The sequence below is a fragment of the Diadema setosum genome, chromosome 6 (assembly GCF_964275005.1).
Source record: "Diadema setosum chromosome 6, eeDiaSeto1, whole genome shotgun sequence".
Lineage (NCBI taxonomy): Eukaryota > Metazoa > Echinodermata > Echinoidea > Diadematoida > Diadematidae > Diadema > Diadema setosum.
The window spans coordinates 28538360-28610448 of NC_092690.1; the positions used below are offsets into that span (position 1 = coordinate 28538360).

Sequence of the window (72089 nt, forward strand, 5' to 3'; positions counted from 1 at the left end):
AACAATAGTTCCGAACCCCTCGTGGAAAAAAACAACCAGTTCAGGAAGTTTCTGTTCCGAGCCTGGTCATTATAGCAATACGTTCAAGGTAATCGGAGACCTAGATATTCTTCTTTCGTTGATCCAACAAAAATCGGTGAGGTATTGAAATATGATGCTTTATCTAGAATCATAGAATTTGATTAATTGTCAGAAATAAGACAATTCCCAACATTTTCCTCCATATTACCTTTCATAATTACATAACTAGACTGCAGTGGCGAATCCAGGCGGAGGCGCACCGGGTGCCCCCCCCCCCCCACCCCACCCCCCACTATATATATATATATATATATATATATATATATATATATATATATATATATATATATATATATATATACATATATATATTTAATAGCAAAAGCATATGAAGAGTTTGTTCGCAAAAACCGATAAGTCCATTTTTGAAGATTTTGAAGTACGATCTCTGTCATAAAGTACAAAATAATACCTTTTAAATGATATACTGGTCACTACATGCGTTTTTGAAGTTATGGTCAAAAGAAGCACAAATTTTCTCATTATTCTTTTCTTTTTTTTTTTCTTGACCTTTAATCGCAAATATCTCCATTTGGCAAATATGGACTTATCGGTTTTTGCAAACAAATTCTTCATATATACATGAAATGAATGATGACCGACATAGATATAAAAGATCTCCCTAATATGAGAGAGGGCACACCCCTCAACCCCCCCCCCCCCCGCTCGCTCGCTCCTCTCGCTTTGCGCCGTCTCCCCCCCCCCCCCCTTTAAACTGAATTCCTGGATCCGCCCCTGTCGAGGGTCTCCCAGTCATTTTGAATCTGATTTGAACAAACAGAGAGGACAAAACTTTGGTAGGGGATGAGCTTGCCCTGTTGAATAAACACGATCTATAATACATTACCTCTATTTTGAAAATTACAACAGTACAAAAGAAAAGATATGTATAAAAACTTTTTCCTTTTCGTTATATTGCAAAAAAAGAGAGAAATATATATATATGCGTAATGGTAAGATATATCAACATTTTGTCAAGAAATTATTGTTCTTTCTTGTAATGAAATATCTGACATAGCACTGTTATTGTGTGTTGATTGTTTGATTGATTTGATTAGATTTCTGAATTTCTTTTTCATACATTAATGAAATACAAAGTCAATTGAACGACCTAAATGCGCACAATATAATCTTTTTCACAATTCATCTCTTATCACGTTATGCATGATACATATCAAATTCAATAAGCGATATAATGTACATGTGGTTGTTTTTCTGGGATTCTGTACTCGTTACAAATTGAAAAGTATTTGGCGATTGTTCCACGCGAAACACATTGAAATGCACTATACTATATAATACACTGTACTGCCGTTTCCTACCACTGTCGCGTGTAAATTACTGTCCTTATCATTACAAACATGAATAAATCGAACGATGTATGTTTACCTGTTCAATGTAAACATACACATACACACTAAGTTCATCTATTTAATAATGCTAAATCTCTTTGTATCTTCGCACCCTTCTTCAGTTACAAGGGTCAATAATTCAGTCTAAGTTTCGTCTATATTTCAAACGACGGATACAAATCAGCGTCTTGGCAAACAATAAACACTCTATATCTCCCCTCCATGACCCTATCTGCTGTACGCACTTTGGAACCTTGTCTTCCGTGACCTTAGATGCATTAAAGGGATGGTACAGTTTGGGTTGAGATGGGGCATAACGCACGTTTCCCATAGGCACCTGCCAGAATATTATACTCGGGACTAGCCTTCAACGGTTAATGGCATCGCGTTGTTTTACTTTGTTTTTAGATATCTCAGCAATTTCAAAACCGATTTTCATCAAATAAACTTTGAAATCCTCGTAGAATCGTATGCTCTGGAACATTTCATAAAGTATAGTTTCTGAGTATCTCACAAAAAGTTAAGAGCTGAATCCTCACCTTAACCAGTACTATGCCATCTCTTTAGACATCTTAAAGGGGCCCTGAAATCCAAATGCACGTTGATTTGTGTTGATTTATGATACCCTCAACATCACTTTTGCGGTGAAACGAATATCTAGAAATATTCCATATATTTTGAATGATTTTTTTCTTCTATTTTTCTTCAGATTACTTGGGAAAAAAAAATCCTTCCAAACCAATCAATATTAATATTCTTGAGATGACATCATCTGTCAATCATTGCTAAAGTACTGAAATGTTTAACAAAAGACATTGGAATGCACCTTCCCCTCGACTCAGCATAACTTGCATGTTCCCTCGCCATGTCTTTTATTAGTCACATTAATATGACAGAAACATGCAAGTTATGTTGAGTCGACAGGAAGGTGCATTCCAATGTCTTTTGTTAAACATTTCAGTACTTTAGCAATGATTGACAAATGATGTCATCTCAAGAATATTAATATTGATTGGTTTGGAAGGATTTTTTGGGTAAGCACTATTTGGGCACCCGTCCCGCTTCATCATGAATATTCATCATCTACATGTATCCGTAATATCGTGGAAATACACGATTTTTATATTTCCCCGCAGCGTTTTTACATTTCCCGATAAAACTTAACATTTTTCCATCTCCCGGCGAGACGTTTTAACATTCCCCGTTGATGCAATTTTTCGAGATTTTTATATTTCCCGGCGATACGTTTTTACATTCTGGCACGTATATCCAGCGTTCTGCCACTTACTAGTACAGTATCTTACTGCCTGATGAATATTCATGATGAAGCGGGACGGGTGCCCAAATAGTGCTTACCGATTTTTTGTGGGCGTTCCCAAGTAATCTGAAGAAAAATAGAAGAAAAAATCGTTAAAAATATATGGAATGTTTCTAGATATTTGTTTTACCGCAAAAGTGATGTTGAGGGTATCATAAATCAACACTAATCAACATGCATTTGGATTTCAGGGCCCCTTTAACCCTATTAAGCCCAAGCTATTTTGACCCCTCGCAGGCCCAAGGGGGGGCACATTGTGCCTCCCCCCCCCCCCTATATAACTTTTTTATTATTTGATGTATCATCGTCATATTTGGCACGTGGGTAGAGTAACTTATACTCTACATGACCGTACATTTGAATTTTCACAAGGTCACCCATGGAGGGCGCTATTTACAAAAATATAAAGAAATACATAGGAAATATGCTAAAAACATGATTTTTCGGTATGATTTCTTTATCCCCATTATATATGTCTTATTATAGACCAATTATTTTCATATTTGCCACAAGTGATACGCAAGTGGAATTTTATTATTTGTTATGTTTGAAATTTCTCAAGGTCACCACATGGGGGAGCTATTCATATCAACATAGTGATACATTATGAGACCTGAGATGAAATGCTTGGGATGGGTACATGTATAGTTATGACATTTCATATTTGCATAATAGTGGAATTTTGAGATTGCAAATTGATAATATGATAAACTAATGATATTAGAGGCATAACTTGGGTGAAGGAATCAAAATAACTCAAAATATAAGGGTAATCTGTAGAAAATATTATTGTTTTCAATTATCTCTATTATATCTATTGTTTTATGCCTTTGTCACATAAAAACAAAGGAAATAATGAGAAAAACTTTCCAGGACCATAATTACTTCAAATTTTGCTTCTTCAACAAATTTCAGCCAAGAAATACCCATTTCATACACCGTAATGCTGTTAAATGAAATGGGAACAGAAAAAAGATGCAAAATCTGACTGACATGGTTGTCAGTTTATGGTTGCCATGGCAACCAGCAACATCAAATATAGCTAAGTTATATATCAAAATGTTCGCAATAAGATTTTAGGAAAAGTCACCAAATTTGGTTGAAATCGGATTAAGGACGAAGGAGTGGCAAACGAAAATCTGGTAGGGGGGGCACAATGTGCCCCCCCCCCCTTGGGCTTTATAGGGTTAAGTTGAAATTTATATCATAATTATATCCTCTTTTTCTCTATCGGTAATAATGAAAATGATGATGATGATGATAATAATAATAACAAAAATAATAATAATAATAATAATAATAATAACAATATATACATAATATATATATATGAAGACTTTTAAAGCAAAATGGGCTACAGGACATTTCCTAAATATTTTAAAGTAAATCCACCATCAGTGATAGAGAAAAGTGAAACTTTTCCAGTGATACCGTCCTCACCTGTAATATAAGAAGGAATACTCGTAATGTTATGATTACAAAAATTCTGTATTTTCCTACTATTTTCTCTGTTTTTTTAGAGGTTTTAATTGCAATTATCTTTACTTCACAAGAATGGAGTTAGTTCATTTCATGTATATTTCATGTATACGTGTGTGAATGTGTGTATGTGTGTGTGTGTGTGTTAGTAAGAGTGTATGTTTTGGAAATACAACAAGAAAAAAAAAAACAACTGAATATACGTTCATAACTAGTTCGGGTGTCCAAAAATATTAAATGACTGTACATCCTTGAAAATGACCTTGATACACATAAAACAAACGCAACACACACACACACACACACACACACACACTTAAACACACATTTGATATTGGATTTTAACTCAAATCAGTTTTTGTTTACCGCCAAACACTCAAGAGTTCTTTTACAGACCACTGCAAACTCTACCAAATATTGACTTAAATATCCCCTTTATAGCATAACGCTTAACTTACCGCATGCATAACCGCTTTATCAGCGGAAATATAGAATGGGTATTTCTTTATTATGTTGAAGTGAAACTTGGCATGAATGCACTGCACTAAAACAAATCAAAAAAACAGTCAAACTTGGAAAACAGATGCATCTGTTATCGTTTTTAAAGATTGAAACTCTTCCAAGTGGAATTCCTCCAAACGGACCCTAGAGTTATACTTGTTTGGTTGTTCATTTATTTCATTGTTTACAGATTTCTTCGTATTCTTTTGTTCATATCTTGCTTTCTTTTCTTGTCACACTTTAGCCTGCCGCTCCTATCTACGTTTAAGGAAATTATAAAAAAAAAAAAAATCTATCATGTGCTCTTTTAAAGATACAGTAATGCTCTTCCTGAATCAATGTTTTACAGGTGTGTGATGAAATCATAACATTTTGAAGACATTGGTTTCTTTTACGAGCAAATTTAGCAGTCTCGATAGATCCTGTACTTTCATTAATATGAGTGTTTATATGATTATATTTGTCTCGATGGCATCTTTGTTATTTTTAGAAGTTTTTTTTTTCTTCAGTGTATAACAAGCGAGATGTCTTCTCAACAGACATTTGAGATCTTTTGACCATCCTTTCTATCACTCAAGATATTTCCTCTTTTGTCTTCGATCAAAGAGATCACGGCAGTGTTAATCACCTTGGTTGTTATCTTCACAATCATATGTTCACCTCAATTCAGTTTTGTTTTTATCTTCCATTTTCAATGCAGTGTAATAAAATTTGACCAAGTGTCGGCATGACTTTATAATGGTGTGCATTGATATGAAGTACAATCGTATGACAAACATAATATTATAAAGTTATTATAGTGTCTATAATTGCATTATTTCTGCGCTTACAGAACACAGTAATTGATATTTCACGGTTTACAACATAAAGCTCATTAAATTGCAAAAAGAGATAAATGAAATAAGGCACCGAAATGACAAACAATAACTCAAAACAAAATATTCATGTAAATTACTTTGCATTAAGATAAACTCGTTAATGTCTTTAATACCACGAATAATACGCATCACGAGGTAATATAAAAACTCTTCTCTTGGAAAGGAAAACTATTTTGTATATGTATGTTTTTGTGCCTTGTGTGTGTGTGCGTTTCCGAATTTAATCCCTCTCCTGTTTAATTAAAGAGAGAAAAATCATGATCAATATAAATCATAACAAATCTGGAAATATGATAAGAAGATTGTAGTTTCCTGTTTTTTACATCCATTTAAAATACTCAAACTTTAGGATAGCTCTATTATACATGCATGAAAAGGGGAGACTTTCGGTGAGACAGTCGGTATTGTGACATTATTTCATGAAGGAAATTAATCTTAAATTTTGAGATTTATCTTTGAGACTTCTGTTTCTCTCTCATGATTGCATGTGAGGGTCTGTATTTTGTCCAGCTATCCTGTTTTCCGTCTGTTTTAAGATAAATTGTTTATTATTATATTTATCCATATCAACGGGTGAATGGACTATGAAGAGGCACAACCGGAATCAAAAAACGTATGATTAAAAAAAAAACAACAATACAGCTCAACTGTGGAGACTTTTCTCTTACAACTTTTCTTCCTCGACCTTCACTCACTTCCTTTCCTATATCTATTTCCGCTCCAGACACATTATCACAACATTACAGGAGCTACTGTCTAGGTCCACCTATATCCAATTAGTACCGCAGCAAAAGGATTTGGAATTACATAATAAGATGCTGGATATCCGTGTTAGATCGAAAGCTTTCCTTATCTATTTATTTTGTATGTTCGAACTTCCTGCCCTTACATGCCCCACACATACACAGCTTCTTCTTTTTTCCCTCTCCTGCACAGTTGTTGTTTTACATAAAAATCACTTTCATAATGGGTCTAAATATCTATTATAAATATTGTACAATGACCCCCATAGAAGCTTGTTAGAATGTCGCCCGACATATATATAGTAACAACGAATAATGTGTACTGTTTATTTCAGAGCAATTCGACAAGGGAACTTCAATGAATATAGCTTTTGAGAATATGTCAGTTCTTGGAGAGGTTGGCAGAATAAGAATGAGCATGATTACATTTAGATGTATGATGAAACTTGCGCGTTATTGATGACCATTGTATGTGGTGCTAACCATGTATTGCATGGCACATAGTACAGTTGTACAGTGAAATACATGTAGTGTGCTTTTGATCTTGCCATCCATTTTTTTTTTTTTATGTGCTTCGAGGCACTTGAAAAATTTCCATTATTGTCATTTCTGACGCTGACAAGTTGAATACATCTATCACCATTAATGTTACCAATACTTCTACTTCTATTACTACTACTACTACTGCCCCCATTTTGCCTTGTATTACTGCCACTACTACTATTTCACTCACAGTGGTAAAATTGATAAAATAGTCATAATGATAGTAATGATAATTATGAATATAATGGTAATAATTATGATGTTGAAATTATATTAATGACAATGACACGAACTGTTACAACTGAAAGGATAAGATTAAACCTTTTAATAACACTATAATATCAATGATAATGGAAATAACAATAGCAATAATGAAATGACGACAATTGTAAATGCATTGACTTGTGAATGAACATTGAGAAAGATTAAAATTGAGCAAAAATTCAAACTCTCGAAGAATTAAAAATAAAAAAATAAAAAACACACAAAATTTCCCCTCCTCCATATTATGTCCACAGCTTCAGGCGCCTCAGCTTCCTGTGGTCAGTGTGTTCATTTCTTAGACTAAAATCAACACAAAAACTCTGCATTCTGTCCTTTACTATGATTGCATTGTTTTGATTTTTCACCTAGCAAAGTTCCATAACAACACACCTATCCAGCTCTAATCATCATTTCAATATTGACTTTCTTCGGCAAGCCAAACTAACACGAGATTTTACCTATACATGTACCAGCAAACCAAATGGGAAAGAAAGCCACAGTGTATACCTGAACTTTTGCGGACCAATGACCTCTAGAACTAGCCATGCAAACACAACAAAGCTTCCTGACACACTTCCGAAGAAAAACCTCTTTCTTTCTTTTTTTTTTTCTTTTTTTTTTTTTGGCTTGGCTTGGTTAACATTTTTCTTTCATTTTCTGCCCCCCCCCCCTCCCCCACCCCCAGTCTTAGCGACCTGATGGGATGGGTTGGGCTTGGAAGTCATATTATGTTTGAATCTGCCAGGTGCGTACATTCTTAGGGAGCATGTTCTGATCACAGTTGTGATTTAACATGTGTAATGCCAACAAGCGTGACTGCTTTGATGAAAATAACAAAATAAACAAAAACAGCATCGTCAAACTTGCACCTGCAGGAAGTTACGTAATTCAAACGTTCCTATTGTTGTTAACAAAAAAACGATGATGGTAAATGTTTTCTAATCAGCAATGCGAAATTCTTTAATAGATTTCTCCTTTTGACATTAATTCTACCAGGAAAAACAGTGATGTATTTTGTTTTTGCATCGAATAGTTTGTGTTGATGAAACCGAGAAACTTTAAATTTGTTGAGTTAAAGATGGAAGGTGATAAATGGACAGTCCCCACCCCTGTAAAGGTTAGTAAACCAGAAAACTCCATGAAATAACAGCGGGGTTTTTTTTAACCATTAATAGATTTTATTTTGATGGTGACACCCTTAAAGGGGAAAAAGCCCAAATATGTATATGGATTGAGTGAATGCGAGCGAAAGTAGCAATATCAGTAGAACAAATCAGTGGAAGTTTGGGGAAAGTCAGACGATCCGTTCAAAAGTTTTGAATTTTAAAAATGTTGGTGTAGTCATCGCTGGATGAGAAGACTATACACATTCTGTGACGTCACACGTAGAAAATTACAGAAAGAACATAGGAAGAGAATTCAATCAAATTTCAATTTTATGAGTGTACACATTCTCTCGACTTGGTACTGGCACGTGCTAAGAGTAATATTATCCCCCTGCTTTCTGAAAGAGAGAGGTTGGTTGGTTGGTTGGTTGGTTGGTTGGTTGGTTGGTTGGTTGGTTTATTTCTGCATTTTCTTTCTCCGAATACAATTGCAAATGAAAACAAAATGATACAGATACATACAAATCAATACAAAGAAAAATCATTTGCGTAACAACATTCAGTCTGAAGTGGCATAATTATGAATCAAAATAACATATTAAGACATACTGTATCTATTAACAAAGGAGAAATCAATACAGGGGACCGTCATCATAAGCAGAGCTTGACGTGGATGAGGCCCTATCTGAATATGTGATACCAATGTAATACAACACCAATGTACTCATAAAACTCTTAATCTTAATACACAAAACACATTTTGCTACAGAAAAAAAAACAGAAAAGAAAAATAGTGACTTGGCGCTTTAGAACAAGAAAAGAAAAAAAAACAGCACGCAGCACCATTGACTGCTGCATGGTATAGTAGACAATAAAAGTGTAGGTGTGTGCGAGTGACAGTGCGTCGTGTGTGCAGGTGACAGTGCAAGAGAGAATAAAGGCTGTAGCATGCCTATTTTGGGGGTAAGGTATACGCTTTAATGAATGTATGCAATATCATTATCAAAGAAAGGAACGGGAGGGAATGAAAAAAAAAAAACACTTTGCATGGATCAGGGCTGACTGAGACTTCAAAAAAAAAAGAAAAAATACATTGATCAAAGACTACTAACTGGAAACATATTTCAATAATAAATACTTTTTTAAATGAGCTTTAAAGGAAAACAGTGAAGTACACTGCTTGAATTGATCAGGTAGGTTATTCCAGACATCGGGACCGTAATGTCTAATTGATTTCTGAGCTAAAACAGTTTTGGGGTTTACAAGGTGAAAATCTGTCGAACGGCGAGTTGGATATGTGTGTATATTCGAATTTAAGTGAAAAATATTATGAAATAAAGAGGGAAGTTGATTTGTTGCATACTTGTACATAAATATACCTGTTTGTAAGATGTGGATGTCCTGAAGCTTCAAAGTATGCAAACGATGAAATAAAGGATCTGTATGAGATAAATATGTGGAATTAGTAATAATACGAATAGCACGCTTTTGGAGTAAATACAATGAATTCAGTTTAGTAATACTACAATTTCCCCATACAATATTTGAATACAATATGTGAGGCAAAATTAAAGAATTATATAAAATAATCAGGGATCGTTCTGATAAGAGATCTTTCAACTTCCAGAGTACACCAATATTTCTTGATAGGGTCCTATAGGTGTGGTGGGTTGTTTTTTTTTCTATTATACTAGAAAACTGAATTTACTTTTTAGCATTGTTTTCCATATGTGACGTCACAAAAGGTTGCATATATATATATAGTTTTCTCATCCAGCGATTTGCGGCACCGAAATTTTAAAAATGCATAAGTTTTTAGCTAATTGGCATTGTTACATTCATTAAATCCACGTGTATCCGTGTTTCATTTCATTTCAGTTTTACAAATGTTGTTTTCAGCTGGTATAGTTGATGAAAATGTGTGGAACTACAAAATACTATACATTCCTTTAGCTGAAGCCCTTTGATGAAATTTGTACGATTTTTTTTTTTTTTTTTTGTCTGATCATACTTTGATCAGATACTCTGATACTTTGATACTCTTATCATACTATAGTTGCTCACGTTTATTCAAGGTCAAGATGAACATGGAACAAACTTGTTCTCAGAAAAAAAAAAGAATAGTAACTACCATCGTTGTCAATAATTACATCATCTTATGGATTTTTTTTCTCACGTCAATGTTCCAAAAGATATTCATTGATGAGGGGTAAACACCGATTGAAACTGCGGTGTTGGCGAATTGAGGCTGCGCCGCGGCGCTTGTACGACATCACGTGGTTTTCTGTTTTGATTCGATCCCGCTGACGAACACCCCGAAAGTAAGAGAGCTCTCTAAAATCACTGCACGGCAGAGAGACTCGGGGATACACAGCTTGTCGATTTCACGCCAACCAATACACCAATACTCAGTACGTAATCCAATCAGACGACACTTTTGGAACTTCTCTAAGTTCACACACGGAGATATCTTATGTACTTCGCGACATCTCATTCAATCCAGACAGTCGCTATTATTCTCGTACCGACGTAGCACAACCGAGCAAAAGAAGGAGGCCAGAGGATAAGTGGTCAAAGCGCCATTGAATGGGCTCTCTCTCTTTGATCAGTCTTCCCCTTTGGTCTGTTTACCAAGTATAAAGCGCTACTCAAAAGTTTTGGGTAGCACTGGCGTGGTTGGATACTGAGTACACTCATTGGCCGCGGCTAGACTGTGTGTGTGACTGTGTGTGTACTCGTGTGTATTTACAATAAGTGTGGGAAACTGAAGCCTTACATTCCAGCCCTGCTCGGGTGCGGAGAGGTCACACTACTTGGTGGCGAGAGACCTGGAGAGAAACGTAGGATCAAACGTGGTAGGATCATGGATCAGTGCAAACTCTACCTGTTCTGTCTTCTAGCACTAGCAGGCCACTGGCGGCCTATTGGTACAGGTACGTTCGCCAATAGACACATAACTTTCCCACGCTCTTGTGTAGGCTGAAATCATCTTAAATACATTTCGCACCTTCACGTCCGCCGCTGGAATTGACATCATCTATCCTATTTTATAGGAACGTATAACAGTGGTTGTTCCTATATGTCTTGTTGTTGTATCTTTTGCTGTTACGCCTGCTATTTTCTTTTGTTTATGATCACTGGCACCAAACAGAAACTGAGCTTGGTCGGCGAGAAGTTTACACGTGCATTACATCAGTAGTATCTATAGCTAGAAAGCATCACAAAATAACAATTGATTAAAGGTACTTGATTACAATTGTTTGATTTGACCATGTGTGAGAAAGTGGTGTTCATAATGAACTTGGGTCAAAATATTCGTAAAAGCCCTCTGACACTATACAAGCCTGAAGAAGAGCTCTGACAAAACACCAGGACGTACACGACGCTAAGAAACCCACCGAGCACCATAGAAAAACATTACCCCTAGCATTAGCAATGCGACCCTCCTTATTATGTGGTGTTCCCATTTCAGCCTGAGCTATATGGATGTTCCTATTATAATTATGCATATAAAAAAAAGTGAATATACAAAGCAAAAGAGGGAGTTTGTTATACATGGAAATAGCTACATGATATACATGTATGGGATTGATAGCTATACAAAGATAGGTAGATAAATAGGCCTATTGTTTTTTTTTTATTATGATAATCATATCTTTCGTTTATTGGTACTAACGGGCATGGACCACTTCCTTGATTACACAAAGACTAAACAACAGCGGAGGTTGCAGGGCACAACTTTCAACAGAATAAGGCATTTTACATTAACATAAAAGAAATGAATAATTACATGCACAGATACAAAATTCACGCATGTTGATACATACATGGAGAGAAGCAATTATAGATAGGCAGATAGATTGATTAATAGATAGGTAGATAGAGAAGTAGATAGATAGGTAGACAGATGTAGATAGATGGATAGATAGATAGATAGATAGATAGATAGATAGATAGATAGATAGATAGATAGATAGATAGATAGATAGATAGATAGATAGATAGATATAGATAGATAGATAGATAGATAGATAGATAGATAGATAGATAGATAGATAGATAGATAGACAGATAGATAGATAGGTAGGTAGGTAGATAGATAGATAGATGGATGGGTAGGCAGGTAGATAGATAGCTAAAATGACGTAAAGTTTGTCTGTTGGTTTGGTGTAGAGATATCAACAACAAAACAAAAAAAAACTGCTGGCGCTAATGCAAGGACAGAGTGTCTATATAATGAGACAATGTGTCACATTTGGCTTCCGATCATTTGAGTGGTATGCGTCGCGAAGGCAGCTTTCTTTTGTTTTCTCTTCTCAAACTTTATTGTTCGACGGGTTGTTGGTTGGTATGTAAGATTTATTTTTGTTTTTGTTTTCTTTTCTCTTTTGTTTGTTTGTTTGTGGAGGTATATGTTTGACTCGCATATCCTTCTAATACGTCCATCGCTTCGAAGAATACTATACTCGTTGATGAGAATATATTCGGTTTCGATATGACCAATATCCGATTTAAAGTTTACTGCCTATATACAGGGTCAGTGCGTATTCACTCAACCAGAATAGATCACCAGGCCTTTTAACAAACCGGAAATATATTCCAGCTTTGGTCAGGGCGCTTTCTCTACCTGTAACTGGTAGAGTGTTAATTTTTATCCTAAACCAGTTTGGAGTGCGTTGACATTTTCATTTAAGCATGAATGTCTTATCTATATCTACAATCCGTTTTTGTTATTGGGTTTGTCCCCCCAAAACGGGTTGGCCTGATTTTCCTCACCTACAGCCACTCTCACACCTTCTCATCGCCTCGCCCGATTTGGGACGTCCTCTTTCCTAAAACAACATAGAATTTTGCTATATTCTTGGAGCATTTTTTAGCTTCATTTAGCCTTTGGTGCAGGCATTATATTCATCTCTTTGCTCATAAAGATATTTATGTCTATTTGTACATTATGCTCCTGCATTCATCCGTTCATTTATTCGACACTCTCTGTTTCCAACTGTACTCCACGTATGGTGCAGCTGATATTCTTCCGAACTTGCAATATTGTTATCAAGGTTACCTCCTTCCTGTTTGGAATCACAAGTCATGCAACTTTGTACAGCTGAGCCAAGATTTACTATTGCCCTGACTAAAATGTTTGCACGTTATGCATTGTATAACGCATTCCGGGTTTGTGCCTTTGCATGTATCACAATCAAGCTCGGTTCTTCAAGAGTATTTTGCAGGCTAGAATTTCGGAGGTTGAGATAAGAGAGTCAACTTCACAAGCTCTTGACGTTACTCTCTTGAAGAAAGCATGGCTTGGATATAAGTAGGGACTTTTACGGGCTAAAATCCCTCCCCTCTGCTCACTGTTTCATTCTGGCGTATTTTCGATGACTTCGTAAGTTGGTGTTATGTAACGATGTCAACAAAAGTAACAGGGTCAATCCATAACCGCTACGGATCAGGCGGTAGCGGTCAACGCCATCCCCCTCATTATAAAGCCAAAGAAAGGCTAATGAATACTTCTAAGTTTCGCGCGGTTTGTATACATCGTGGTCAGCTAGTGTGTTTACTTAGGCTTTGCTCAAGACGCAACTATTGATTTATTCCTGAACGGGAAAGAACGGCAGTACGCAGCGTGACAACCTTTTGGCCCAACTGTTCGTATGCAATATCGAGTAGTTTTATGAAGGCTTGCAGCCGCTTTGGTCAACAGATAATTCAAAACACTGCTGATGATACAATGTTACTCGTGTCAACTCTACTAAGTTATTCCCTTTTCATTCGAATGTCATCTTCATTATTGGGATACTACTGGTCAGTTCGTTGCATCCCAGGGAATTATACAAATCATGATTGTTCGTAATATCTTTAATGTAGTGTTCTTTAAAGGACAAGTTCACCTTCATATACATGTGGATTGAGTGAATGCAGCAATATTAGTAGAACACATCAGTGAAAGTTTGAGGAAAATCAGGGAACCCGTTCAAAAATTATGAATTTTTGAAGTTTTTGTGCAATCACCGCTGAATGAGAAGAGTACTGCAGCGTATGATGTCACATGAGTACAACGATGTAAGGAAAATATAAAGAGAATTTCACAAAATTTTATCTTTTAAAAAAAAGTACACATTCCCTTGACTCGTTACTGACATATGTTATAGGTAATATTATTCCCCCTGCCTTTAGAAAGAGGCAAGTCAAGTGCTCTTTTATTATGCGAAAAAAAGTGAAAATATGTTAAATTTTCTTTACATTTTCTTTATACGGTTTTACTCATATGACATCACAAGCTGTAGTAGTCTCCTCATCTAGCAGTTTCAACACAAACATTTTAAAAATTCATAACTTTTGCATAGATTGTCTAATTTTCCTCAAACCTTCGCTGATGTGTTCTACTAATATTGCTGCATTCTCTCAATCCTCATGTTTATGAAGTTGAACTTGTCCTTTAAGGCGATGCGTAGGACACCTTTCTGCTTTCTGCACTTGGGGGTAGTATTATATTACTGAGGTAACTCATAACTTTTGACGATACTGCATGAGACGATAGTTAATAGGAAATTATTTAAGTCTGTGACAATTTGAAAGCATTCCTTTTCTATATAGAACTTGTATACATGTACATCATAATACACATACGCACACACGCACATATCTCTATGTAAAGAAACGTGCTATATAGTATGTCTTTCACGCGGCAAGGAATGTTGCCATAATATTTGCTGACCGCAGAAGCTACAGTCGACCTTTGTCACTGAAAAAGATGTTTACCATCAGTCCGAGCATGTAAAGTAAGAACGGAATTCTAAGTCCTTCAGTTCCTTGTATGTATTGTCGTCGAGACAATAAATGATGCAATGTTTAATCTCTTCAAGTCTTCATTCAGGGTTTGTTTTGTTTCTGTTTTGTGGTTATATTTAAGCAGCATGGCCAGCAGACGTATTATAGGGCAAAAGGTTCTTTGACCGTTAGCTAGATAAAAATGGAAAAGGATCGGGTTCTATTTCTCACGGTGATTACATAGATCCCCTGTAATCACCTTTGAAAGTAAGTCCACTTCGTATTGGAATCAAATTCAATAAATTGCTCCTGTAAAAAGACGAATGACCCGTGAAGACTCGATTATCCTCTGAAGTGATAGCTCCATGGTGATAGTAATTTGTACTGAACTGCTCCGTTGAAAAGGAAATAAACAGCATTGTAAACTCTAGACTTTAACTTTCCGGAACCGCCTTTTTGTCCGATTGTAACTGACAGAACGTCCACTGCATGTTGTGTAACGTGATTTAAGTCTTTATTTGTCAAATTTGGAATGTGTTTTCTCTTCACAGATAAACAGTTTTGCTTTGCCCCCCCCCCCCCCCCACGCAGGCCATACTGTACGTAGCATGTGAATTTGCGCATGTTATAGTTGTAGCAATTTGCGTACTCTGCACCAACTAAACAGTGTTGTAAAAAGATATGAGTACCCTTCTGTCTGTTATACAATTCATTCTACGTATTAGTCAGAATGAAAATAAATTTCATCTTCTTTCCTTTGTTTCGTTTCACTTTGCACTTTAACGTGACAGAAGCATCTCGTAAATAATGTGTATTTGAGATCATATCTAGCAAAGTTACATCACAATGAACATGTATTTTAATCATGTTCGCAGATTGTTAAAGAGTACGCTGCTATTCATCATGACGTACAGGATTTTAATAATTTGAAAATGATAAATGGTAAAAAGTGTTTACATTCTTGTTATCAATCGTTGTAGACATAAACGCAACCATACATTTTGATAATAACGTTACTGATAATATTTTAGAATGATAGAAAAGTGAGGATTATAATGATGACGATGATGATAGCGATGATGATGATGATGATGATGATGATGACAATGATGATGATGATGATGATGATGATGATGATGATGATGATGATTTTACAGACGATGTTGATGATGATTGTGTTAATGAGAAGAAGAAAATATTTTAAAAACTATAGAAGTCCTTGACCGTGGATAGATAGGCGATTCTTAACGACGAATAACGTCTGGAGTGAGACTACGGCACAGCTAGCCATGCCCATGCCACGCCCAATTGTCGATGTGATAACACCGGTCCCACAATAGTGGAATGCCGATTGACTGACCCGAAGGAGCTTGAGTACTATACTTGAATAACAAAAAAAAAAAAAAGAAGAATTGTTTCCTCAGCGTTTGACGTGTTCACACTGAAGATTTTGTGTCTACTCCTCTATTATATTCGTCACTTGTTTGTGTTCAAGTGACGAATATAATATTCGTCACTTGACTTACTTATTCGTCACTTAACTGATTGTGTTCTTATGAGAATCTTTTTCAGCTCTTCAATGGCCACTTTTTTAATCTACAAGTTTATCACATTGATTTCCCTCAAATTGTCATAAGTAAATGCAAAATTTTACAGTTCAGACTGTGTGCTCGCGTTTCACCGGCTATATCTTGTATTGTGTACTTTGCGTTTGATATTCTCTTTTGTTTTTTGTTTTTTACGTAGGAGCATTATCTTCAATACTGCGATGTCATAATGAATATATAGATAAATGAATAGATACACACACACACACACAAATGTATATATATATATATATATATATATATATATATATATATATATATATATGTATGTATATATATAAATATAATTATACATTCCCCTAAACTTTGATAAATCATCAAACGAATGAAATAACGAATATAGATGGCAAAACTGTTGCAGAAAGAGAGAGAGAGAGGGAGAGAAGAGAAGGGGGGAGATCATTAGAGGATAATGATAGTGTGTTCCTGTCTTCACCTGCAAGATTTATACTTTTTCTACCAATGAATACGTTGCCCGAAATACAGAGATTTCAATGCCAGGTTTGTGCCAGCCAGTATCAACACAGTGCGGGGTTAAAAGTCATGAATAGGAAGGCAGGTGAGTGCCGACATGGCTTGGGGGTCATGTACATTAACTTAACCGCTGTTTTTTGGCTTTGTTCCCGTGTAAAGAGAAGGAGAGAGAGATAGATATTAAAAAAAAATTAAAAAAAATCTCTTACAATGTACACCAAAATTGGTTTGCCTAGTAATCTCGGTGCTGTAACCTATTTCCGTACATTGATGGCGACTCGTCTAGACATTTTTCTCCTCTTGACTATAGAACCTGTTTGACAACATTTCGTATTACGATCTTATAATAATTTTCCCCAACATGGCTTTGGAAGCAGAGTAGATGTGGGGAAGTTGCCATAGCAACATAATGGGTACAGGGAGGTAGCAGGCTGTGTCAAGGAGGTACTACATGATAATTGTCTAAGGCGAGCGAAGGATTATACCGCTTTCTTGGCATAACATGTATAAGTTCTAAGTGAACGAAATTAAGTTTCTTCAGTGGTAATAAACGCATCGCTCAGGTGGTCTGCTTCCTAATACAAGGTGCATCTCAAAACACAGCAACAACAAGAGCAATAATGACGACAACAACAGCAATAAAAACAACATCAGCAGCAACAATGACAACAACAACAAAGCAAAGCAACATAGACATGCAAACTGCAAACAAGCGATTTAGATTCAAATAGTATTTCCCCCCTTTATGCAGTTTGATGGTAGGAATGGAAATTTATTGGTAATGGTTAGAAATAACGGTTATATACATCTGTTGATGATGATGATGTTGTTGTTGTTGTTGTTGTTGTTGTTGTTGTTGTTGTTGTTGTTGTTGTTGTTGTTGTTGTTGTTGTTGTTGTTGTTGTTGTTTAAGTCGAACAAGAACCAGGCAAGCTTGCGGGTGTTCAGGAACAACATTCATTGCTCGAATATAATGTGTAGAATAATGCTATAACATATCAAGCCCAACGATCATTTTGGAGTATTGGCCTTTGTAATTATTATGACGTTGTGGTCAAGTGTGAACGCCTCCTCTCGTTTCACGCATCGTTGAGCTGGTCAGAGCGATTCGTAAAGGGTGGGCTCAGTGTGCTCTTCCAATCATGGGAAAAGAGCTTGGTAAAGAATCGCCTCTGGTTTTATGAATGGGTAAAGGAATGTGGTACTACACTGTATCTATAGAGTACTGAGAGTATACACACTATAACACAGTGACTGGCTTTGTATTGTGTAGAGGTCATACCAGGGAGGTGGAAGAGAGACTTTCCACCTCCCTGGTCATACCATGGAGGTACTACACTACCTCAATGGTCATACATTAGCTACTTGATGTACGTGGATAGTGTCTGGATTGTGGAAAGCGTGGAGCTATGTCAAGCTCCATGATGTGAGGCGATTACGAAATGCTGCGTATTAATATACAGAGCGTCCATAGCGATCCAATACAATGTTTAACTATAAAATATATGTGAAACTCCGTAGGCCTACATTACATTATCTTCTTGGTATAATTATTTTGTTGTGACGTTACAAATTGCTGCAATTTTTTGTATCTAGAAACTCAATTCACTGAAATACATTGAAATTAATTACTTTATTATAAAATGACGTGCATTTACTGCATTTACGTGACACACCCATTATATTTGGTTAAAATTTCTCCTCTGAGAAATGATCGTATACATACAAATTTTTCTCAATACTACAAATTGCACCATTTCTGCCTGAATAGTAAAGGAATACCCCCAGATTTCGTTCAGACAAAAAAGCACATATGTATATGATAGGCATATTATACCTATATTATCTCTCTTACTTTTTTGACTATGAATCTACTAAATGTGTGAAATGACAATGATGTATTACTCAATAGGTAATGTAGGCCTACAAATTCCAATAGAAACTATGTTTTATATGTATATGTACTGTATATAATATAGGCCTAGACACATTCGGTGTCCTATATGACTGTGTGTATATGCCCTATCTATTGTATGATTACATATGTGTGTGTGTGTGTGTTTGTGTGTGTGTGTGTGTGTGTGTGTGCGAACGAAATTGATAATGTTAGAAGTATTTGTTATGTGTAAGAACTGCTTAAAAGCAACAACAACAAAAAGTATGTGACATGATGTGGATGATATAGGGTGGTTCAGTGTTGACAGTCCATACATGTTATACAGGGAGGTGACAGGCAGTGCAGTGCATTGTCTTCATGCTCTCGCCCTTCTATCCGTATTGCCAAAACTACTTCCGGTGTACGAAGGATAACTTCCTGTCAATGTGTTCACAGTTGGCAAAGAAAAAAAAAAGAACAGAGAATAGAAAAGTACGCACCGTGTTATTACCCCTATTAATCTCAACCGATATCCACACAATGTGTGTATAATAGCTAAGAGAAGTGAATGGGTTCAAGGGTCAAATCATGTAAAGTGATGTACCTCGAGAGAGAATCAACTTAGCATGTCTTCTTCTTTCTTTTTTTTTTTCATCCTTAATGTTCGCAAAACCAAAACCTCTTACAGGCCCTACGTGTGAACGTGTAGACTCCATAAGGCAAGATAAAATATACACGCTGTTGCTTTAATACCGCTAGTGTATACATTCACTCCATACAATCTTGACAGGGCTGGAGGAAAGAAAGGAAATTAGTCGCCAATGTCAAAACATTACTGGCTTTTTTAATCCACTTTGTTCATGACAAGTATATTTGGATCAATGTCGAATCTCTTACAGTCGGGTAAATGCCCTCAGTCTCCATCAATTTCATTTATTTTCATCTGCTCTTTCTTCGATTCTTCTATTCTTCGATTAGTAGTGGTAGAAGTAGAGAAACAACAGTAGTAGTAGAAGTAGTAGCAGCAGTAGAAGATGTAGTAGTATTGTAGAATATAGCAGTGGTAGTAGTAGTAGTGGTAGTAGTAGTAGTAGTAGTAGTAGTAGTAGTAGTAGTAGTAGTAGTAGTAGTAGTAGTAGTAGTAGTAGTAGTAGTAATAGAAGTAGTAGAAGTTGTAGAAGTAGTAGTACTACACATAGTATGGAAGTCGTAGTCAATCATTCATAGTTTTAGTGGTAGTTGTAAATGCAGCAGCACCTGCAGTCGTAATACTGAGCAAGTGTAAACATGTCGAGAGTGTCATATATAATTATGATTCCCTTCCAACCGTTTACAAACGACGAATCTGTAAAATTGGCACGGGGAAGCCGATATTTTTCATACTTGTCAGATTATGTTTTCATACACCTTGACAGTGAAGTGTGTATATTTGCATGTAGAGTTTGTATTGGTATGTGTGTGCGGGTGTAAACATTGGTGTATCTCTGTGTGTTTCTTCGTACAGGTAGTATTATGGTTTGCTTAACGTCATAACATTACTAATGATCATAATGATATTCGCGGGCCGAGGCAATCTCGTGAGCGATTTTCAACTAATTATTTATTTCATGGTAGTTATCGAGCAAAATTGTATAAGCTCATGTGACCATTACATAAAAAGATAGAGATGGGGAATTTTTCCCAAGAAGCAGTGTCATTATATCCCGAAGACAAACTGGAAGAAAAATGGATTTGATAAATATCCGATGAGGATGTTCAACCTAAAAACAAAGAAGTTTCCAAAGCCTTGGTAACAACAGTAATAATAACATACCGCTCATGATATAGCATAATTTTTTTCAAATACCTTCCCTACTTGGGAAAAGAAAATCTTGCTTCACCAACCAAAATAATGGGGAATTTTTTTCTTGCGGATTTGTGTACATGCATGTAGGCAGAGTACTTTCATTGGCTACTTTGTCATTGACACCACGCTGAAAGTAGTCTATCAGCAAAGATAGTGCTTTGCTTTCTATCTCTCTGTGTCTTTCGATGACAGTGAAACAATGCGACCAAGAGATGTGGAAGTTGCGACCGATAACCGTTTTCCGGTGACGTCACGTTGTTAAACCACTTACACTTGACAAATTAATTACAGTAGCTGTCACTTTAAGAATTGACCCATATCAATAGGTTACCCGCACTGAACAGGATTGGTTTAATGTTCCCCATTGCCCCAGCGTGCAGTTTCGTCCAATGAATAAATCTTATATGATGATATCATGATATAATGGCATATGGTATCATAGTAGTTGGTTTTAGTTTCAGGCGTGTGGTGATCGATGTCATGTGGTATCCCTTACCGTAAGGTGTATCCCCACTTTCAGTTCAAGTTGACTTTATTCTTTATCTGAAGCAAACTATTATTAAACGGTAAGAGATTGGTTAAAAGAAAAGTTTAAATTTTCCATGTTAACCACTGACCAATGGTATTGATTCCAACTAAATAAATGCGAATAGGTAATGAAGTTGTTACCCTAGAACTTATCCTTGCTTTGTACTAAAATGTTGGAAAATATCCTCTTTTGATCAATAATTTAGCCAAATATTGAGAGACAAATAAAGCAATTAGGGAACCTACATCGTCCCCCTGTAGTATACTAATTCTCTTTCACATATCTTTGACAGGGTGGATCCCACCCGCGCATGCTCAGACGTAGTCAGAAAACATGGGCAATAACGCGTTCACTGCGGCTGTAAGGCCATGCAATGACAAATAATTGTAGCTTAGCATTTTGAGTCCACGTCAACAGCATGTAGCACCTGTGCAAGAATGTACTGTCAATGCATTCTTTTTTATCGTAAAAGCGACGGCAAAATCCATTGTTAGTTCTCAGAGTTGAAATCATAGAACCCCGAACGATTAGTCATTTATGTCGGCAGTATTGTCAGTATTATTGATCAGACTGTCTCAGGTTAATTTGAATTTTCCCAGTGATCAGTTTTGTATAATAAATGAAGGTAAGGTGATTGTCGAACACATGCCGTGGATCTACATACAGCTGAAGAACATCTTAAAATAGCAATTCCATATTGATATAATTGTGTCATAATTAAAAGTAGCTGAGGTTGAAAGTTGTCGAAACCACAACGATGCTACAAGAAGTGAATGAACTAGGGTAACTAAAGATCCACGCTAATTTCACGAGACGCTCTTACAATGGATTTCTGGAACCGAAACTAGCCGTAGACTGCTCGGTACCACTATAGCATGTTTATGAAATCATAATCCAATATGTGTCTTAGGGAAATGTATCGTAACCAGCCCAATGATATATGTGTGTGTAGTGACATCAAAAGTGAATCTAAACTTCGAAATATCACGTATTAGAGAGGATAGTTTGACTAGGAATTGCACATTCGTGAAGTAATCGAAGCTATCGATACAGTTAAAGGGAAAGTATACTTTCATCAAGTCTGCATGTTCAGTACAGTTGAAAACGTGTATTGTTCCTTAGTTGTAAATGATTTGATATATTCTATTTGTTTTTGTAGATGTATCTTTATTAAACGTTGTGATATAGTTGGAAGTATATGTAAGGCGTATCTTAATGCCTGATAATAATGATGATGATGATGAATATAATAATACTAATGTTAATTATTATCATTATTATCATCATTATTATTATTATTAATGATAAAAATGATAACGATGATGATAATAATAATAATAATAATAATAATAATAATAATAATAATAATAATAATAATAATAATAATAATAATAATAATAATAAATAGTATTGATAATTGTTGTTGTCAGCGATAAGTTTGAAAACTCAGTGCATTCAGATTAACAGAGCAGCGAAAGCTTCTTTGTGAATATTAAGATATTAAGGGGAAATGGAGGGTTTAGACATTTTAGAAGTCTGTATAATCATACCTTCGCGAAACAGTGATGTTACGTCACAATGTCACAAATGCAAATGAGATGGGATGATACGATCTTGCCGCACGAATTTCACATTCACTTGCACACGTAATGCTTAATTAACCTATCTTTCTTTCGTCTTTGAAATGAATGAATGAAAAACGAATAATTGTGTGATGCGCACCAAATGAGTGTTGTGTTGTAATAGTCTCGCCAACAAAGGGGGTTGTAATTACTAACTTATCGACCAAGACTTTTCTTCTTCATGTTCTTTTTTTTTTTTTTTTTTTGAGGAGGGAATGATATTTTTCATTACAACCAATGGCGGAAGAGTGGTGTGGTGTCGTGGTGACAAAATTATTGTCGAATTCACCCATCGGCAGTCTGTAATGTGGTCTCAACAGGTCTGAGGACGAAATAAAATATATATTTAAATTTCCTTTTAATGGGGTCATCCCACGAGACTGACACTCGAGAGTCATACAGCCAACGAATTCGACATTTAAAAAGATCCATCTCTCATACAGCCCACGAGTTATCCATCCCGTGAGTCCGACACTGGGCAAACAAGGTCCATGAGTTCGACACCAGGTAAAAACAGCCCATGAGTTCGACATTACAACACGGGCTTCATGTGTTGGTCTCGTAAGGCCCGAATTCACGAAGGTGGTACAAATGAAACCATGGTTTAAACCATGGACAAAAACCATGGAGCGCCAAGTGTCGCATGGAATATTTCGTTACGAAATTGGTCATTTTGTCGACAAAATGACCGTTTCGTTAACAAAATTATCATTTCGTGGACGAACTGTTCATTTAGTTATAAAATGTTGTCATTTCGTTACAAAATAATCATTTCATCGATGAAATGACTGATTTCATAACGAAATATTCCATGCGACACTTGGCGCTCCATGGTTTTTGTCCATGGTTTAAACCATGGTTTCATTTGTACCACCTTCGTGAATTCGGGCCTCACGAATTCACGAAGGTGGTACAAATGAAACCATGGTTTAAACCATGGACAAAAACCATGGAGCACCAAGTGTCGCACGGAATATTTCGTTAGGAAATTGGTTATTCTGTCGACAAAATTACCGTTTCGTTAAAGAAAATTTTCATTTCGTGGACGAAATGTTCATTAATTAGTTACAAAATGTTGTCATTTCGTTACAAAATAATCATTTTATCGACGAAATGACTGATTTCGTAACAAAATATTCCATGCGACACTTGGCGCTCCATGGTTTTTGTCCATTGTTTAAACCATGGTTTCGTTTGTACCACCTTCGTGAATTCGGGCCATTCTGGCTAGAATTTTCCCCAGACTTTCCCGATTTGCCCCCCCCCCCCCCCAATACTTACCCGGATACAACAAGCACACACACACATTAGATTTCAGAGCCAGACGCAAGCCTCCCTGAAAAAATGGAATGCAGTAGGACCCTGTCTCTCTAATTTCTGTACAAAGAACATTGAAAGCCTCCCTCTCATTTGGAAATCTGATTTGCCTATAGTGAGATGCATGTCATACTATTAGGAAGCCTTCTGGAGTTATCGCCCTGACTTTATTATGTGAATATTGGCAGCCTTTCATACATACACACACATTACATTCATCATGAATCGACACTGGCGGTGGCCAGGTGATCCGGTGGCCCGGGGCCACTGAAAATTGATGCCGGGCCAACAAACTTCCAAGAAGGTTATCTTTTGGTGGCCCGATCGGGCACTGAAGTTCAAAATGAATTATTGTTTCCTTTTATTTCGGGCCAATATGATTCTTTTACGGGCCACCAAAATTTAAGATTGAAAGAGTTTAGTGGCCCGAACAGGTAACCACGAGAAAGAAGCAAGTGTCTTGTCCTGCATACATACTTACCCACATACATACATAAACATCTGGTGTTTTTGTTAAATATTGCCTGCTTCCTTTCATGTGATGCGAGTCATGGTCAGGTCTCGAAAACCTTTCTTTTTTCAGGAATTCCTGAAGGAGAAATTCAATAATACTATGATATTATGATACGCAGTGCTTGTTTCATTTTCAGCTCACATGGGTAAAGATATATTTCTCTCGTTTATGTGTTTTGTATTGTTTTGTTTGTTTGGTTTGGTTTGGTTTGGTTTTATCAAGTTTTCAGGTGGAACGAGGGGTGTCAATTCGAGAATACAATAGTAGGATTACAGTTTCGGTGCCAAAGAAACGCTGTGTTTTGTCTATTCAAAATACTGGGATACTTTCCAAAGTATCCTTATTCTCTTTCGATCACTCTATGAAGTTCAAATGTTTTAAGTGTCATGTGCTACTATAAAGAATGACTTACAGCCAAGTCTCTTTCATTTTGTTGGAGGGGAATAGGAAGTGGGATGGGAGCAGATAATATCACATACAGCAGTAAACATGGTGTTTGGCTTCCCAATGCTGATGTAACGCATCGGGATTGTGGTTAAAAAAAAAGTTTTGTAGTGCATTGACACAAAGCGTTGTACATTTTTTTTTTAAAGCCTCCACCTCTTAAAGGTAAAGTTGTTATGCTTTTCGGTTGTCCGTCTCTGCATTCGTTTGTCCCTTCGCCACAGGTCACACCAGCCAAACGTCCAAGAAGAAAAAAAAAAGCAAATATAACCTTCCTTTCGTAGGTTTTTATAATACTTGACCCAAGTATATACTCTAAATAAGGTTTAGAAAAGCTAATTATGTTGGGCCAAATTCACGAGGAGAATATTCTATTTCAAATGTCTCTAATGTATGAAAATTAACAAACTCTAACAAAGCTTTTTTTTTCTGGCTTTTTTTTTCTGACAGCTAGAGGAGATACGCAAAGAAAATACAATTTAACTGATAACATGAACAAAATGTATTAAATTGTCTTGAAATGATAACGGTGAAAGGGCAAGTTCAGGTCAAAGGTCAACTTATAGTGAAAAAACAGAAGCATTTAGCCATATAACTCCAGCTGTGAACGGTCAACGATATCAAAATTTGTACGACGCCTGGAAATAAATCGAAATCTATTCGCATGAAAGTTAAGATGAAAGACTAAAGGTCAAAATTAATCATACTTAAGACCTGTAAGATGTTTAAAAAAAAAAATCGCAGTCCAGACATGAGGTCCAAAAGAAATTGCAAGTGGTGATATTATTTACTATATAATAGGGAGAGAGGTAAGTGAAGTATTATGCTTGAAATGACAGTGGCATAGTGGTAATAAGACTTGTAAGCGGCTGACACCATCATCTATTTAACCTCATTTGCATATGTAATTGTATTTGTCATCACTTACTTTGCTTAAGCTTCTCATTTTCGGTCCGATTATTATCGAAAATATTCCGTTTTTGTAATATTTGATGTCACGGTAACAAGCGGCAGGGGACAGAACATCCCTGTTTTAAATTGAAAGTCTATGCTATAAAAGGGAAAATGAAGAGGACACAAAGATGATTCCTTAAATAAAAAAAAAAAAATTAAAAAAAAAAAACCCTGTTACAGTTAAACTGCAACTCAGTGAAAAAGTTTAGGTATTACACATTACATTAGAAAAGAAAGAACAGAGTACATTTTATTGAACGAAAAGACCAAAATTCATGACTAACAGACAAGTAGCGTACCTTTGACTCCAACCCCCCCCCCAAAAAAAAAACTATAATGTTTTAGTAGCAAATTAATAATCATAAAAACTGATATTGCTTTTTGATGTTATTCCAGCATGAGAAAATTTGTCCTTTAATCATTCCTTCGTCAGTTGTTCGTTATTTTTGTCTTCTTCTCATCTGCCTGTCCCTAAAGCGCTCGGGGCACGGACCACGATAACGACACAGCCTGAGGTCACGGCGGTCGAGGGCGGCAACGTCGTACTGACGTGCACGTACGCGCCGAGGACGTCGTCGGCCGAGTTTGGGTATCTGACGTGGTCGAAGGACAACCAACGTGTCGCCACGTACGAGTGTGGCGAGACGTGCGAGGTGTCGTGGCCGGACGCTACTCCCAGGGAGCGCTACGACCTCAGCGTCGATAGGTCGTTCAGCGGGAACTTGACCATCTACGGCGTCGATCTCGACGACGAAGCCGTCTATTCGTGTTCACTGTTCACCAGTGACCTCGTGTTATTGTCCAGCGACACACAGCTTACAGTAAATGGTAAGAAGCAAAAAAAATTAAAAAAAATAAATAAATCTTTAGATATGTTTAAAATCTGAAATTACTGTTCTTTAGTATCAATGGCTTCATACATTTTGGTGCAACATATACAGGAAACTTTTCATAACTAGTATCATTTTTTTTTATCTTCTTCACGCCAGGTAGGCCTACACGAATATTGAATGTTACAAATCTGCGCCATCAATTTACATAACTTTGCACTATCTGCCTCCAGTCATACCCTTTTCAACAAGCGCAGTCGTGTGACACCAAATAAGCAGTACTGATTTCTCATCAATTAATCTGACATTTCTCTTTTTTATTTCTAAATTTTGACTGCAATTAATATCTTAATGATGTGACCTACAAGTATATATTATTGAGGGGGAGAGAGACGCCCAGAAGAATGTGACGTCAATGCTTGCACGCCTTGATCTCGATCTCCCGTCAGTACATTGTCATGGAAATTTGAAGATACCGGCTGCAAATTGCCATGGTCATGCAGAGACCTTCATCGAGCTGGTCACAAATCAATGAAATGGGAGATTACCTGCAATGGTGCTTTTACAGCGTTAACCAAAATGTAAAGAACCTCTAGTTAAGTTCTCAATTTTCCTCAGGAAATCCTCCGTCATCGGAAGTTCTTTTTACCCCTTTCATTTGTGTACTTTCAAAGTTTTGATGTTTCTGGAAATGAAACAAAAAATTAAAAATAAGAAGAATAAACAGATTGTCATATCCCGCTTGGGGAAGACAAGATTGTTCCTTCTTCAATGTCATGTGGTTTTCTTGCGCTCCCGAGCGAAGCCACTGTAGTCGACTTTGCTCGATCATTATTTGGTTAGTGACATTAAAACGACGCAATTAACCTGTGACCGTTTTTCATTCATTGCACAGGCACTCTATATCACCTTGCATTATTACTATATTTACAACCTGTTTAAACAGTTACGGGTAGTAGGTGTAGACGGCGTAAAATAAACAGACATATAGGGAAAGAATAAGAGGGAGAAATAGGGGGAGAAGGGCTAGAACAGGCAAAGTTATCGTGATTATGGCATTATTGACTTGGATATACTCACAAGGTTTATGGTTTGTTATGTTGCATTCTGATGTAATACAAAGTTATTTGAAGTTTATTTGGTTTTTTTTATTTGCGATATGGATTCCAGACCGGCTGAAAATCAAATTGAAAAGAAAGAGCAAAATTTTACAAGTACACCAGTGAAAAATTAACGGAAATTTGATAACAATTATGGAAGTTTTGAAATTGTGAAATTGCGCTTATTTTCACAGAAGAGTTCTTGAACAGTGAATAACTGAATCTGAATGTGCGAAAAGTAAGCTGTTGCGTCACAGCTGGCCAGATTTCTAGTATTTTGTTGAAACCCAATTGTGCCCCACTCTCAAATCCTAGCATACGTCAGACCAGGGAGGTGGGAAGAGACTGATGATTATCTTTAAGTTATTCACCCAGGAATAACATTATGTTTTACATTTCTATATAGCAGCATTACAGAAGAATTTAATTTTGTTCGTCATTTTCTATGACAGGCATAAATTGAAAAATTATTTCAAGGTGATAACATCATCATTTGCATATATATACCATCCGTTCGGGGGGGGGGGGGTTGGCCAAAAAAGAAAAAAAAAAGATAAAAAGCGCATCTTTCAGATTTCGTATACTACAATGTATCTTCCTCACCTTTAATCTGACCTTGATCAAATTTTCACTGCTTTGCTTGTGAAATTTTACTCTTTCTTTTCAGATTAACTTGAAACTGGTCTAGAATTCTCCTGATACTCATATGATTTACCACGGAATATCAAATGAAAATGACAACAATCGATAACAATATGAACTCAATCAGACTCTACTTAATTCAAACTCAAATAAAGAGAGTGGGCATAATATTACTGTAAGACTTTTGTTTTCTTTAATCTAGCATTCTGCAGTCGTGTCTGCCAACTGCCTGTACACCATAATATGGGACTCATCATGCCCAGCCCCTAGACTTGCAGCAGTAGAACGAAGCGTGTCTTAATTACTGGCTGTAGTTAACATCCTGATGACGTTCGAATCGAATGTTTGGACAGCATGTCTAAAGCACAATACGTGAATTATATGACATACCGCGTTGGGGCTGTACCGAGATAACCCATCTTTCGCATATTTTGCTTGCGCAGTCCCATATTTACTCATGCCCTTTTAAGTAAGGCTTCACTCAGTAACAAGGAACAGCAGATGAAAACGTCAGAGGACTATTCACTTTTTAGCCTCTCACGACAGACGTTTTAGGGTAGCTGTGAATTCTTCTTCCATGTTTGACCGAGCATCATAAACATGAGTTCACACAAGTTGTGGAGACGTTCCATTTGATTTAGATGCAAGTAGGTAAATTGAAGGGTATGCAATGGCTGGTAAGATTACCATACCCTCATCAGCGACACCAGATCCCTACACACACATCACTTTTTAGGTGTTCTAGCAAACAGTAATTGGGTCTATTAAGGCTATACGTGAAACCAAGGAGCTGTTAAGTAAGTTTGAAGGACTGGTCCTTTGCGAAACATGTTGTTAGGAACAGCAGTAGATAACATAACCCATCCCTCTCCCACTCTCTCTCTCTCTCTCTCTTTCTCTCTCTCTGCTGCTCTCTCCCTCTCTTTCTCTCCCTCTCTTTCTGTCTCTCTCCCTCCCTTTCGTAGTCTCCATTTTTGCTTACTCATTTTGCAGAACGTTCCAGGATTTACATTAGGTCTACATTTCTGCTATGATTATCACCCCTATGATTATTGTCCCCACTAAGATTATCCTTGACTATGATAATCAATCGAATCTAAGAGATAACGGGAAAGACAGGGAAGAGGAAAGAGATAAAAAGAATTAGATGATGATGATGATGATGATGATGATGATGATGATGATGATGATGATGATGATGATTGACTTCTTTTGCAGCATTTCCCCAAAACTGGTAGGGATGCTGCTATCAAAATGATTGTTGCTATAGTAACAGTTTGTCCATACGTCCAACGCCATCGCACAAAATGAGGTGTAAATCTTTAGAAGCATTCCTTTACGTGCGAGATATAATTGGCACCAAACGCCATAATGTCACATGATATAATCCGAACTGCCACGCCCAACTGCGGTTGCGAAGAAAGAAAAAGTAATACAAACAAACAAACGAACAAATCAAGAAACAAACAGCCCTTTAGGGCTTTCTTTTTTTCAATTGCAGTTGTTTTTATGTGGAATTCCCTGACACTTAGTCATAATTATCTTTGTGTGACTTTACTCGGAAAACGATTTTAGCTCTGTCATTACAAATTGACATGTGAGGCTTTTATTTCTGTAGGCCAGCGAAGTTCCGTAAACACTCCCTCGGACTTTGAATCGGAGTGCGTGTAAGAAGTCACCAACTTTAGGTGTCCATTGCGAAATTGTAGTCTCCATAGATGCCGTCTTAAATTATTGTTCCATATCATGCCTGCGTCGAATCGTCACCTCCTATCATGCCTATATACGAATGTGCTCATGTTTGGACCAATTCGCTTCCCGTGCTATAAAGTCTGATTCGAAACCTGCAAGACTAAACCCCCTCCCTGTGTCAGAACACGCATGTTCCTTCAGACAATTTTAGCGTGAGCGTTTCCAGGAATTGATAAGACTCTGATACGTAATTTTCAAATCTTGTTCCTCACCTCGTTGAATTGTACGAAACATAATAATAATGTTTATTTACTAATGTTTCTTTTTAATGGGCCCCTTGCAAAACATTATTTATACATATTGCCTCTTTTTGAAGGGACAGCTTCCTCCAAAAGTGACCTTTGTCTCTTGTGAGGCTCGTTTGATTCATTCTCGATTTTGATTGGTGCGAAAGTTGTCATTTTTATTTCTGTGTGATATGTTTTTTTCTTCGCCGCTTTCAGTCCCCCCTCGCGGAGTGGTTATCTCCGACTACTGGGCCAACGACTACGAAAACAACTCGAGCGTCCAAGTCCAAGTTGGCCAATCGTATCAGCTCCGATGCGCGATAATATCGCCCGTCAAGCCCGGTGTGACGATCACGTGGGAATCGGACGGTATCGATATCAGCATGAGCGACCAGGTTGACGTGGCGACTCCGAGCGATAGCCCACTCATATCGTCTTCTCGGGTCGTGGAGGTTACGCCCACGATGGGGGATGCGGATAAAACTCTTCGTTGCCTAGCATCGCATCCCAGTTCTGGCATAATAATTTCATCCACCGTTCGGCTTGACGTGCAAGGTTGATTACCGTTCGAAACATTTTCATATTATTTTATGATAATCATGCTCATGAAATGACAGAATCATATGATAATACATTGCCGGTGTGTGTGTGTGTGTGTATGGGGGAGGGGGGCGCTGTTGCATATAGTGGATAAGACTCCCGACTCTCCATCGGAGAACCCGAGTTCGAATCTAGCCCAGTGCTTACGTCCTCGGACAAGACGTCTTTACCCACTATGTCCCTCTCGACCCAGGTGTATAAAGGGTTATCTGGCAACGCTAGGGTAATAATAATGGCTGGGCCCTCTGGTAGAGCAGTGGCAACACTGAAGAGGCTAAGATCTTATTGTTATTACTATTTTACTGATTTGAATCCCATAGTGTGCCCATCATCGGTGGTAGTTCACGAGTGCCCGACTTCGGTAACTGCCGGAGATTCGGCGACACTCGGCTGCCGCTCGGCAGCAACTTCACCCCCTCCGAATCTCTACTGGTTGTACGACGGTGTTTCGATGAGCAACCGAACAGACGAATTTTCCTCGGGAACTGCCGAAGACGGATCGAGCCTGCTCACGTACACGAGACGCTTTGAAAAGCAAGACTTCGGCAAGGAGTTTGTCTGCTGCATAGAGAGAACATCTATGTGCGACCAGCTCTGCTCAGATCCCTGTCGGCCAAATGTTAAATGTAAGGGAATGCCAAGAGCAATGCAAAGAGCACTTTCGTATTTAATGTTGCCCAAAAATGTGCTGAATATTTTCAATCTTTCGCTATCTGTGCTGCCCAGCAAAGCATTGAACATTCCGGTGACCTCATATACATTATTTTTTTCTAAAGTTGATGTTCATAATGAAACCTGAATTCTGCATGTGTATAGGCTTTCCTGTTTTCCGTCCATTTTAAAAAGAGACATTCATTTCAGTTTGAGCACATATACTGGGTAATGATACATTAACATGATTATGAAATCTTCTACTCTCTAAAACGGCAACTCTTGCGTGCATTGGCAGATCCCCCGTCCAATCTAGCGGTAAATTCCAGCCAGCCGCTCTCGGCCGTGACTGAGGGGACGCGGAATCTGGACGTGACGGAGGGAACGCGGAACGTCGAGATGACGTGCTGGGCGGACGGTAATCCCATGAGCCCGGACAACATTCGCTGGGTGCGCGTCGACGAAGCGGGACACGCCGAGGGCAGCTCGCGCAACACTCTACGGTTCGACAGGGTCAGTCGGTCCGACGCGGGTCTCTACCGCTGCACAGTGGACAACGGCGTCGGACCCAGCAGCTCAGTTCACACCAAGATCCTCGTGCACCGTAAGTGGCAAAGCTTCTTTAGGTTATTTTACTTGATTGGGGCTGGTTAATCTATGTAATAAAGTTTGCAAAGACGGAACGGATAGCTCCACGCTCAGCTCATGCACACATTTGGAAATCCCTATAAAGCTTAAAGAATAAGTTCACCCAAATATTACATGTGTGGATTGAGTAAATGCAGCAATGTTAGTAGAACATATCCATGGAAGCTTTAGGAAAACATGACAATCCGTTCAAAAGTCATGATTTTTTAAGTTTCCATGCCGCTATCATTGGATGAAAAGTCTACAACAATGTGTGACGTCACTGTAGACAGCGATATAAAGAAAATTCAAACAGAATTTACATGTTGTCTTATTCTTAGCAAAATGAAAGAGCACTTGACTTACCTCTTTCAGAAAGCAGGGTGAAGGATATTACGCTCTAAATGTTTAACAAGTTGAGGGAATGTGTACTTTTCCTTTAAAAAAAATTGTGGAATTCTCTTTATATTTTCATTATGTTGTCCTATGGTGACGTCACAAAATGTTGTCTTCTCATCCAGTGATAGCGGCATTGAAACTTTAAGTATTCTTTTGAACCGACTGTCCGATTTTCCTCAAACTTTACTGATATGTTCTACTAATATTGCTGCATTCACTCAAGCCACACATATATTTGTTAAAGCATGTCCTTTAAAGGAGACTTCCGGATGATTTTCAGACTTTTACATGTAAAGAACTATAAATTGGTTATACTAGGTACAGAGTTTCAGATTTTATAGTGACTGGGAGGAGGAAAAGGAATATTTTCAAAATTTATAACAAATCACAATGAACAAGGATGATGACATGGCAGCCTCACTATAAGAATGCATGAGTAGGGGCTCAAGGAAGCAGAACAAAAGAAGAAAGCATGCATAAATTCCACACAGGTGAACTTAGCACGTGGTATTGTAATAGTGTTACATTGCTACATTTCTGAAATATGTGAGGCTCCTATGTCATCATCACTGTTCAGTGTAATTTGTTTTTGGTTTTTCAGAGTATTGATTTCTCTGCTCAAGGACCACAATAAATTCCACAAATCTATACATGTAGCTGTTGATTTATGTACCCCATGATGTGAAATTATGAAAATCGTCTGGAATGCCCCTTTAATCAAATCTCTCTCTCTCGTGCACTTTCACTTCGGGTCATTTTTTCTTAACCCTGCTGATTGGGTTCAACGTCCTCACAGCGGAAGTGATCGCCACTCCCTGGTTTATGCACAAGAAAGATTTTTTTTTCTTTCAAATGTCAATTCCTTTCATTTCTGTTTTCTCCCGGGTACATTTTGTGATATTGCACTTTTTTATTATAACATGATCCCCAATGTATTGTCTTTAAAAATTCCGCAACGAGTCAGCCAGTCTCTGTTGAATGAATGAAAGAAAGAAACACGAGTGTCTGGTTCAGATAAGGTGAATATGTGGCAGTGTCACAAAGCAAGGCATAGAGGTATTTTCTTCATACGCTGTATACATTCAGACAGACAGATCGACACCTTCCCACTGACACAAAATCATTATAATCTTACAAACACCTTTCTAATATAATGGTTCCTTTACTAGAATATAAAAATAGCCATTCTGTCCTGCGCTGCTATACCTACCAATGTCCGTCCGTACCTTGCAAAATGTATACACGCGAAGCAAGATCTATTAACACTCAAGAGCCACCTAGACAAACTTCCGCACCACCATTGTGCACGTGAAAAGCCTCCTTCCCGTTCATGTTTGTACAATGTTCTCAATTCCATACCCTGTTTCCACCGGTGAACGCCCTCAGCCATTTCTTCCCTTGCAAAGAGTCATATTATTTCCCTTTCCCGATACACAGCCCATCCCATCTTCATTACCTTTTATCAACATTAGCGTTCCGTACTCATTTCAGGGTCGTCCCCTGTTTCAGACCCAATTATCACTGGAAATAGGACAAGCTGGCTAATGCTAGTTTAGACAGGTGTTACTTTGTTCGCACTTTCGTTTCAGGATAGAATAAAGTAGATAAAATATAGACTAGTATCAGTCGCTATTCTGTGAAGGCTGTTATATCATGTGACTGACATCCATTTCTGCAATTCACACTGTCATGAACTGGCGGAAGTACGATCCTTTCGTTTTGTTTTTAACCTGCTTGCCCATGTAAAAGAGCAATGAAGTGGTGAAACAATGGAATTTGAAATCATACGTTCTATTCTGCGGGTTCTGTATAGGGCAATTGTTTACTCCAGACCCTTCCCCTAACCTTAACCCTAATCCTAATCCTGAACCTAATCCTAACCCTAGCCCTAATCTTTACTCTGACCATATCACCAACCAGTATTTAGCTGGGGGTAATTGTCCTCGGGGGGAGCAACTTCAGAATTTTCATTGATAAAAACGTTATGTCTTTATCATCATTGATAGTATTATCAATATTATTATCAACATTATTACTATCATCCTCATCACTATTATCACTTTATGACACTTTTTTTTTGTAACAGAAAGGATTTTAAGGGTATTTATTTCTCGTTGGCCATTAATGTCCTTGCACTCAATTGCAACGCGTGCTTTTTCTCTGCTCAGATGCTCCAAACGTGACGAACGAGGGTCGCTCCCGTGTCCATGGCAATGAAGGGGACGCCACCACGCTGAACTGTGTTGCGGAGGCGTACCCAAAACCCACCATCACGTGGTACAGTCCCGATAATCGGACGAAGGGAGGATCGGAGGTCATGACATCGATACTGCGCCAGACCGATTACTCCATACTAGTATCGAGCCTGCTGCACATCAGCAATATCGATCCCGCCGAGAACTACGGAGATTATCGATGCGAGGCTCGCAACGATAACGGGGTCGCTATCAGCGTGATCAAGCTCAGTGGAATAAGTGAGTTGGAGTTGTGACGTGTTGGCATTAAATTGTCTCCTCTAACTATTGCCAGTGCATTGCCTTAAACAAGTCATTTTTTGTTTGTTGGTTGGGTTTTTTAAGTTTCATAACTTTCCAAGTGCATACAAGATAGTCTGTAATTAATGATGTCTGTTTATGCTTGTCGGAATATACTCTTGAGCGTAGTGAGTTTTTATCCACGATAAAGACAAAAAAAAAGTGAACAAACAAAGGGCTTATATATTCAAGGATGGTTTCACACAATCATCTTTGTTCCCTTCATATATTTTTCCTTTTACAGCCAAGCCATCTCCACCATTGTCCGTAAGCATCGATACGTCCCGAACTACATCAAAATCACTCACTGTCGACTGGGTGGCTGGGTACAATGGGGGCGCCCTCCAGTCTTTCACGGTGAAGGCGTGTATGAGAAGAGAATGCATCGTCTACTCCAACATCTCGGGCAGTCACTTCGAGATCGTCCGCCTGCGACCGTTCACAAGATACCAAGTGATGGTCAAGGCCGTCAACGATTTCGGAGAGAGCGATTACACTACCGGACATGTAACCTCCACTGCACGTAAGTGAAGTCACTGTCGGCGAAGCGATCCCTATATGTACATCTCGCTTTGTTTCAACAGGGGGTGCATGTCACGAGCATGACATTCACGAGTCATACTGCCCACAAAGTCATATTATTGCCCACAAATTGTATTGCCCATCACGGGTTGTACAGCTCACGAGTTATACAACCCATGAACTATGCGCTAAGTACTAGTAAGCAGGGTCCACGAGCTTGACATCAGCTAAAATAGGCCCACGACCTATACGATCCTAGAGCCCTAGACGCGCAACAGACTAACAAAAAAAGGAAGAAAAAAACGCCCACGAGACAAACACTAGGCGAATAAATCTCACGAGCTTGACATTACATCGTGGAGATTAATTTCGTAGTATCGAGCTCGTGAGCCTCATTCTGCTAGTGTCGAACTCGTTGGTCTTTGTCAAGATAAAATTATATAACGTCTATATAGCTCACAGGCCTGTTTTACACTGTATGGTGTCTAGCCCGTGGGATATATAGGATTATTACTAGTGGGTGTATATCACAGATGGATCTTTTTTTGCATTGTCTAACTCGTGGACCGTATGACTCGTGGGTGTCTAGCTCGTGGGATGACCCCACAACATGCCTATATGGCGCTCAGAAGTTCAGTTTTTTCTCTTCTTGTTATGGGGAAAAAGATTATGAGAAAAATTAGAGAAAAGTCTGTGTAACTAATTTTAGCGAGCAACCATTTTCATAATAGTTAATGGCTGAGAGGCTAATATTGCGTTTGAAAACAAAATGCAATGGCATATCGAGCTTGGGGATTTTCTACTGGACAATGTTTCATAGATTTGCTAACACCAAGACAAAACATTTTCCTGCCTCAGTGTGAATTACAACCTGTATCTTATTTAGAATATAATTCCACAGCTAAAGATCAAATGATAATCCATAATGGCTTAGGGCCCGTCACACTTAGAGCGTGTTGAACCAACGAATGTCTAACGAATTCGAAAATTTGAAGATATGCGTTCGCATCTGTTGCTAATACTAGAATAGTTCGTGACATGTTTGATGTTATTTGTATACGTTAGGTATTCGTCGGGATTCGAAGAGATACAATGGAACCATTTTTTTTTCATTTTGAACAAATCCCAAAATAAAAAATCGGTTCCAAGACATCAAGGAAATAACTATACTCTGAAAGGGGATCGAGTTAGTAGAGATTGTGCCCCGTGTGGTTTGTCCGGTCGGGAAAGCTGTGTTATTGTGGTAATAAATGTAATCGAAATTGTGTAGTGATCATAGTGCTACATGTTCGCTTTGTGCAGGTCACATAAAGGTTATTTTTCTGTAGGAGTTTCTACGTTTTCCTGTTTTGTTTTGTTTTTCAATGCTTCTTGTAATCACACTGCTTTGTTTTCGAATATGTTTGCAAGGGATGATACTCACAGAACATTATTATTTCCTTTACAGCTGGAGCTATTAACAGATTCTTGTACTAGCTATAACATTTTCATCAATTCATGAAGTAATGAAACCTCAATATGTCGTTTGTTTGTTTTTTCTTTCTACCTTTGCATACTTCACAGCTCTGTCTCCTAGTGAATTGGGTAAGTCATGAACATAATATATAGTTACCTTTTGAAGACATTACATTGTCTGGTTGTTTTTGTTTTTTGTCTGTGTGCATTCTACCCGCTCAAGACCTCCAATTCACACTATCACTGACATTGTGCAGAGACAATTTACCTTTTGTAATGTAAGACTCGTAGCATCTTTCTCTACACGGCAACTATCTCTCCTGTTCAACTTAACGTTATTTTGCTCTGTGAAAGTACTGTAGTGATGAATATAAGGAGACTTGGACTGTGGTCACATTCTCGGACTTGTTTCGGATAATTACTGGATAAGAGAGATGATTATGCACTTGTACATGGGTAGGTATGAATACCTTCCATGTAATTATGTATCTGCATAGATGAATGAACACAATTAGATGCATCGACAGGAAAGATATTTTACATTTAATGGGGCGAAATGACTCTGGCTTCAAATGTTGAAAAAGCCGTTGAGACACTATGTCGAAACTCCACAGAAATAATGGATACTGAAACTTTACCAGTGTATTCTATGTTGCGGTCCGTTTTCGACTCCCCCCCCCCCCCCCTATACAGATGTGGTCGCTCTTTACGACTTCGAGGACGGCGGCTCCGTTGTCACGCGCTCAAAGTCGAACCAGACTCACAGCTCACTCCCGGCTGATCTCTGCTTCCGGGTCGAGTACGAGAATGGGATCGGCGGCGGGAGGACTCCGGGTAAATCATGCGTCAAGTTCGGGGGTAGAATCCCCCTGAACAACAGCGCCTCGAGTTCCCGCTTGTGGATCGTAAGCTGCGGGAATTCTGCGCTGGACGCCTGCAGTGAGGCTGACAGGGTGCTCATTCCGACTCCAGGTGAGTTCGAATATCAAGCTATCTTGGGTCTTCGGGTGGTCAGATGGTCCATTGATCAAAAGTCACGTGGTCACTATATGCGTTGGTACTCTAATCAGGTAATCCTGAGTTACCCTTCCTAGCGGAGGTCTTCGGGGATAACTACTACAAGGTACAAGGTAGCCCTCGGTCATTTTGTCCGTTAGTCTACGTATTTTCGTGACATGATAGTGGTCAGCGTCTGGTATTATCGTACTTGTTGCCTACCAGCCATAACGTCAGCTAGAAATGTGCAATGGTTTTGTAAGACGCAGGGAGTCATTCAACTGAATAGACACTGGTGTGGATGATGACTATATGATAGGGGTTTAAAGTTTAAAGGTCAAAATGAAAGCTCCATGCACGTTGGCTGAAAAAATGTCCCCTTCACCAGTAACTTCTGCCAGAATCGTTATTAGGGAATGCACTGTGAATTGTGTCTACTGGTTTAAGAAGAACCATACTCCCAAGACAATACTACCATCTACTGCTCGAGCCACTGTGTGCTTAATTCAAATTGCTCTCTCATTCCTACTATGACGTGCGACTTTGAAGGATCCCACTGTGAATTAGTATAATGCGAAGTGACCTAGGCATGCAAAGAGCCTGGATTTTTTTTTTTTTTTCGAGGTAGAAAGCTATTGACCGTGAGAAAGTTTGGATCGTTTTCCTGTCTGCTATACAGTACGTCCCGCAAAAAACAAAAAAAAGATACAATCGGATTTTTGCAATAACTTTCAATATGATCAAACTGTCTGAATGCTATTTCTAGGGAGTTAAAATGTAACTTCCTAGCTATATTTTGCAAAACAAAAAACACATTCATTTTGGTTAAGTGGCCACAGAGAAATGTTGAATCGTTGTAAAGGATGCCACAGGTCTGTTTCTTCCAAGTTTAGCACTTGGATGCTCTTGCAACTGCATAGTGTATTAACACAATGGACAGAACGTGGAGAGAAGGGATTCCTGACATGCTCTACAAAAATCAAAAGAGAAATTTTCTCTTTGACCACTAAAGCAAATCGGATGGGGTTTTATGCAAGATGTGGTTAATAAGTTATAGTTTCATACCCTGAAATTGTATTTGGATTGATTTACGATTCTTAAAGTTATCGTTGCGGGGAGCGTCCCGATGTGATTTTTTTTTTTTTTTTTTTTGGGGGGGGGACATGCAGTTTAGACATCTATAAATATGCGACTTGTTATAGACATATTTTTGATGTTTTAGGATGTTTGGGGGTGTTTAAAATCACATGCACTTCACCTTCCTTTGTTAACGGAAGTGTATCTTGTTGTTGTCGTTCTTTTGGCTTAATGCCCTTTTTTTTAGTCATCGGTGTGCCGAAGTCAAATATTGATATAAAGTCAGATTTGTACATTGGAAATGTGGTGCTGGATAAAAGTGAAAGTAACATCTGAAATAACACGAAAGATATCTGGAACAATGGATTTGCTGGAATCAGCCATTCAGTAACGTCTGCTCAATAGACTTAACTGTTCTTTCATTGGACCACATGACTTTGCTTAAGAGGAAACAACAGCAACGAATGTTCGAAAAGGTTGATGACTTTATAATTTGACTTTGCTAAGTCAAAGACACCGAAAATGGAAGTATACTGTATAGTGTTTAGGCCCTGATACATCCATAAAGTGAGATACAAATTCCGACAAGGTGACTATACAATCATATAGTCTGGAAAGGACGCGTTCGTCTGGTTTTAATACAGCCATGCTGTTTCGTGATGGTTTCACATGAATTCTAAGAACTCGTCAATCGGCACTAAATGTTCAGGCCATGCCAGCGTATTGGCTCCCCGTTCTGATAGCACGAACCGACACAGGGTGCCAAGCAGTACGCATTACAGCCATACACTGCCGATTTGCCAATTCGTGACACCAGGAACTTCAAAATGCACCTCCCTGTGCTGTGATTTTCAATGTTAAGCCTTTCTGAGTGCAAGTTGATATAGAATCGTACTCCAAGGCATAATATCGCAATGAAACGTGGAAGAGTAGACTTCTAAGCACGCAAACCCGGGTTGATCACTGTGGTCAGTTGTTGATGTTGTTGTTATTGTTGTTGTTTTTGCTGTTGTTGTTGTTGTCTTCGTCGTCGTTGTTGATGCTATTCTGATATTTGGAGTTATCGAGAACCATGAAGTCCTCTGATTTCTGTTTAAGGGCCATTTTATGCTGCTTCATATCTGTGCCATTTATACCTATGAAATATCGAGCTTTAGATCTGAGATTCTTATCCTACGACGCGGCTATTAGGCAAAACAAAACAAAAGAAAACAAAAACAAACCAGTGTTTTGCACATGCGCAAGACAGGTGTCTTCATTATCCAACCCTCGAGGAGGGGCGTCACAATGAGCGTCGTAGATCTGAAGCTCGCTAATGTTACCCCAGTGATGCGGTGACATTGAACGAGTTAAACGTGAAGTTTTGACCTTGTTTTTGTTGTTGTTTTGTTTTTTGTTTTTTCAGCTGCTCTCCAAGATCCCCAGGAGAATGCCGGCCTCAGTATGACTACCCTGGTGGCCATCGCTGCGGGCGCTGCTGTCTGTGTTCTCGCTGTAGTCATCGTCATAGCAGCATGGCATTGGAACAGGAAAAGAGGTGAGAGATCGGAGGGGAAGGCTAAAAGTGGATGTCTCATATTTCACCAGTAAAGGAAAATAATTCGTAAGAAAAGTCTGTCCGTCTGTCATAAACGATGGAAAAACAATGATTATATTTTGTCAGTCAATTTGTCAACTGCTATTCAGCAAATGTTACTACATGCATCAAACAATGAGGGACCATCAGGCGATTGTATAATGCTGGCTGAACTTTACACTGAAGAATGAAATCGAGAAGGGGGAGACTTTACAAGTTTTACAACTTTCAACTCTTACTGAGCTGTTTTCTTCAAGCAGGAAGGGACCAATCATTCTAGCTCTAATATTCTCGAACTTCTACTATCTTTTCCTTACCAGAGCAACAACAAAAAAAGTTCATGCAAGTAGCCAGTGATGCAAAAGAGAGTTTTATGGAATAGAATGAATGCCATGAAAAGAAAGATCATACTTTCAGAGGCAGTCTTGTTTAATACCTTGACTCTTGCCAATGTGTCTACTTTTCTGACACGAAAATATAAGAAAAAAATGGAATGTTGAACTTGTGTTCAGGATGTGGCTTATGACATTCGTTGCATGTTTTGGGTTCTTTTTTTTTTTCGGCTTTTGAGCAACCGAGAGAGGGGGATGCTGAAGGGATTAATGAGATGAAACGGTATTAAACCTTTCTGTGCTGTACGACTTTGGACAGTCACTGTGTGTACAACGCTCTATGGGTGTTTTAGGCTAATCGGCAGTCAATACACACAAAGGGTAAATCAGTAAATGTGTGTTTACAGTCCCTTTAATTCTTGTCAACACAGCGGGCTCCTCCGTGTGGCAACAAAAGAGCATGCGCAGTCGGAGACTGCCAACTTTGCCGCGCACCAACGGCACTGGCCCGCCCTCACCATCCTGCCAGGAAGTGATAGATCGAGAGGCAAGTGACGAACCCAAAGTGCGTATGATAACAGCTGTTTAGTCTTGAAGTGTCACCCAATGTTCAGGCCCTCATCACCTTTTAATGATTAGTGTGACAGCAAACAAACCGGATCGTGAAGGTTTCATACGTCATAAAGAAGAGGATATTGATTTTCAAAAGCTTTGTGCGTTTTTGTTTTTTGTTTTTTGTTTTTGTATTTTTGCAAAACAGTGTCGACAGTCACTGTGACAAACTAGAAGATTTGATGAGTAATGATGTCATACCCTCATTTTAACCAAGTAACTGTCCCTTTAGCGTAATCAAATGGAAGACACTATAATAGTCGATCCTTCTCAGCGAGTTGTTATATCATTATATCTGTAGTGACTAAATGATGTTTTTGCTTGGAAATGAAAATTCAAAGCTATGATTATTTGGTTTGCACATGTTCAGGAAAACGCCGGAGTTGAGCTGTACTCCGTGAATCCCTCCATGCATCCGTACGCTCAACTTGGGGAACTCTCAAATACACATACCATCAACGACGGAGATCCAAACCGTGGGAGCAGCGAGCCAATGGACATTAATCGAAGGGCGCCGCCAAGCGCCGAAGACGTGCAGCGGAATCACCTGGAAGGGACGTACACCACCTCCCTGAGTTACGTGCCCATGAACTCGCCGAGTTGCGTGAGGGTTGCCAGCCAGCACAACAACTGCTCGTCCAACGAGCCCGAGTTCCTCACCTCGCCGGAACGCTGCAGGAACTCGCCGCCCGACCTGGCCGACGATGTCGCGACGGGCCTCCTCGTGAACCTGGAAGATGGCCGGACGAGGCCGAGTGAAGACCTCGGCTACTATTCTGTTCCGAAAGGCACCCGCGCGGCAGAGCTGTCGGAAATATCTGAAACAACTCCTTCGCTCCTGGCTGTAGACTGAACTGTGGGCGTAGGTGTTGTCAATGGCGGTTTTCATCTAACCTGAAGGTTACCGTAGGTTTTCGTTTGCTATGGCGTAACCTTTGGCAACTTTACATCACTTGGCGTAGTTGCGTCATTTGATGCGCAGATGACTTTGCCTCGCCAAGGGGAAAAATACATCAGATTTTTTGCTATTTTCATATTATTGCTACTTCAATGGCGAGCTGCGACTTCCCTAAAGCCCCAAATAGACAGCTAGTGAATAATGCTTTTATTTCTGTGTTTGTTTTCAATTTGAAATGATACCGAAACTAAGAGCGTGACAATACTTTATTGCTTACATTTCAAACAATATTCCTCATTTCCCACCTGAACCCCCCCCCCCCCCCCTTTCCCGAGTTGGAAAATAATGGTTATTGCCATGATCTTCTGTAGGCGAACTAGTGCAAGTCATTTGCTTTATTTCCACCGAGAAAAACGCAATCAAATTTACACAAGTGGTCAGCGAGACTAGATGCTCCTAAGTCATTTGAACCATCTTACATTACATGATAATGTGATGGTCACCGTCCTCACCACGTCCGATGCCAGAATCTACAACGCGTCCACGGAATATTTTGAGTTTTGTCACTTCGAGTTTAGAAATGAGGACACATGATTGGATATCAAACTTGCTGGGGACGAAACTTGACCATGACCTCATAAGCTGCCTTTGGAAACATTGGTAATATTGCTTGAACGGAGAGGTCAAGATGCGTTCAGACGATGTGGACATGCCTTTTGAACAGCACCAACTGGGCACCGCTGGAGAACAAAGAGAAACGTCCACATCCATTCAGGTGACAAGCACCGGCCTCAATGTCTATTATGACGCACATAACCACGTGGTCATGATGACATCGCAACTAGCCTAATGCACCAGAGGTTTCGTTGTAGATATCATGTTGTAATCTTGTGCAGTTACTGTGCCATGCACATTTTTAGGTTGCCTTTTTTTATTGTTGTCGCTGTTGTAGTTTTTCTACTTTTCTATTTTACTTGTCACTGTAGGACATGTGACTTATAAAGTGGCAACTTAAAACAAAATATTATGCTCTGTATTTACATCATTGAAGAAGCAGTACTTGTATAAAATTTGTGTATTTGGCTTTTATGGTTATAGCTCGATTTTATAATGTCCATTTATCATCAAAGTACATGTATATGAATTAAAATTGTACGATATATTCAACCTCAATAACAGATTAAGACGTAATTACTCTATGCACATCATGAAAGAGTAACGAGGAAGAAGGAAGGAAAGGTGTCTACGCGAGGCAAAAGTTTAAGGTTTACAATAATTACTATAATACTTGCAGCAACGAAATTCTTGTGTTCCGGAAAATCCATAGAACTTTCAGTATAATCAACCAATTTCGTCATTCAATTTCAGACGGCAGCACGTCCCATAATAGTCAATGATAGTGCAGATTAACTTTTATTATAATGCCCCTTATAAACTATCAGAAGTTATTGTAAAATGATTACACTCCAATTTTCAGAATGTTCAATTGCCGTCAGAAAACTGTGCGAATATCGATTGTTCTGTTAATTTTATGGAATTACTATGTAATGGCCAATTCTTATGTGACCCAATTTTTTTTATGTCCCATTTCCGTTTTGTTGACAATCAAAATTTACGTGTGGCATTGCGTTATTGCCGACAAGAACACGCTCAACATGAGATAATAATATGTTTTGGTTGTGCTTTTCATGTTCACTAACTTCTCATTGGTTTATCAAATGCATTTTTACAGCCTGTTTGAATTTCTCCATTAATAATCCACAAAATTCTTCGCTTAAAATGGACGGTAGGCCACACGGTCATTTCGGAACGATCATCTCCAACCGAAAGCGGAAAGGGATAATGCACGATGAAAAGCTCTCATGCGTGCTGTTTTTTGTTGTTGTGATTTCATGGGATTTGACATGATTTTGTCTGTAGCTTCCCTATTTTATAACTCTTTGCACACATTCGCATGAAGCAATCTGTGCCTATCAGTACATGCGCGGGAAAAAGCTGTATAGAGGTTTCTATTGTGCGATTTGGCAAACGCAGAAAGGCCAGGCGTTATGCTGGCAAAGCCATCTGAGAAATCGTTCCTACAGAAAGAGCTTTGTCGCCACACACGACGGGCTAACAGATGTTACTCCATTTTTATACTTGATTTTTTTTTTTTTTTTTTTGGGGGGGGGGGGTTATTTCATTTTCACTTCAGTGTACATACTTCCGCTTCTCTTTCCCAATCTATGAAGGATGTTTTGATAACAACTCTTGCTATAACAGGAACTCCCGTATAATACATGTAATAACAGCTAATAAAGAAGAATTATTCTTCTACTGTTGTCATTGCCAGTATACATTTCTCATACCACCAAGAGTTGCTATACCATAATTATCAATTACCTTTTCATATAATTGGGCACTGATTAAAACGACGACAACAATTAAAACAAAAACAAAGACATAACTTTGCTGTGCATCTAATTATCTAACATAAGGCATAATACTGTACTTTGCATCAAATAAAAGTAGAAATACACTATATGTGAATGTTATTATGTATATATTATAGATATGATTATAAAGAGCAGAGGTTTCACATGGGACTTCCACTGAAAATATGAGGAAATGGGGATAATCCATAGAGCACAGTGTATTCCTGTAGGTGCCGAAGTGTGCAATGTGTGTATGGGCATTGGGGTATGAAAGCTATTTCCGGATGCTGAGAGGACCGGCAGCCGTGCTGAGTGAACAAGGGTTAACGGAGGAAGTTTCAGGAGAAAAAACTTGCCAGGCACTACGAACTATCTTGTGACTATAAAGTTTTGTGACTTGTTTGAAAATCTCTCTGGTTTCCGGTCATTGTCTCTATCTATCTATCTCTCTCGCTATCTGCCTATCTATCTATCTGTCTATCTCTTTATCTATCGCTCCCATCTTTCTATCTATCTATCTATCTCTATCCGTCGCTATCTGTCAATCACTATCTATCTATCAATCTATCTATCTACCTATCTATCTATGGCTATCTATCTAGCTATCCACCTATTTCTCTCTCTCTCTCTCTATCTATCTATCTATCTATCTATCTATCTCTATCTATCTATCGCTATTTATCTATCTATCTATCTCTCTATCTATCTCTCTTTCTATTTCTCTCTCCTCTTTCGGTCATTTCTCACTTATATTTTTTTTTCCGATCTGTAATCGAAGCAAACGCCCACCAAAGCGCCTTTTTTCGGGCGCTGTTTTTTTTTTTTTTTTTCTTCTTCTTCTTTTCATGATTCTCTTTGGTCCTTTTCGTCATTCTGTCTTTCCAACATAATATATTATATCAATCTCTTTCCTTTCGTTTTTTGGTCTTTTCTCCTTTATAGGCCTATAGTTTATTGACATCATTTTGGGCATTTTGTATGTGTACGAGTACGTGTATGTATACTTATAGATAAATCCAAATTGATGTAACAATTATATTGTACACTAAGATTTTCATGCATTAATACGCGATTGGCTTTTTGGAAAGTGCTCTTACAATCGCATTTGATACAGTATATACGTGACATTGCTTTATTGCTCGCATGCCTTCTTTGTAAATATGAATATGTAAATTTTGGTCTGCGGTGAGCCTCGTGATGTGCACGTGTATACAGGGGATGTTTATACTAGAATTAAAGACAAGTTAGCCGTGCACTGACGTTCTAACTCGTGGAATTACAAAAATTCATGTTAATCGTCACTACATAAGTATAATCGGTAGTGACCCGTGCTATTATATGACTGTATCATTTTGATATCACAGCTTATATTGGACATGAGACAAGACCATCCAAGTGCATTATAACCAGTGCATTTTGCTGACTTTTACTTGTATATGTGTACGCACGATTCGATGAATTTGTAACTTTGCATTTCATAGGAAGCATACAATTACCCTAAAGGCGAAATCACGGTAGCAAAACGCCATGCACTTTGTAGATATAACGTACAGCAAGACTCGTTTGAGTATTACGCGTAAGTCGACAAATCGCGCAAGCTGACGTCATAATTATGTCATGATTCAGTGATTGCAATATTGAGAAAATCGCATTTTTATTTACCCTGTGTAAGTCATCAGATATTTACATTATAAATAAAATACACAATTAAGAAGAATTTTTCACCAACAAGTCCCCTCCCAAATTCAGACGTTAATTAGGTCATCCTGTTTTACCCGATAATTCCTGCTGTTTTTGTGTCGTCATTTCCGGGCACTCATTAAATTGATGTCGTCATTTCCGGGCACTCATTAAATTCATCTAACCATTTTCGTGATAGTTTCTTTCAGAATTGCATTCGTAGTAAATCTTTAAGGAATTAATTTTTTTCGTAACATCATATTCACCGAGAATAATTGTCTTAATAACGAACTACGCGGTAATTCTGTCGACTGGATTTGATGAAACTCGCGACAAGCAAACGGTTTTTTGTTTGTTTGTTTGTTTGTTTGTTTGTTTGTTGTTTGTTTGTTTGTTTGATTTTGTCTTATATAGAGAGTGATGTAAGTGTGAAAAGAAACATTCCACAAAAATTTCCCCGCAGTCTTCTAAGTGTGCACTGAATTATCGACTTCAGGTCGGGAATGGTGGTGTTTCTAATCACCGCGTCATATATCTTCGTCGTAAATAATTATTGTGTGTGTATTTACAAAACGGACTTACCGATCGAGTAAAATATATGATTAATCAATGACCGCTGGTGTTTATGGCTAATGCAGATGTGATATGAATCCGACCATTAATTGTAAATACTGTTGTCGCATAATGTAAAATACATTGTTTATTTTCATTTATGTACACTAATATTTGATATTACCCCCCCCCCCATGATGTACATGTACATATTACAGCGCTTCCCAGTTGCGTCAACTGCTTTTGCGTTACAAAAGATCTAGCAAAACAATAAACCATTCCACTTGTTTATTCAAGTTACAAATTGTTTGTACCGATTTCTACTGTGCTATAGTGTATAGCGGGCCACTTTCAGAGCTGTCACTTGACTTGATGGGAAAGGAAAAAAAAAAGATCAGCGAGTAGGCTAAGAAGTAAATCGAGAAATGAACATGAATGGTTTGGCAATATGTATTTGATGTATGTATTTTTGTGTATATGTGCGAGTGTGTGTATGTGTGTTCGTGTAACTTGCGTTTTCGTTTTCTCGATTTAGGTCACAAACACCAAGTGAGAAAATTCAAGTCACGTACAACAAATACCAGAGTGTTACATGATTATATTGATAATATTGTTAATATTTGATGATAATGATAACAATAATAATAATAATAACAATAATAATAATAATAATAACAATAATAATAATAATGATAATAATAACAACAATAATTATAATAACGACAATAATAATAGTAATAATAATTATTATTATTATCATTATTATTACTATTACTACTACTATAACTACTACTACTATTATCATTATTATTGATATCAGTATTATAATATTCATTACAATATTTCTTCTTTCAATTCAATTCTATTCAATCATACTTTATTTCCATAACTCATAACTCAGTTTGAAAGTCAACTTTCCATTGTGTAGTGAGGTGCCCGCACCTCGTCAGGGGCCCCAATACCGTCACCCTGCTTAAAATTGTTACAAGCGCACTGGACAAAAATTTATGCCTGGGACTGTGTTCAGTACGCTTGAAACTTGACAAGGATACCACAACCAAGTAAATTGTGGTGAAAACCGAACAGTTTTCCGTGGAAATCTTAAATTTATAGACGGGTTTTCTTCGGAATACGTGTTATAACTATATAACGGTCACCCGCACGCATCTTTTACGTGCTTGTCTATGGGAGCATCACGGCCACCCGCACACGTCTTTTACGTGCTTTGCCAATGGGAGTGCGGGTGACTGGGGACTGCGGGCCCCTTCCATAACGCACAACTATTCCGCATCGATCGCGTTTGCGGACGATAACTGCAAATTTCCGGTATCGATCAGCTAGTGAACGTCAGTGGTTCTATTGGAATCTTCACAATTTTTCCTGTATGTGAGTGGGATTTCATAGAATTTCAGTGACGAAATGTGAATCAAATACATGCATGCATTAACATTAACTATGACGAGTTGCGGGTCACTATAAACTACACCACATTGCCGCAATGAAACAGACAAGCACTTAAAAAATTAAAATATGTTTGAAATGTGTCAGTACAATTGGTTAATCTCGTTTTTCTTTATCCCCCCGGCACACTCGATTGCAAAAGCGAAATACACATCTGCAGCATGCCAACAAGACGATCACTAGAAGAACGACCACGACCAGAAGGATCGCTATCACATCCAGCAGATTTCGCTGGATAAAGTTGAGCTCCAGGGAAGGATTTCGCATATGGTCGCCGCCATGTTCCATCACGTGACTCACCCAGAATGCAGCGCGATCCCCGGGGTGCATGGGACGGCTGCGCAAAATGCCCGATTGCCTCTGCGCTATCCTCGCGTAACTGAAAAAAAAAAATGATCAATGTATTAATACGTCATGTGTGACGCAGTTTCATGGACGACACTATACACTCGTAATGCAGTCAAAATATTGTCAATGATATTTATTCTATCAAGTAATGCGAGATTTTTGGCAGAGGTAGCAATGTTCGTAATATCAGTTGTAACGATGATAATGAGATTTCATAATAATGATGTATCATTCCATGAATGTAGGCCCTAGTTATATCATCAAGGAAAACGAAGTAACAAACCATTGTATGGCATTGAATTGCATCGTAACTGTTGGATATTGAGCTTTCGTTTAGTTTTCCGACGACACACGGAATGATGTGTATATAAAATTCACAGTAGAATAAACATGGTATTTCATATGAAATTGAAACAACTGTATAAGAAATATGAAAAGCACAAGCGGAAGAAAGATAAAGACGAAAAGAAGATATCTATCACGACACCAAAGAAGAAGAACAAGAACAAGAACAAGAAGAAGAAGAGGAGGAGGAGATGGAGGAGGAGGAACAGAAGAGGAAAAGAAGAAGAGGTAGAAAAGTAACAAAGAGGAAAAGGGGGACAAAGACGAAGAAATAGAAGATAAAATAAAGGCTGAACAACCTGTCATTGTTCAAGACGGTCTTGATTGCCGCGTAGAGACGATCCGCTGTTACCATCGTCTTATCGATGACTACGGCTAATTGTCGGAGGGCAGCTCGGGCCGCCATGTCTGTACCATCGCCCGAGAGCGGGATTGCCACAACGGGCACGGCGTGGTACTGGGCCTCGTAAAAACCGTTGTTTCCACCGTGAAATACAAAGAGGCGTGTCTTGGGATGACCTGCGTACAGGGAGCAGGGAGTCAAAGCGGAATGTAGTCTTTCAACAATACCTCTCATGATAAAAGTAGTTTGTTTGTTTGTTTGTTTGTTTGTTTGGTGTTGTTCTTGTCTTATTTTCCCCTTATAAATCGTAACGAATTTAATCAAGACTAGCACTATGATGTGACCATTATTTGGAGAATGGAGAGAAAACGACAATCTCCAGCTATTTGTCATTCTGTCTATGTCCATCTTTCTATCTATTATCCATCCATCCTTTTATCTTGCCACCTGTTGTTGTTGTTGTTTTAAAGAACGAAAGGAGAGAGAGAGAAAGAAAATGGGGCCCTATACAAATAATTTGCCCCAGACAGCACTTAACATAAAACAAACATTATAAATCTTATAGAGATATAAACAAGAATATTGCCACCTGTCTTGATATCCACATAAATCTTCTTATAATGTGGTCAATCTACCAAATGTCCGTCTATCCATCTGTCGATCCGTCCATCTATTCATCTACTGTTTCTATAATACTATCTATTCACCTACTTTTCCATCCATTTTTCCATTTATCTATTTATTCATCTTCTATCCAGCCATTCATCGATATATCTACTTATCTATCTATCTAGCCATCCATCCATCCATCTCCCTTCCTTTCTATTTATCTAGTTTGCTATTTTGAAGGTTTGTCTGTCTTTCTGTAGAATACCAATCAATTTTTTTTTCTTCCGTCGATGCATCTTCTATACACACGTCACTTGAGCAAAAATGGAAAAAAAGTATCTTTTTAAAACTTAAGTATAAGCCATAAAAATGATGATTGTGTCACATGTAGACATTGACATATCACACAGAAGAGAGGGTTAAAAAATACAGCAGTTTAAGACGTACCCAAGATGTCGTTCTGCGGTAACCATGGGAGTGTTTTCACGTTGCTAGGTAACTTAAATGGGGGCGTTGACTTCATCTGCCAGAGAACCTTTTGCTTCAGTTTGCCGAAGACTTCAGCGAACGGTGCCAACCAATCGGGCCTCACCTGGTGGAAGTACGTCCCGAGGGTGAAGAGAATAACCCCGTCATCACCGGATGACTCCATGAAGTCTTCCAACTCCTGTTGCCATGGGAACAGACAGTTAATATCATGGTAGACGTGGTAGATGGAAATATTGCAATGGGTAGAAAAGAATATAAACGTTTGGAGACAAAAAAAAAATTAAACAACAAAAACAACAAAGTTAAAAGCAGTTGATTCTGGAGAAAAAAAAAAGTATTAACTTAGATTATCAAGATCTGCGTTCCTCAGCATGTTCTCTGATGGGGAATGTTTTGTCCGTGGAGAAAGATTACAAATTGAGGGTTAGTGATCACGTGATCACATTCATTCCATCACCTATTTGTAGAAATTATGACAAAGCCATGTAATATAACGTAATGTCATTGAAAGCGTGTTGTATTTATTTCATTCATGGTTACCGCATACTACTTAGGTGCCTCAAGGATAACCCAGTAAACTGATTTCTTAGGAAATAGAGGATTTGTGGCAAAGGATTACATCCTTCAAACAAAACAACTAGGAATCCTCACGATAACGCTTTGTCAAATGTGTCCTCGCACAAATTTATACTATCTAAACGTAAGGCGACATAAACTAGATTTCCTTGATCGTCTGGATATAACTATTTTTAAATGCTCATAAATAATTAACAAAATCAGGGTTAAGAAACAATCTTGTGGTCTTATTTACAACTTAACGGGTGATTTTTTCAAAGGCTGCGAACCTGCGGCAAAGCGGCGGCTGGGCGTGCGGTGATACCGCCAATAGTGATGACATTTGGGAAAAACGCGGTCGGGATTTCCATGGAGAAGTCAATGTTGGTGAGATAGAGGGACGGGTAGCTGGCCACAAGATGATTGATGGTGCCGGGGATGTCGGGTCTGATGTCGAGGCGGTGGCGGAGCTCGTTGAACGGGGAGTTGATCACGTAAGTTAACATCAGGAATGCTCGGTTTGTAAGAACGTTCGTGACTCTCTGAAAATGTATGAGATAACATGCAGATTTGATAGTCTCGTTATTTTGGTAATAATAAGAGGCCTTCCAATAGCTGCTATAGACACTTTTTTCGTATTATGAACTTGATCTTTTGATGATTGGCAACGGAGGTTCAGTTACACCTCTTCAGAACAGTGAGCCACCTATATATATATATATATATATATATATATATATATATATATATATATATATATATATATATTGAAACAAGGAAGGAAAACTGACCAGAAACAATTGTAATAATAAATAGCGAAAACTTTGAGCAAAGAAGTTTTCGCTATTTATTATTACAATTGTTTCTGGTCAGTTTTTCCTTCCTTGTTTCAAAATATATTACAAAAAGCTGCATCGCTTCGGCGATCCCTCACATTTATTCCAAAGTTGATTTACATCATTTGGGTTTATGTCAGGTTAATGTGTGTGTGTGTGGCACACATACACACACTATAGCTTCTGACCACACGAGCAAAGAGAGTTAAGGGTTTGGGACGAACACCGATCTAGGGCTTTCAATAGCTCAGTCGGTAGAGCACCGGTCTAGTAATCCGGAGGTCTCGGGTTCGAATCCCGATGAAAACCCATTTTCTTTGCTCAAAGTTTTCGCTATATATATATATATATATATATATAGGAACATGAGCATATTAAGGGTTGAAATGTTGGCCCGTCGGATAATCGAGTTTGGTTCTGCCTGAACCGCTATGACGTTTCCGTGGCCGAGCGGTTTAAGGCGTTGTCAAAGACCTGGATTCGATTCCCGGCGTTGGTACCAACTTTTCAACTCTTGCACTTTTCCGAAAAGGAGGAACAGTGAGAGGAATAACGATGTCAAAGCTACGCACCGTTTCTCCTTCGTTTCTCATATCTCACATATTATATACATATGTTTGTATGTATATATGTATATATGATATATATATATATATATATATATATATCAATTTTGATGATAACAGATACTCATGAATAGCTCGTTAACCTATAGCTAGGAAATCAGAAATTGAATAGTGCATGGTTTCTTGACATCTTATCATAAACGTAAGAAAAAAAAAGTTGATATGCATTATATGCACATTCGAGTTTATATAAATTGGTTCCCGGACAAGCCCCCATCCAAGTTGTTACAACCGCGAAAAGGAGATGAAGGCACTTCACTTTATAGCAACACACGCAGCATTTTTGTGACACACATTGATAATAAAGCCACATCACCACCTCGATCTTTCACAGGAGGAAACGACAAGAACTGCCCACGTGTGCGATCTCCCCATCTCATCCACTTGGGAACTACTTCCCGAGTTTTCCTGAATTTGCATAAACTATAGACCTATTGATATTCTTACCAATGGTCTTTTAAAAGTCAAACGCGCTAGCTATAAACCATATCATTTTCTGGAAAGGTACAAATAATGTCCTTTGCTTACATCAGTAATCATTATTTTTTGTCAATGTATGTTAACGTATTTGCCTTTACTGCGACATCACTTCTTCCAAACAAATAAAAAATCAAGAATATTAAATACTGAAATAAGCAGCTCATAAAGAGATGAATAGTCTGATCTATAACATCATACACAAAACCGTTAACAGTTAATGGAACTGACCAGTTAATGGGCAGCGAAATCGATAGACAAGTACACAGATAAATAACATAGATAAGTGGACAGACACATTGATGCCAAGATAAAGACAGATACAATAGAGATAAATAGGTAGAGATATTTATATAGGTATTGTAGAAGATAATACTCCCAGATGGCTGTAGAAGGATAACTAGAGGGAAAATATAATTTGTTTTATGAAATCTTCGTTAAAGAGGAACTTGTCTTTAAAATCAATCATGGATTTAGCGAAACTGATTCATGCTCTCATATAGACCAGTTCGTAATTCCACTTTGCGCATGAGCAGAAAAAGGTCATTTATGTACCAACAGGCATTTTGGTTTATTAATTCTCTGAGATAAGCATCTGTGATGTGATGATTATTCATGAGATCCTTATCTAAATAGTGCTTGCCAGCACATCCACCTGACAGCAAACCTGGTATTTGGCAACATCAAAAGAAAAAGGTTGTCATTGCATTCAATACGAAACAATGAATTAGATGCCTGCTAAAATGTCAGCTGACGGACTATTCTGGTCACCTGGTCTAAACTCGAGTTCATAATTTGTTTGAACACGAATTCCATAAAATTTTGTTATGTCGGGCAAGCTTATGCATTATACCGCTTTGATAACGAGTGAAGTGCCTAACCAACTGAGAAAAAAAGAAAGGTCATTTTGTACCAAGGTGTACATGAGCTAATTACGAACTGGCTTATTCAAATCACCTCCAACTAAATTGCGCACTATTCAGCTATCACTCATATCAATGACAGTGTTATCTGATTGTATAGTTTTCGAACTATTAAGGATCAAAAGTGGGAAATGTTTTTTGTAACACCTAGTATCATATCGTTCTACGCATGTGGCATCATACACTGCACTATAGTCTGCGCAGATACTTTAAAAATGCATAACTTTTGAACGGAGTGTGTTCTAATAACAGTGCTGCATTCACTCAATCCACATGTATATGACGGAGGACTTGTCCTTTAAATTCACCTCGAAAAACGTCATCGGTGGATTGAGGCCGGTTAGAAGCTCCGGCGAAATGGCCAGGTTGACGGGGTTGCCGATCGCCGTACTCAGTGCGGTCACTACGGCCATCGGACTGGACATGACCGCCTGCGTCTTCAGTGTCATCGCCAGGAACAGGCTACAGGGCCAGATATGGTCGAAGATGACGACGCTGAAGTTACCGTGCTCGAGCCGGCGCATGACGTCGGGATTTCTCACCAGCAGATCCTCGCAGTCGTTGACGTTGCCTTGAGTCTGCGACGTTATGACTTTGTAGACGAACCGGAAGTCGAAAGGTTCTAAGGCCATCTTGGGAAACAAATGTACACAGAAGTTCTGAGTGCGCTCTGTATTGTCTGCGCACCCAATGTGTACATAAATATTTGTGCGTTCCTTGCTCGAATATGGAAAATCAATTGATCTCACTGTTTGATCATCGTTAATGACGATGATTATTATGAGATAATTACCATGGGTTACCCCTCTCTTTCCGTGATACACATTTCGGATTAGAACTACCTGCTGATTGTATCAAAAAGAGCTTCGCGTGATATGTAGGCCTATTTTTAACTATTTCAGACTATTGGCCTGGTAGACACTGCATGGTATACTTTCTTGGTATATGATATGTCACTCTTAATGACGACATTTTCCAAAATAGTGCACTATTAACCAGTGATGCAAAGCAAGTATGTCCTATATACTAGCAAAGCTTGGCCCCTATAGCTCACATAAAACCTGTTGCGTCAACAAGAAACGATACAAACGCATCCTACAAAATGAATTCTTGACGCCGCATAGCCACTGGCTCGCTGTAGCAAAGAAAAATATGACTATTAAGTTAAATCATCTTACTAGTGTATTTCAGTTGTACAACTTTAATGCTTGCTAAATTTACAACATAGCTCTTGAATAATGTGCTTAATTTGAGAAGTGCTGCAAATATAGAGCGAAAAAGACAGGTTACCCCTTACCAATTTACTTTTTTTCTTGTAAGTTTTTTATATTCATTCTTCAAAGAGCGAATTGCGCAATTAATACGGAATAGTTTCAAGCTCATCTCTTGTCCAAACTGTGGGTCGAGCTATAGAACGCTCTCGTCAAGTGAATTACTATAAACAGGAAGTAGGGATTAGAATTTAGAGGAGTTAGAAATGATTTATAGAGTAAATGAATTCTGAACAGATATGCCCAATATAGGCCTTTTTAACCTGTTCTTCCCAATATTAATCCTCCATGAACCTTCAATGCCCCGAACATTTTTTTTTTCCTTTTGCCCATCGACAACAAGGAATACACAGGTTGGTTAATTGGTAATCCACCTGTGCGCAAATCGTCTTTGGAAATTCGTACAAGTCTATAACACCATCAATTTCAGATGTGGCTAAAATGGCAAATACTGTTCTTTCTGACTGACACAAGTTATTAATGCGAACCAAGATTCAGTGATACCTTTGAAAAGGCTCCATGTCGCTCCAATACTTCCTCCACGGGGACAGAGTGGTTAAATATGACGAAGTTGAGGTCCTTGTCGTCGGGATTTTCCGCCCTGTGTGCATACGCGTTCGACAGCAGCATCGTAACATTGTGACCTCTTTTAACAAGATAATGTCCGATGGTCTTCCCAACGAAGTAATGCGAACCTTCGCCTACAGTGCACGAAATCAGCACGTTTTCGGCCACGGTTGCTGCGACGAAAGAAAACACTACACATAATCGAACGAGTGGGACAGCATTGTATGCTCGCCTGAGATTCATGGCTGTACATATGTAATTTCTTCGGCAATTCGGGTGGGGCGGCTCTGGCTTGAAAGAGTGCGGAGCCGCTATATACCACAACACAGAACTATTCGTCCCTCACAAAGAGCTGTCAATGTCGAAGATAATACCTTGGCTGTATGATATATCACAAATGAATTTCAATATGGGCCTAGAGCTAGCGAAGTGTTAATACGATAGTATGTACTTTGACCCCACTTTTCAGAGTGATTTCGTTTCCCGTGAGCGACTCATTTTTCACAGATGAGTGGGGCATGACGCGTGATAACTCTGCGGGTTGAACCCATTTTCTTTTTCAGTCGAGAGAGTCTCTTGAAATAAGACGGACCATGATTTAAAGTGCAGATACAGACAATGAAATATTGACAGTGACATTGAGAATCACAGAACAATATGGTTTAGGTTTAGACAAAATCATTGCATATAGAATCAGAAGGCTCTGAAGGTTGTGGAGTCACGAATGAATGATTGGTATAGGCCTATGTCCACTTTGACAGAAACAACAACAAAATCAACGAATAGAATGGTGTATTTCGTGATAATGGGGCGTTAGATGAGAAGGTTATGGAATTTCAAACCTTAACACGATTTTTTTTCCTCTGAATAGCCAAGATTAGTTGAAGTAATGAAGTCATAAAAATCGCCTCATAGAATACACAATAATCATTATGAATCTTGCATGTGTTTCTGAACTCGAAGGTATAACAGAGGAGAAGAAACAATTATCTCTCCTTTGTATCCGCCAGAAGTCACGCGCTCTATCGCAGGCGTGAATGAATTCCTTAAACAAAACACAGCATTTCTTGAAGTATGCATCATTCCTCACCAACAACAAACCAAGGAGGTTCGAGAAATGGAGTCACAACAGTCTTATTCGCTTTGATCCCATGCTCGTAAGCCGCCACTCAAAAATATTTGAAGTATGTGTTAAACTGGATCTGCCGCTCGGATGCGAAGGCAATTGACTGGTGTCTCATTGCATAATCACCAGCCACTTTCCAAGGAAGATAATGTCTTTGTGATGGTAATGACTTTTCGCTATCCCTATACTTACAAACGATGGGCGGTAGACAATGGTAAAGGCACGGGGGTGCGCGAATATAGAAATTGCTCAGATATTGCTGAAATAGATATCAAAATTATTCGACTGTACGTGTCTGTACGCTAATATGACATATCAGTTTATAAAGAACTATACTTGAAGATGATACCATATTAGTTTCATTTGGCGGAAATAAGGAAAAAAGTGATAAAACCGGCTTTCTAGGGTAATATTTCAAACACTTTCACAAAATACAGCTCAGATTTACACTTTTGCACATATTTTCGAACGGAATTGACCTTTGTTTTATATGCTTTGTCATTAGGTGAAATTTCATTGCATTTGATATATAAACGAGCAGCATATACCCGATATTATGTTAGCGTTAAAAATGAATCTTCAGATTGCTCAGAAAAATGGCGGCTTCAAGCATCGAACATCAAAGGCACAAATGCACCTGTGGAATTCTTTTGTCCATCCATAGAAAACTGACAGCTGACTGAATAATAATAGTCAGTTGTAACTCCATCTCTCGAAACTCCTTGATTAGTGTGTAGAGAACAGGAAACGCGAATAGTTTCATAAATTGCATTTGTCCATCACGCATAAGTTTTCGTTTTTAAATGTACGTTTAAATATGATTATTCCCTATTACAAGACTTGTTGTAATTTTCAAAGAATCTGTGGTATTAGAAATAAAATTTGATTTGAATAGAATGGGGTTGCAACTGGCGTGGATCAATCGTACTTTATGATTTAATTGGCATTCAAAGCCCTCATCTGTATCCTTTTGTGTACACGTGTGTCATATCACGTGGTGTGCAAAGATCGTTTCCTGTTTGAACAATTAGAAACCATCTTTGGGAAAACGATAAACAGCAGACACTTTCATGATCTCAATATACACACCATTAATACAATCAATTGCATGTCCGTTATTGCCCTGCTGTATGATAATCGAAAACTGACTGTATAAAAAAGAAAACAAAGCAAATACTCAATATGACCACATTATACGATTGAAAAGAGTAAGTTATTGTGATTTTGTTAGGTAAGATCTGAAACGTGCACGTAAATTCCCGCATTCACCGATATACGCGCCATCCGAGGAGTAAAAAGCAGCTACATATGCACACCATAGTATGATCTCCATCATTACCATAGTGCTATGAAAATCATTATCGTAATGGTAACTGTTAAGTTCATTTCGTATTCATTTCCATTTTATTAGAGATAATTTTTCTCCTCCCCTACCCCTCGCCCATGCAATTCTTTATACTGTAGACGTCATTTTATTGTTTGCTGTCTGTTTTCGAGCATATAATTACAATATCATTGATAAGTATTGCGTACCGAATCCCTTTACACCATTTCTATTTTGCTTTGATCTATCTATAAAAGAGTACTTCAAATAATATTTATCTCTAACTACATACGTCTTTTCAAGAAGAATATCTCTAACGACATACACTTATCATGATTATTACGTCAAGCATAGTCTCTGCGATCGTGTACGATCAAAGTGCATGCAAACATGCTGTTGTCTGTAATAAAGACAATTGTCTTGACTATAACAGAATAACGAGATTCATGAGGATACGTTCAGATCATAGTCAAATTAATGTAAAGTATGTGTCTTAAAGGCGTGTCAACTTGGGGTGATGTTTGTTCATCTGCATGTCCTTAGCTGGAAGATGAAATAAGATTCGTATTCCGAAAATTGGTTATTACGATCGAAACACACAAATTCCGTATTATACCTAATAGAAAGTCGTCGTTCCGAAAATAAAAAAAGGTTCCTCAATCCAAAGGTTCATACTATGATCGAATTCCGAAAATGAAATAACCTAATCTGAAAATATATAGTTTGGACAGCGGTGCGTACTAAACAAACCTTTCGGATTAACGAACCCCCTGAATAAAGAATCACATTTCATCTCTCAGAATATCAGACCTTCGGAATAACGAACCTTCCTTCATTATTGGATTAAAACAAAGGTGTTTGAAATGAGAAATATCATATTTGTGCTAGTCTAAAGATAAACCCATACACACAAAGATATATCTCACACAAACAAATGCTAACACTAGCACTAAACACAAACACATACACTATCACAAGTACTAAGCAAACGGCGTGCACTTACAGTGTATCACTTGCACATTTTATTGTTTGTTCTATTTTGTTTTAACTTCAGGTAATGCTTAGTATATATAATGTGTTCGCAAATAAGACCATTGAATGTCACTAGCACATACACACACACACACGCAAACATACACAAACTTCCTTTATGACCTTTTAAAGAGGAACTCCACCCAAAAATTAAATCGACTTCAAAAGAAGAGAAAAATATTCCCTACACAACGATATAAAAATGACAAAAATTGGAAAAGAAATTAAAAAAGATATGACATTATAAAATTTAATTTTTTTTTCGGGAAATGCTTCTTGACCGGTCCTTTGGGCGAGCTGATGATATTATGCCCTCGCAATTTTTCATTTGTTATGTATGAAAATTTGAAGAAAAAAAAAATCTATACTTTCAGCTAAAACAGCTAAAAGCATGATCTCATGCCAAGTAAATGTCAACAGTTATTATTCATTTTTGGGTGGTTTTGAGGCAAGTTCTGCTTTCATAAAGCTGAAATATGAGATTTTTGTCATTTCTGTACATAGATATAGATAAGAAATTGTGAGAGCACGATATTATCAACTTGCTGATTTGAATATCAATAACGACTGGTCAGGAAGTGTTTTCCGAAGAATTGTGAAATTTTAGAATGTCGTAACTTCCTTATTTCTCATTCGAATTTGATCATTTTTGCATTGTACTGTGGGGAATTTCTTCTCTTGGCGTTGACAAAATCCTGGAGTGGATTTCTTCTTTAAATTGAAATCAAGTTGGTTTACCTTCTATAGAATACTAAATTGAGTTGTTTGAACATAATTTACGTGTCGGTGTAAAATTGATGAAGTACACGAGTACGTGAGACCATCAGGTTTACTCCTGCCCTTATTTTTTTTTTCTTAACTATGACTGCAAGTTCATGCAGGGATGGTTATGGGGAGCGGAAGTGGCCTTGGTTAGTTTGTGTCAATACCACTGATATCTATATTTAACAAAAAGAGAGAGGGGGGGCAGCCCCGGTGCTACGGTGCAATTAACTCACTGATAAGAGGCCAAAGCTTTTGAATTCTTAACGGTCATCGAAGCGCTGTGCGGAGGGAAGGACAAAAAATCTCGAAAGTTCACCTCCTCGTATCTCCCTTATTTTACCACCAAATCCCTTGAAACTTCACACATATATCAAATATGAATATATCATCCTTCATATGATTTTTGGGCGAAAACGCTGATGTATCTTTCGAGATATGTGTATTTTTCTGCTTGAGTCGACTGTGGGAAAGGGTTACGATTTTTTCCCAACACAAGTCTGCGCCTGCATGAATATGCATTTGATCAACATATTACTAGTCTGTATACACCAGACTCACTACCTGCGAAGTCTCGTGTTTGTGCAATTGAAGGGGTCGGTGCATTATAGTGCTAACCCACACAATGTTCATTTTGAGATATTCGCTTTCGAAAGTTTGAAAAAATCCATAAATCAGGTTAATGACTCGACAAGGCCAATTTTTTCGTATGTGAACCTTTACATACTCAAGATTGAATAGTGTCTTGGGGAAATTTACTACACTGATATTTTGGTGGATTCAAGAGGATTTTTCAAGTCACATTTTGAATTTGTGGCTTAGCACTTTAATGCAGCCAAATCTGTCGTGTATACAAATACTCTTTACTTTTTGAAAACTCACAAAATATCAATATCTCTTCGCTAAAAATGGAAAATTAATGTAATATTTGAGTTTCCCTCCTTCGTGACGTGAAATCAAAATAAGATATACTTGTTTTTAACTGTCTGTATTGTATAATCTGTGTAAATTGTGAAGACAAACTTTGCATATATTTCAGACGCACACACGCGCACAGAATCACTCATATAGAGACATAAAGACATCTTGAAATGTGGATATTAAACAATTTCAACAATTCAAGTATTAAAAGACTAAGCATTCAGTGTCATACAAAATAATAATATGATTTGTTGGGAGGGGGAGGGGTTATATCTCATTGAGGTTTTTACATCTTCCGTGTGCCTAAAAGCAGGGAAAGAGTCCCTTCTTCAGCATTATGCATATAACGCATTTTAAATTTAGAGTATCTAGATCAGAGAAAATAAAGTAAAATGGTACATATCAACATTATTCCAGGGATTATCATGTCTTTTGTTAAAGGGAATAAAATACCATAAAGGCCTTGTTTTAATAGCTACATTGGTTTTCTTGTTTAGGGTATCAAAATCACCAATAGTACTCTAAAATCCTTCTTTGTATGACAACGAATTTACCAAAAAAATAGTGTTGCATGAGAATTATGACTGTACATGCCTCAATAAATCCTCCTCCATGTTCGTTGGTAAAATGCAGGCTGTGTGAAATTATGCAGGAAGGTTCTTATCACATAATGAATGACTAACTCTTAATGGCCAAAAATCCATGTTAAAATTGGGAAAAAATATCTTTGGAAGTTTGAACACTTATAGATTTCTTATATTCGGACAGACCATACATGCTGAAATACAATGTGCCGAATAAGACCAAAATAAGCTACGTATTATACCAAGTTTGGTGTGTTTATGCACATACACTTTACCCCATTCTATATGCGTTTTCAGACTACATTTGGATCATGAAGATCATTTAGGAACAAGATAAAAATGTTCTCATGTCAAAGGTGTTACGGTGACAAAAACATACACGAAAAAGTGAAAAATCTATATGCTTTCAGTAGTTTTATCAATCACACATCTCCAAATTAATTTGAAGGAAACTTTCTTTTTTGTAAGTTAATCTTGAAAACAACCCTGTGAAAAAAAAAATAACTCTGAAATTTGTAACAGAATACAGCAAATACATTTTCTTTCCAACATGGAGACTTCTTCATGAAAATGCATGATAAATACGGAGTTTAAAGGGTAAATGCAGTAGTTGAAAAAAAGGAGCTATTGACTCACAATTAAATTACATTAAAAAAACACTATACTATCAGCATTGATGCTTTAAATTCTGCTTTGATTGCTTTCAACGTTTATTGATTTAAATTGAGAAACCATATAGAGGTATCAACAACGTGGAACTATGAATTTCATGCGACAGCGTTAGATTTGAAAAATAATGTTTGCAGTTGTATCATAAATGTAACATCCTTTCAAAGGATATTAAACATGTAAGTATCGTGTCTCGGTTATGTAAGAAACTACAGGGAAGCACAGCTGTATTGACAGCGGCAGGATTTTGTTTGAAAATTTGAGGTAAATTAATTGATATTAAAAATGCATTTTGTTTTCATCCATTTTCTGTCTATAGCTAATGCCCTAAATATGGCTGTGAAAGCATAGCAAAATTGCATTTTATTCAAAAGAAGTAACACATTAATCAATGACAATTTCAAATGTTATTTCACTAGTGATCTAACTCTGTAAGAATTACTAACAGATAAGGCACATGTCCAAACATGCAGCTATCCGCATATTTTTTTTTTTTTTTTTTTTTTTTTTTTTACCCATATGAACGTTTTCAGATCACACTTGCATCGGGAAAAAAATCATGAAGTTAGAGACAATACACTTATTACAATAAGCCATTTCGATGAAAAAAAAAAACACACATAACAAATAAAGATTTATATTTTGAATATATTCCATCAGTTATTTAACTACTGAATTATTTTGAGGAAGCTTTCCTTGTGAAGTGAAATGTCAGCATGAATAAAGTGCTAACCCACTAATGAAACTTTAAAGGGAAAGTAAACCCAAAGAGCAATGTGGATTGAGTGAAAGCAGTAATATTAATAGAGCACATCAGTGAAAATTTGAGGAAAATCGGGCAATCGATGCAAAAGTTATGAATTTTTAAAGTTTTGGTGTTGCAACTGCTGGGCAAGGAGACTACTAGAGGTTATGACGTATGAGTGGACTACAATATAAAGAAAATAAAAAGGGAATTCAATGAAAATTCAATTTTCATGAAAATTACATATTCCATCAACTTGATACTGACATATGTTAGGGGTAGCACTTATTTCCCCTGCTTTCTGAAAGCGGTTAGTCAAGAAGTCTTTCATTTTGCTAGAAAAGTGAATTTTTGTGGAATTCCTTTTATATTTCCCTTATATTGTGGTCCTCTCATACGTCATAACCTCTAGTAGTCTCCTCATCCAGCGGTTCCAACACCAAAACTTTAAAAATTCATAACTTTTGCATCGATTGTCCGATTTTCTTCAAACTTTCACTGATGTCTTCTACTAATGTTACTGCTTTTATTCAATCCACATTGCTCTTTGGGTTTGTCTTCCCTTTAAGGTGCTGGGACAGACCATGAATGTTGATTAATTTTCTTATAGGTCACAATGAACAATGCTAAAATACTCCTAAAACCAGTGATTGTGGTATTTTCCTGATAAGTTCAATGAAAACAAAAAACTGGCGAAAAATGTCATGATCAGTAGAATTAGCATGAAAATAGTGCTAACCCCAACAGTACAAAAATTAACAAAAAAATACTCATTAAATGCTTTAAATTTCATTAATGTTTATCTCATCTCCATTTTCATAACTGGCAGAAGAGTACAAGTTATGTTATGAATCAGAATCACTCATTTTTGTAGATGAAAAAGTTTCCTCACTGTTCAGAGTTAAATATTTTTATGACACCCTTCTGTCTGCTACCATGGAGGTCGCCATCTTGAAAAGTGTGGCTTAGCATTATATTCCTGCCTATAAGATGTGATTAATTTTCGGGGCAAAAAGATGCCTGCATTAAAAACCCATTTATTGCTTAAATTTCAAGATGACATTTTTAGGGATTATAGAGCAGTGGTTCGGGATGGTGTAAATGCATGTAACTCATTTTTCACGAAAGTGTGGGTTAACACTATAATGCACCGACCCCTTCAATTAGTAGTTAGGTAAAAATAAGAGCAAAAAGACAACCAACTTTAAGAGAAGATACTGGACATGCACAACTAGATCATCCTCCTGCGCATGCGTTTTCTACTGGTGAGTGCACGCTTAGCCAATCAGCGGTGTCAGGCTCGGCGCAATGCGACAGAGGTCGATTTTCGGTCAGCAGGGTGGTGAGTGGGCAAGAGAGGAACCCTGCTTTGTGCTTCAACTGTTTCAAGCAGCACAAAAACCAATACATCGGACTGCGTATTCCTTACGCCATGGATTTTACGTGGGTCACAAGTGACAGTGATCTCGATTTTTTCCAGACATAGCTGTGCGCCAAATGATACAGAAAAGATATTTGGAGAGCAGCATGGATATACTACCATAAGTCATATACCGAAGTTTCATTTTTGTGCAATGAAGGAAAATGTGAGAAAATAACACTTGTTTTGAGACCAAATTTTCTGTTTTGGAAGCTAAGTTTCGACATTATTTTCACACGTTTATCCTCAATAAAACCCCAAATAACTAACATTACGAGTTAGAGAATAGTTTCTTCTTCAGTTTGCTGTATAGATTTAATCATTTGATGGCTTTGAGGTGAGATATTGCGATTGTCCTGCAACACTTCCCCAGCGGTTTTACGCACACAAGCTGTCTACTTTTTGCAACTGAGGCTTCGAGGTCATAAGCTTTTGGCGAGTTAATTGCACCCTAGCGCCGCGCCTGGGGGAGAGAGATCAGTGGCCGGGTCAATACCCACTGCTTCAGTGACCCGCGCGGACGCTGCCATTGAATACGTCGTGCTAACCATACAAAAACTTTGTTACACGTTAAGATCTCTCTCTCTCTCTCCCTCTCTCTCACTCCCTCGCTTGCATTGGTCTCCTTCGTATAACACCTGGTAATTAACAGCACAACTATGAAATTTAAGTGCTGAGCCAGATCAAAGAGAGCCAAGTCTTTAGCCTACGACGGACAGCAATGTTGGCATATAGCGAAAATACACTACGCTTGTAGACGAAATACATACGTATATTCGGCCTACTAGTATATGAAAATTCTACTCAAACAATGACTTTGAACGTTGGACGTGATGGTAGCGAAAGCGAAATACATCTGGCGTGAACATGATAAACAGTTCCGCGGGTTCTGCCCTTTGATACCATCGTGTAGCGCTGTACCTGTACATCACCGCACGGACTGATTTCTGCTTCCATGAATTGTACATTCGGTATGCAGGGAAGACTCCATAATACTGTACATGTAATAGATGAAGGAGTTTCTGCTAGTAGTAAGAGGTCGCTAAGCGTTCGCATTCGAGTACAAGATGAGCATTTCGTCTTTAACTTACATGCAGCTTCTAGCCTATCAGGTGAAATGCATGTCAGTGGAATAACACGAACTGCTCCACATCACTAGCTCTCACTTGTAATCTTGAATTGTGACTGCGGCCACGTCTCTTCGTGTAAGATTACTCTTCAGATCGCCAATGATGATGCTTCTGCTGAAACGTACCCTAGTCCCGACTGTATGTTTCTGTGTACTGATTATCGGGTGCACTTCAGTCTTTGCGGAAAATGTACTGATATCATGCAGCGTGGGCGAAGGCTCGCACTACTTCGTCGGGAAAACGATTGGAAAGTACCTCGTTAAACATGGGCATAACGTGACCGTACTACTTTCCAACGCATATGCGTATAGAGCAGAGAACCCAGACGATCAGGAGCTGAATTTTGTCATATTCAATCACTCCGTCCCGCCGGAAGCTGTACGCGAGCGTCACAAGGGCTATTCCAAGGTATCAAAATATTTACGTATAAGCAAACACACAGCATGTTATATGCCTATACAGATGTAATCTTTGTAGCATGGACCTACTACACATGGACGTTCATCGCTCATTAAAGGGGCCCTGAAATCCAAATGCACGTTGATTTGTGTTGATTTATGATACCCTCAACATCACTTTTGCGGAGAAACGAATATCTAGAAACATTCCATATTTTTAACGATTTTTGTCTTCTATCTTTCTTCAGATTACTTGGGAACGCCCACAAAAAATCCTTCCAAACCAATCAATATTAATATTCTTGAGATGACCTCATCTGTCAATCATTGCTAAAGTACTGAAATGTTTAACAAAAGACATTGGAATGCACCTTCTCCTCGACTCAGCATGTAAACTAATTGCATGTTCCCTCGCCATGTCTTTTGTTAGTCACATTAATATGACAAAAACATGCAAGTTATGCTGAGTCGAGAGGAAGGTGCATTCCAATGTCCTTTGTTAAACATTGACAATTCATCCACCTGTTTCTGTCAAAAATATCGCAAAAGCATTTTAAACATGCTTTCCTGCTTTGCTCTCATCATAACCGCCGACAGCCAGTCTGGATAAAAACAAGACGACGCTTTGAGAAATCTAAAACTATACACGCGCTTAAGATGATATTATACTCTTAAATCAAGGATAATACATGTTGAGTTGTAGTGTATGTTGGAAAATCATCACTCTTAAAGCAAAGTTCTTCACTTACGAAATATGCATGTATTACAAGAGAAAGAAAAAAAAATTGCACATTAAATGTGACCTGTTATCTAATGTTTCAGTTTCCGCGCGTTATTTCAGAGTAAACATGGACAGTAACCGTAGATGACATACCGAATACAATGTCTAGCCATTATGGCAACGTTACGTATATTTCCGCAAGTTAGTGTCACACTTCAGTAATTGCCAATTTTGTGACACAAAATTAGACATGTTTTGAGGTTTGCTGCTCCCCGTCATTGATGTTCATTCAAAGGCAAAGTCTGAAAAGGCACCTCAGCCAAATAAGACCGAATTGAGGGGAAAGGATTCCTTTGTCAGTGAAGATGCACACTCACACAATCGTCAATACTGTCCAAAATGTCTGAATGCAGTGGCGGATCCAGAGCTGGACGCGCGCCTCTCTTTATGTTTTTGTTAAATTTCATGTTTCTCCCCCCCCCCCCCCCCCCCCCCGTCAAATCACTTCCCGGAGTACATGACGATTGTACTCTGTAATCTCTTCATATACATTAATTATCAGTATAATTATGAAAGAGATAGAAACAAAAGGAGTACAAAACAATAAGATAGGACAGCCACACAGACCATTGTGTATTCACATAACCGATTTCACCCTTTCTTTCTTTTCTTTTCTTTTTTTTTTTTTTTGCATTTGAATATGTGTACTTCTTTGAATATTGCGTGTTCTTTGAATGATTTTGTCTCCCATGCGTTTGTTTGCTCTTCAGATTGCTCTCGAACCGTTGGGGGTGGGATTCTTCTACAACCTCACCATGTCCCAGCGACAGGGAAACGTCGACGATTGCGAGGACCTGCTGCTCAGGAACCCCGACGTCATGCACCGGCTCGAACACGGCAACTTCAGCGCCGTCATCTACGACCAGATCTGGTCGTGTAGTCTCTTCCTGGCGATGAAGCTGGACACGATGGCCATCATGTCGAACCCGATGGCGGCACTCGATCTCGCTGGGGCCCAAGTCGGCAACCCTACGAACCTCGCCCTCATGCCTACGGGTATGACGGGCTTCAGGCCGGAGATGTCGTTCTTTCAGGTGAGTAACGTTCGCTTGTCTTCGTCGATGGTTTTGCAGGGCTTGTTGATAACTAGCTCTTCTTTTTCTTTTTACTCATTTAGATATGATATTTAATTGATCGTACCATAAACCCTATTCGTTTTCAAAGGGAACTAGTTTTGTGTGAAATACTGATTTTTTAAGTTGTGTTTGTTTTGTAATCTTGTCACCCAGATGAGGAGAACTACAGGTAGAGTGGGGTTTTTTTTTCGGACTAGGCTATGTAACGATTGTTTACATGGCAGATATCATATTGAGACATTGTATGAAATGTTGCGTTGTATGGGTGATCTGAGGTAAGGACACTTTTTAAAGATGATGGCAATACTCATGATGGTAGTGTAATGATAACTTTCAAATATAGTATGTTTTACCATCGTCATCATTTCGTGTTACCATTAATTATAGCCTTTACTGACTTGCATAATGATATCAACACGATCACTACGAAACCAAACACAGACGCCGTGACGTGACAATTATCATCAATGTCGTCATTAACTTTGATTAATATTCATGGACCTCTGAACTATGTAACAACATACTGTTACGGTCAATGATTTGATGATGACACAAAAGCATCAAAAGGAAAGTGCTGTAAAAATGCAACCCAACATTAAGATTCGAGTGTTGTTACTACATTTTGATTATAGTTCATCTGCCATCTCCAAAATCATTCTATTATCATCGATACAACCTGTTTTACTTTGGTGTAATAATGACGAAAAACGCTGACGTTTTAATACCAGTAAGAAGAATGCAACTGCTTCTGTCTGATTATTTCATTATTTGTCACTATCTTTATGTAGCACAACATACCTCCACTATTCTTTGGTAAAATTCCCCTTTAAATGTCCCCCCCCCCCCCCCATCTCCCCTTCCTCCGCATCCTCGTTCATAGCGCGTCGTCAACGTGCTGGCTCATCAGGCCATCAAAATCATCCTCACGTTTTTCGTCAGTCCCTTCGACGAGTTGCGCCAACGCCTTGCCATCCGCCCGGACCTGCCCGGCACCGTCATGGAGCTCATCGCCACCTATCCGTCGCTCTTCCTCTTCAACTTCGAGTTCGGGATCGAGTACCCCGCGGCCCTGTATCCGAATATCATTCCCATCGGCGGGATCACGGCGAAACCCGCTGGACCGTTGCCACAGGTAACGCTTATTTCGGAACGTATTATATTTGAAACTCAATGTGAAAAAGTCCGTGAGGCTGCGAACATTTTGCTGAATTAATCTGGTATTTTGTTACATCCATATTTTCGAAATAGAATGACTTAAAGAAGCTGTTCCGTCAGAGGCCGATGAAGGGACCCTGGTCTTTTACTATTTCATGAAATTTCGTGAAAGTATCTTTAGTTTCCAGTGTTCGGCACTTGGGTGATAGGAACGTAATTCGAAGAATTAAGTGGGTGTAAGTTTGGAGGGGAAGGGGGGAAGAGGTTGGGTTGGAAGGGGGAAGAATAAAGGGTGGATCCGGCTTTCGGAGGGGAGTGGTTTATCGAAGGAAAGGGTAAACGTACGTTGGGAGTGGAAGGGGTAATGCTATGACGTGGACTGGAAGAAGAAGAGTTAAAGAGGTGGATTTGGAGGGGAATGAGTTAAGGCGGTCGATTCACACGGGAACAGGGTAAGGAGTAGGTTAGGAGGCGAAAGGGGTAAGGGATGGGGTGGAAGGAGAAAAGGAAATGAGGGCACAGGGGGACGCGGTTGTGGGAAGGGAATATGGTGCTGGGCAAAAAGTCGTTTTAACAGAGAGCAATGTATTCCCGACCCTCCTCCCCCCCCCCCCCTCCACGCACACACACACTCACATTAATACACACAGTTCCGCAAGGACATACTTAATCTGATGTTATGGACAGACTATGTTCACAGTGGATGGGATTCATGATTTATTGAATCAGTATAACTCACTGTGTCTGCACAATACCCGCGTCTCTTGCACGAACGTATTCATGACGTCATAACAACGGACCTTCTGTGGTGTATAGAAAAATAAGGAACGAGGAAGAAGAAAAGAATGAACTTAGCAAGAAATCTCACGCTCCAACGTCTGCAAACACCGACTAATAATCATATGAATACATTTATTTACACTGCGCTAATTCCAGAGATGATCGGTGGTGTGGCAATGATCAGGGCTTAGTCTTATGGTCCATAGTCCAAAGACCGCAAATTTTGTAGTGCCTGGTGAAAATGCACCTCGTTCAAGGTTTCGGGTTTATTATCTTAAAAAAAGGAGAAAAAATATCGCCGTTCTGTTGTTTATAAAACTGATCGTTTGTTCATGGCATGTCTTTCTACCAAGGCCATGGTAATGATACTTACTGTAATGATAATACAAATGTTCCAACAAAAAAAAATATGTTACATTGTAATAAAATGATACCAGTAATTTTTATCTCCAAGGATTATGTCATCGCGAATCAAGAGATACTGTCATTTTCTTAGTCATATTATGATTAATAATAGGGAAGAGATATATTTCTGTAAATTGTGGATTGGCAACGAAAGCCCGCGAAAGTCTTAACCGGGAGTTCTGTTGTCATGGATACAGGAGTTGGAGGACTTTATGGAGTCGTCGGGAGAACACGGGGTCATTCTGTTCACCCTCGGGACCTACGCCCATCAGATACGGGTCGGCTGGCTCCAGCCATTCGCCGAGGCTCTCGAGAAATTCCCGCAGAAAGTTCTATGGCAGATGAGCACGACTCCTCCCTTTAAGTTGCCTAGCAACGTGAAAACGCTCCCCTGGCTACCGCAGAACGACATCTTGGGTAAGTCCACACAGCTTCATTTATTATCCACTATGTCTTCATCTATCCTGATAATCATGTATTTGTCACAAATAATGTTGTCACCCACTATATATCTATTTTCATTCGTTTTATTTATCTAATCATCTACTTATTTCATCTATTCATTTGGTTATTATGTATTACTTTGTATATTCAAATATCAATTGATTTATTTATTCAGTTATTTATTCATTCATTTTCTTACTTATTTATTCATTCATTCATTTTTCATTTTCTTCTTTACTTGTTTACTTACTTATCGATTGATTGATTGATTGATTGATCGATCGATTTGTTCATGTATTTATTTATCAAGGAAGAAACATGAAGGAAGTATCAATCTGTACTTAACCAATGTAATGTTATCATCTTCTCCCATTATATGACATCCTCCAGGTCACCCGAAGACACGCCTTTTCATATCCCAGGGGGGCAACAATGGCTTCTACGAGTCCCAGTACCACGGCGTGCCCATCATCATCATTCCGCTGGGCGGCGACGCTGTAGACGCGGCGACTCGCGCCGTGCACCGCGGCTTCGGCCTCACCGTCGACAAATCGGAAGTGACGACGGAGCGACTTCACACGGCGATCCACACGATTTTAAACAACGACAGGTAAAGTATACGAAATGATGTAAATGATCATCATAATGACAATGACAGTATTAGTAGTTAGTAGTAGTAGTAATAGTAGTAGTAAAATTATGATAATGATAATACATTCTACTAATGTACCGCATGTTACATAGTACAAATAGTCTCTATATTATGCACAAAATAGAAAGATACAAAATACT

General features: G+C 38.3%; 3 protein-coding genes across 3 annotated transcripts in view; 2 read left to right on the forward strand and 1 right to left on the reverse strand.

The window, feature by feature from the left end:
• The first annotated feature begins 11091 nt into the window (after nucleotides 1-11091).
• LOC140229689 (nephrin-like) lies at nucleotides 11092-43006 on the forward strand. The gene is made up of 11 exons (XM_072309931.1): nucleotides 11092-11198; nucleotides 26697-27047; nucleotides 30987-31325; nucleotides 31691-31996; nucleotides 32320-32625; nucleotides 35216-35521; nucleotides 35826-36104; nucleotides 38252-38530; nucleotides 41037-41168; nucleotides 41971-42086; nucleotides 42522-43006. Exons 1-11 carry the CDS (start codon nucleotides 11129-11131, stop codon nucleotides 43002-43004), a joined length of 2967 nt encoding a protein of 988 aa, XP_072166032.1. The 5' UTR covers nucleotides 11092-11128; the 3' UTR covers nucleotides 43005-43006.
• A 5580-nt stretch (nucleotides 43007-48586) lies between these two features.
• LOC140230065 (UDP-glucuronosyltransferase 2A2-like) lies at nucleotides 48587-56789 on the reverse strand. The gene is made up of 6 exons (XM_072310271.1): nucleotides 56483-56789; nucleotides 55016-55339; nucleotides 52136-52387; nucleotides 51249-51468; nucleotides 50149-50368; nucleotides 48587-49535 (listed from the first exon to the last, which is right to left on the reverse strand). The coding sequence occupies exons 1-6, from the start codon at nucleotides 56786-56788 to the stop codon at nucleotides 49253-49255; spliced, it is 1605 nt and encodes a 534-aa protein (XP_072166372.1). The 5' UTR covers nucleotide 56789; the 3' UTR covers nucleotides 48587-49252.
• Nucleotides 56790-66251: 9462 nt separating this feature from the next.
• Nucleotides 66252-72089, forward strand: part of LOC140230066 (UDP-glucuronosyltransferase 1-2-like) — a 9243-nt gene continuing 3405 nt past the window's right edge. The window contains exons 1-5 of the mRNA XM_072310272.1: nucleotides 66252-66666; nucleotides 68148-68471; nucleotides 69394-69645; nucleotides 71051-71270; nucleotides 71688-71907. Of these exons, the coding sequence (XP_072166373.1) occupies nucleotides 66358-66666; nucleotides 68148-68471; nucleotides 69394-69645; nucleotides 71051-71270; nucleotides 71688-71907 (1325 nt within the window). The 5' untranslated portion in view covers nucleotides 66252-66357. The remainder of the gene's footprint in view (nucleotides 66667-68147; nucleotides 68472-69393; nucleotides 69646-71050; nucleotides 71271-71687; nucleotides 71908-72089) is intronic.

Excerpts from the sequence above, each read along its gene's own strand:
- LOC140230065 (XM_072310271.1), bottom strand. The coding sequence starts at position 56,788 with ATGAATCTCAGGCGAGCATACAATGCTGTCCCACTCGTTCGATTATGT. Across the intron at positions 51,469-52,135 it reads CAGCCGCCGCTTTGCCGCAG|GAGTTGGAAGACTTCATGGA; the intron begins GTTCGCAGCCTT and ends CCATGGCAACAG. Across the intron at positions 49,536-50,148 it reads ACCGTCTTGAACAATGACAG|TTACGCGAGGATAGCGCAGA; the intron begins GTTGTTCAGCCT and ends TTTTTTTTTCAG.
- LOC140229689 (XM_072309931.1), top strand. The coding sequence starts at position 11,129 with ATGGATCAGTGCAAACTCTACCTGTTCTGTCTTCTAGCACTAGCAGGC. Across the intron at positions 32,626-35,215 it reads CACCAAGATCCTCGTGCACC|ATGCTCCAAACGTGACGAAC; the intron begins GTAAGTGGCAAA and ends TTCTCTGCTCAG. Across the intron at positions 38,531-41,036 it reads GGTGCTCATTCCGACTCCAG|CTGCTCTCCAAGATCCCCAG; the intron begins GTGAGTTCGAAT and ends TTGTTTTTTCAG.